Genomic DNA, 72,089 nt, shown 5'->3' with positions numbered 1-72,089 from the left:
TGCCCAGGCATCACAATGGGCTTATTCATTCCACGGACAACATTTGTCTCCCCCGGTGCCTGATTTAAACAAACCACATCACCACCAGAATCCTCATCGTCAACTTCCTCCTCAGTGCCAGCAACACCCATATCCTCATCCTGGTGTACTTCAACAGTGACATCTTCAATTTGAATATCAGAAACTGGACTGTGGGTGCTACTTCCAGCACTTGATGGTGGGTGTGCAAATGGTGGAAGGAGCCACCTCTTCCCGTCCAGTGTTGGGAAGGTCAGGCATCGCAACCGCCGACACACTTGGACTCTCCTTGGGGATTTGTGATACCATCTTAGAATGCACAGTTCTTTGCTGTGCTTTTGCCAGGCTTAACTCTTATCATTTTTCTAGTGGGAGGATGAGGGCTTCCATCATCATGTGAAGCTGAACCACTAGTCATGAACATAGGCCTGGGCCTCAGCCGTTCCCTGCCACTCCGTGTCGTAAATGGCATATTGGCAAGTTTACGTTTCTCCTGAGACCATTGAAATTTCTTTTTTTGGGTCTTTTTACTGAACTTTGGCTTTTTGGATTTTACATGCCCTCTACTATCACATTGGGCATCGGCCTTGGCAGACGACGTTGATGGCATTTCATTGTCTATGTCATGACTAGTGGCAGCAGCTTCAGCACTAGGAGGAAGTAGTTCTTGATCTTTCCCTATTTTATCCTCCAAATTTTTGTTCTCCGTTATTTTTCAGAAGTTATATAGCACTATGCGGTACAGGAGAGCGTACCTCTACACCTCACAGGGCAAACCCTGTGAAAATTATTTGGATTAAATATTAATAACCCCTTTACTTGGAGTAAATAATATACAGCACAGGACAGCACCACTGAACTTATACGGTAGCACCACTGTACTGGACTTATACGGCAGCACCACTGGACTGGATTTTTACGCCAGTACCACTGGATTTATACGGCAGTACCACTGGACATATACGGCAGTTTCACTGGAATTATATAGCAGTACCACTGGACATACTGTATATGTCAGTATCACTGGACTGGATTTATACGGCAGTACCACTGGATTTATACGGCAGTACCACTGGACATATAAGTCAGTACTATTGGACATATACGGCAGGATCACTGGATTTATACGGCAGTGCCGCTGGACATATACGGCAGTATCACCGGACATATACGGCAGTATCACCAGACATATTCAGCAGTATCACCGGACATATACGGCAGTACCCCTGGACATATTCAGCAGCACAGGGACACCACCACTGGACTGATGCAGGACAACACAGCACCACTGTAATGGACTGGACTTATACAGCAGCATTGGACATATGGCAGCAGAGTCACCACCACTGTGACTGGACTGATGCAGCACAAGACACCACCACTGGACTGATGGAGCACAACACAGCACCACTAGACTGGCCTTATACAGCAGTACTGGACATATGGCAGCAGAGGACACCACCACTGTGACTAAACTGATGCTGCACAAGACAACCCCACTGGACTGATGCAGCACAAGATAGCACTGGAATGACACACATAAGACAGAGCAGGTCACCACACCACGTTCCCACACAGACAGACACTGAGGAGAGAGACAAGTCCTCTAGCTACACTCTCCAGGACTGAAGTGAAAATGGCGGCGATACGCAGTTCCTTATATGGAATCCAAAACCCGAGAGAATCTGACAGCGGGATGATGACGTTTTGCCTCGTTCTGGTTTCCGAGTCAGGCGGGAAAACCTGAGCCGGACTCGAATCCAGGCTCGGGTAGTGAAGTCCAGTAGGGTTTGGTTCTCAGGGAACCGAACCCACTTATCTCTAGTCTCTGGGCCACCCCTGCTGCTGTATACAAAGATTTGAGGGTAGTCTCAATCTTACGATCAGCTGTATCTTTTAGGGAGGCTGCACCAGGAACAGGTTTTACGTGAGAGCCTGGAGACTGACGTATCCACTATCAGTCGATTTTCCCACTTTTTCCTATCCTCAGAAGGAAAAGATGACAATAACCACCTAGAAATTTAAAATTTCTTATCAGGATTAACCCACGGTTCTTCAAACAGGGTATTTAGTTCCTTTGACACAGGAAAAGTGGCTGAGGATATTTTCTTCACATTAAAGAAAGATTCCTCTTTCACCTTATCGGGAATATTTAGGACTTCCCTGATAGAATCTATGAGAACCTCTACACCCTGCGACAGAGTACCCTCCCCTGCCTCAATGTCCACCTCACCTTCCTCCATTTCTGTCCCGTCATCAGAGTCAGAATGTAGGATATGGGCCAAAGTACGTTTTTGCGGACCAATGGTAGAGGACTGAGACGCTGGTCTGAGTTCTGAGTCCTTTTGCATAAACTCAGCCGTAGACTTTCTTAAGTATTGCGTCTCCTGCTCATTATGAGTTAATTTAGTAGAGATGGTGGTAATCATCCCCCGCATGGAGTCCAGCCACGCTGGCTCCGCCCCACTTGTCTGAGAAGGGATACTGGGATACTATACTGAGTATACACTAGTGAACCCCCTGTAGAAGAGGAACACTGGGGTAAATTTACTAAGATTCGTATTTTCCAGATTCAGGTCAAAGTTCAATCACGAATGACATCGAAAGTGTAAAACTGCAACTTTTTGAATTGATTACGACTAATTTACTAAGCTGTCGTATTCGGGTTTTTCTTTTGTTCCGATGTCGATGTCATTCGTGGTTTTTTTTCTATTTTTACGGCAGTGATTAGCAAAACACTGCCGACTTTTTTTACAATCAATCTCGGCCGGATCTGTGTGATCCGTGCTGGGGTTTTTTTTTTTTTTTTAATTAAACACTGTAAAATAATAAAAAAAAATGCGTGGGGTCCCCCCTCCTAAGCATAACCAGCCTCGGGCTCTTTGAGCCGATCCTGGTTGCAAAAATATGGGGGGGAAAATGACAGGGGTTCCCCCATATTTAAGCAACCAGCATCGGGCTCTGCGCCTGGTCCTGGTCCCAAAAATACGGGGGACAAAAAGAGTAGGGGTCCCCCGTATTTTTAAAACCAGCACCGGGCTCCACTAGCTGGACAGATAATGCCACAGCCGGGGGTCACTTTTATATAGTGCCCTGCGGCCGTGGCATCAAAAATCCAACTAGTCACCCCTGGCCGGGGTACTCTGGGGGAGTGGGGACCCCTTCAATCAAGGGGTCCCCCCCCCCAGCCACCCAAGGGCCAGGGGTGAAGCCCGAGGCTGTCCCCCCCCATCCAATGGGCTGCGGATGGGGAGGCTGATAGCCTTTGTTGTAAAAGAAAAGATATTGTTTTTAGTAGCGGTACTACAAGTCCCAGCAAGCCTCCCCCGCATGCTGGTACTTGGAGAACCACAAGTACCAGCATGCAGCGGAAAAACTGGCCCGCTGGTACCTGTAGTACTACTACTAAAAAAATACCCAAAAAAAGACAAGACACACACACCGTGAAAGTATAATTTTATTACATACATACACACATACATACATACTTACCTTAAGTTCCCACGCAGGTCGGTCCTCGTCTCCAGTAGAATCCAAGGGGTACCTGTTGAAGAAATTATACTCACGAGATCCAGGGGTCCAGGCTCCTCGGGAAATCCAGGGGTAATCCACGTACTTGAAAAAAAAAAAAAAACGGTGTCCCGACCACGAACTGAAAGGGGACCCATGTTTGCACATGGGTCACCTTTCCACGAATGCCAGAAACCCACTCTGACTTCTGTCTAAGTGGGTTTCTTCAGCCAATCAGGGAGCGCCACGTTGTAGCACTCTCCTGATCAGCTGTGTGGTCCTGTCCTCACTGACAGGCAGCACACGGCAGTGTTACAATGTAGCGCCTATGCGCTACATTGTAACCAATGATGGGAACTTTCTGCCCTGCGGTTGACCTAAAGTGACGTCACCGCTGAGCAGAAAGTTCCCATCATTGGTTACAATGTAGCGCATAGGCGCTACATTGTAACACTGCCGTGTGCTGCCTGTCAGTGAGGACAGGACCACACAGCTGATCAGGAGAGTGCTACAACGTGGCGCTCCCTGATTGGCTGAAGAAACCCACTTAGACAGAAGTCAGAGTGGGTTTCTGGCATTCGTGGAAAGGTGACCCATGTGCAAACATGGGTCCCCTTTCAGTTCGTGGTCGGGACACCGTTTTTTTTTTTTTTTCAAGTACGTGGATTACCCCTGGATTTCCCGAGGAGCCTGGACCCCTGGATCTCGTGAGTATAATTTCTTCAACAGGTACCCCTTGGATTCTACTGGAGAAGAGGACCGACCTGCGTGGGAACTTAAGGTAAGTATGTATGTATGTGTGTATGTATGTAATAAAATTATACTTTCACGGTGTGTGTGTCTTGTCTTTTTTTGGGTATTTTTTTAGTAGTAGTACTACAGGTACCAGCGGGCCAGTTTTTCCGCCGCATGCTGGTACTTGTGGTTCTCCAAGTACCAGCATGCGGGAGAGGCTTGCTGGGACTTGTAGTACTGCTACTAAAAACAATATCTTTTCTTTTACAACAAAGGCTATCAGCCTCCCCATCCGCAGCCCATTGGATGGGGGGGGACAGCCTCGGGCTTCACCCCTGGCCCTTGGGTGGCTGGGGGGGGGGACCCCTTGATTGAAGGGGTCCCCACTCCCCCAGGGTACCCCGGCCAGGGGTGACTAGTTGGATTTTTGATGCCACGGCCGCAGGGCACTATATAAAAGTGACCCCCGGCTGTGGCATTATCTGTCCAGCTAGTGGAGCCCGGTGCTGGTTTTAAAAATACGGGGGACCCCTACTCTTTTTGTCCCCCGTATTTTTGGGACCAGGACCAGGCGCAGAGCCCGATGCTGGTTGCTTAAATATGGGGGAACCCCTGTCATTTTTTCCCCCATATTTTTGCAACCAGGATCGGCTCAAAGAGCCCGAGGCTGGTTATGCTTAGGAGGGGGGACCCCACGCAATTTTTTTTGAAAAAATAAGCACTTTCCCACCCCTTCCCACTGATATACATGCACGGATCTCATGGATCCGTGCATGCCTATCCAATCACGAATAAAAAAAAAAGGTCTGTTTTTTTTTAGCACTTTTTTACGAGTTGTAATTTTTCACGGCAGTGTTTGTTTTTTTTTTGCTTTGCACTTCTTAGTAAATGACCGAGATTCATACTTAAACAGCCGCGTTTTGACCGATGGTGTATTCATTCGTAATTTTTTACTTGGACTTGCAAAAAATTACGAATGCCCTCATCTCTGCCGTGATTAGTGTTTAGTAAATTACCGAGATGACACTTTGATGAAAAAACGGCATCTTGGTCAAAATCGGGAGCTTAGTAAATTTCCCCCACTGTTTCTTACATGTTGCACACTCTTTGCCTGACATACTGCAGCAGTAACAGCACACACACAGATAAAGGTTAAATGCACAAGTAACCTACAAAGAGCCCTTCCCAAGAGACATAGGGGTATATTTACTAAAAATCGTATTTTCCCGTTTGAGGTCAAAGTTCAATCACGAATGACATTGAAAGTGTAAATATGCAACTTTTTGAATTTAGTACGACTAATTTACTAAGCTGCCGTATTCTGCATTTTCGGTTTTACCGATGTCGATGTCATTCGTTTTTTTAGGCAGTGTTTTACGTGAGTGACTTGTAAAACACTGCCGACTTTAATACAATGAATCTCGGCCGGATCTGAGAGATCCGTGCTGGGCTTCATTGTGCACCTTTAAAAAAAAAAAAAAAAGTGTTAAAATTAAAAAAAAAAAATTCGTGGGGTCCCCCCTCCTAAGCCAAACCAGCCTCGGGCTCTTTGAGCCGATCCTGGTTGCAAAAATATGGGGGGAAAAATGTTAGAGGTTCCCCCATATTTAAACAACCAGCACCGGGCACTGCGCCTGGTCCTGGTTCCAAAAATACGGGGGACAAAAAGCGTAGGGGTCCCCGTATTTCTGAAACCAGCACCGGGCTCCACTAGCCAGATACATAATGCCACAGCCGGGGGACACTTTTATATAGGTCCCGGCGGCCCTGGCATTACATAACCAACTAGTCACCCATGGCCGGGGTACCCTGGAGGAGTGGGGACCCCTTCAATCAAGGGGTCCCCCCCCTCCAGTCACCCAAGGACCAGGGGTGAAGCCCGAGGCTGTCCCCCCCATCCAAGGGCTGCAGATGGGAGGCTGATAGCCGTTGTGTAAAAAAATTAATATTGTTTTTAGTAGCAGTACTACAAGTCCCAGCAAGCCTCCCCCGCAAGCTGGTACTTGGCGAACCACAAGTACCAGCATGCGGAGGAAAACCGGGCCCGCTGGTACCTGTAGTACTACTACTAAAAAAATACCCCAATAAAAACATAAGACACACACCTTGAAAGTATAACTTTAATGCATACATACACACCTCCATATACACATACTTACCTTATGTTCACATGACGGTCGGTCCTCTTCTCCATGTAGAATCCGTGGTGTACCTGTGGAATCCAGGGTATCCAGGGTAGAAGGCTTCTTGTAATCCATTTGTAATCCAGGTACTTGTCAAAATAAAAAAACGGACACCCGACCTCGCACTGAAAGGGGCCCCATGTTTTCACATGGGACCCCTTTCCCCGAATGCCAGAAACCCCCTCTGACTTATGTCTAAGAGGGTTCCATCAGCCAATCAGGGAGCGCCACATTGTGGCACCCTCCTGATTGGCTGTGTGCTCCTGTACTGTATGACAGGCGGCACACGGCAGTGTTACAATGTAGCGCCTATGCGCTCCATTGTAACCAATGGTGGGAACTTTGTGGTCAGCGGTTGACCGAAAGTAACCTCACCGCTGACCACAAAGTTCCCACCATTGGTTACAATGGAGCGCATAGGCGCTACATTGTAACACTGCCGTGTGCCGCCTGTCATACAGTACAGGAGCACACAGCCGATCAGGAGGGTGCCACAATGTGAACCCCCTGTAGAAGAGGAACACTGTTTCTTACATGTTGCACACTCTTTGCCTGACATACTGCAGCAGTAACAGCACACACACAGATAAAGGTTAAATGCACAATTAACCTACAAAGAGCCCTTCCCAAGAGAGTGGGGACCCCTTCAAAGTAACCTCACCGCTGACCACAAAGTTCCCACCATTGGTTATAATGGAGCGCATAGGCGCTACATTGTATCACTGCCGTGTGCCGCCTGTCATACAGTACAGGAGCACACAGCCAATCAGGAGGGTGCCACAATGTGGCGCTCCCTGATTGGCTGATGGAACCCTCTTAGACATAAGTCAGAGGGGGTTTCTGGCATTCGGGGAAAGGGGTCCCATGTGAAAACATGGGGCCCCTTTCAGTGCGAGGTCGGGTGTCCGTTTTTTTATTTTGACAAGTACCTGGATTACAAATGGATTACAAGAAGAAGAGCCTTCTACACTGGATTTTGTGAGTATAATTTTTTCCACAGGTACACCATGGATTCTACATGGAGAAGAGGACCGACCCTCGTGTGAACATAAGGTAAGTATGTGTATATGGAGGTGTGGATGTATGTATTAAAGTTATACTTTCAAGGTGTGTGTCTTATGTTTTTATTGGGGTATTTTTTTAGTAGTAGTACTACAGGTACCAGCGGGCCCGGTTTTCCTCTGCATGCTGGTACTTGTGGTTCGCCAAGTACCAGCTTGCGGGGGAGGCTTGCTGGGACTTGTAGTACTGCTACTAAAAACAATATTCATTTTTTTACACAACGGCTATCAGCCTCCCATCAGCAGCCCTTGGATGGGGGTGGACAGCCTCGGGCTTCACCCCTGGTCCTTGGGTGGCTGGAGGGGGGGGACCCCTTGATTGAAGGGGTACCCACTCCTCCAGGGTACCCCGGCCAGGGGTGACTAGTTGGTTATGTAATGCCAGGGCCGCCGGGACCTATATAAAAGTGTCCCCCGGCTGTGGCATTATGTATCTGGCTAGTGGAGCCCGGTGCTGGTTTCAGAAATACGGGGGACCCCTACGCTTTTTGTCCCCCGTATTTTTGGAACCAGGACCAGGCGCAGAGCCCGGTGCTGGTTGTTTAAATATGGGGGAACCTCTATCATTTCCCCCCCCATATTTTTGCAACCAGGACCGGCTCAAAGAGCCCGAGGCTGGTTTGGCTTAGGAGGGGGGACCCCACGCACTTTTTTTTCGAAAAATAAACACTTTCCCATCCCCTTCCCACTGATAAACATGCACGGATCTCATGGATCCCTGCATGCCTATCCAAACACGGGATAAAAAAGCAGGTCTGTTTTTTTTTAGTACTTTTTCACGAATTGTATTTCTGCACGGCAGTGTTTGGCTATTGTCGGCAGTGTTTGTGTTTTGCACTTTTTAGTAAATTACCGATTTCTACCAAATTGCAGGCGTATTTGACCGATGGTGTATTGATTCGTGATTTTTTCCTAGGACTTCCAAAATATTACGAATGCCCTCATCACTGCCGAGATTTTTGCTTAGTAAATTACCGAAATGACACTTTGAAGAAAAAACGGCATCTCGGTCAAAATCGGGACCTTAGTAAATATACCACATAGAGAGAGAAGAGAACTAGCACACACGCCCTTATCGCTAAAGCCAAGCTTAGCCGGGTCGCAGACTAAGTCCCTATATTAGGGACTTAGTATACAAGTATATAGCTCCCCCCTGCTATGACCCCCTGGTACCGCTGAGATAGTCTGGAGGATCTCCGGAGGAGCAGCGCGTCCCCGCAGTCAGCGTATGTGTTGATGCAGTGTGTAAAATGGCGCCTGTGAGTTGCTCATAGTGAAGCCCTACCCCGCAATGGGGCGCGGTCTTTCCGCTTGTCTTTATACTGGCTGTCTTCTCTAAATGCCTAAAATGGAGTAAGCCCCCTTTTAAGCCTGTATTGCCAGTCGGGGTACTGTGTACACTACTGTGTACTAAGTCTGGAGACTCATTCCGCCCCGTTAGAAGCCGTGCGTCTCCGTACCCTAATGCCACCATAATGGCTGGCAACCCGCTAGCTGGGACACCGGCTTTGTACTCACCACTCTTCTGTCTTCTGGCTCTTTTAGGGGTGGCGGTGTACTTTGGGAATGTACGCTCGCCATGGTGGGGCTTGCAAATAGTTCCCTCAGGAGCTTATGTCCTGTCAGCGGGGAACGGGGCCGTTTTCCCCCCTCCTAAGTCCCACAAAGCAGACAGGCTGGTGCCATCCAGTCCTGCCTAAAAATAACAAACTTTCAAAATAAATGCAGAAAACTCTTCAGGAGCTTCCAGAAATGTGACCGGCTCCTTCTATCACATTTTCTAAATGGAGTCTGGTAGGAGGGGCACAGAGGGAGGAGCCAGCACACGTTATCAAACTTCTACAGTGCCCATGGTTCCAAGTGGACCCGTCTATACCCCATGATACTAATGGATTCCCAGTATCACCTAGGACGTAAGAGAAATTAAGGAAGCGTAGTCTCATTGTAAAAGCCCAGTTATAGTGCCCCTTACACATTTTCCCACTGTATAAGTGCCCCTTACACATTTTCCCACTATATAAGTGCCCTTTACACATTTGCCCACTATATAAGTGCCCCTTACACATTTGCCCACTATATAAGTGCCCCTTATACATTTGCCCACTATATAAGTGCCCCTTACACATTTGCCCACTAGTTAAGTGCCCCTTATACATTTGCACACTATATAAATGCCCCTTACACATTTGCCCACTAAATAAGTGCCACTTACACATTTATCCACTATATAAGTGCCCCTGACACATTTGCCCACTGTTGAATTTCCCCTTATATATTTTGCCCACTTTAATACTTCCCCTTACATATTAATCTAATCAAAGTACTGTATTACCTGATATGCCTCCTGTGCCCGGAGACTCACAAAGCAGTCAGTGGTGCTGGCACCTCCGCTATGCCCGGCACCGCACTATAGTACTAGAAGAAGAAGAATCTCAAAATAAACTACCGCTCCTAGTAGCCGGACAGCAAGGGCTTCTGGGAGCAGTAGTTTATTTTGCATGTACAGTAATGTGAAGAATCTCAAAATAAACTACCACTCTCAGCAGCCCTTGCTGTCTGGAAGCAAGGGATTCTGGGAGCAGTTGATTATTTTATATTTCTTCACATTACTGTAGTGGGGTGCGCTGCCGGATATAGCACGGCGGTGCCAACGTCACTGCCTGCTCGGTGAGTCTCTGGGCAGGCGCTACATATCAGGGTGTATCAGGAATGGCCAGTGTTACACATATCGCTGGCCCAGCTGAGTAGGGCGCCCTCCTCTATGCTGCGCCTTCCTCAGCTGCGTAACAAGTGTATGCGTAAAACCGGCCCTGTCTGTAAGGCAAACATAGGCACACTGCTTACAGGTTGTGAACTACGGAGAGGAAAAATAACAGGGGTGTGAAGAAATTCTACTTCTATTTTGAATACCATCTGACATGTTAATCTTAGAAAGCGCCTGAGTGAAAATACATGGTATTGTACCAATAGGACTCATTTGTTTGGAAGCAGGTGAAACTTCCTCTTGTATTACCACTAGGCCAATTTCTGGGACTTATTGTGCACCCTACTGCTACCCATTGCTGTCTATTTGTACAGTCTAAGCCACGCAAGTGCAATATGTGATTCACAGAGCGCTTCCTCAATGATTTCTTGTGTCCCTGCAGCATCTAGTGGCAGAGGAGGTAAACTGTATCTGTTACAATTTTCATTCATTCTCATTTATTAGAATTTGATGCTAAATTTATACATTATGAAAGCTATATTTATATTGTGCAGAATCCATGCATCTGGTTTTAAAATTTGTGTAATAAAATGATCAATTTAACCAGTTTATAGAACCAGAATAATAGAAATTAAGCTGTAAAAATGCATTATTTCAAATGTGCAATGTTAAAAACAAAAACAAAGCATAAATGTGATATATTAGTTGGATAAATATTGGTGTCCATTCTATTTTCATGGGCAAGAAACAGAGCAAATCTAATTAAAATATACTTTGATCTGGGAGGAGAAATGAGGTCCTATCCTTTCAGTTTTTAGGTAGTATATACTGTATTGCCACAATAAGTGGTAAAAAAGAAATGAACCTTTGCTCGAATGTACTAAAAATCAAATGCAGGGGCAGTGGCTCAGAAAAGAGCCTGTTCCTGCTAAGAAGTGAAATGATCGCAAAAACAATAATTTAAGTTCTTCGGGAGTTGGGGTCGTCTGCTGGTCACTAATCTGGTCATTGCCAAGGAGGGTTCCTCCAGCACTACGGGGCTTAATGTATCGATCTTATGTTCATGAAATTTCTGCCTTTATGTGTAAAGTAAAAACCTCCAACCCAAGATGGAAAGCAGTGTGGAATAACCCTCCCATGTAAAAAAACAGCAATTATAACAAGGACATTATGTGGATCGATAAGGGACAATTTACTGTTCAGGTGCCGAATCTGCAGCCAAACACACCACGTTGAGCATACATGTGTTTTATTGTCAGCAGGCCAAATACCAGCTAGAACCATCTTTACACTGCATTTTAGCATTCGGCCAAGCTGTTCCCTCCTCATAGCTATAAATGAGTTGAACATATTACATTCTCCCCCCTGCTCACAAGCTGGTTTATCAGGTGCAGATTTTGCACCTAGCAGCTGAATTTGCCCCTTAGCTCTACTTCCGCCCCATAGTCAGTGCATCAGTAGTGATTCAATTTAATGTGCTCTTAGCTTACATTTACATATGAAATATATTGCCGCTGGTGCCAATATACCAATACATGAAAAATACCAATTGGTTGGAATGCAATACATATACCAAGTTATTGGAAGGCATTACACATTTTAGTGTGTGTTTAATAGAACCTATTGTTTTTCAGTGAAATCACATGAAGCATTCTTCTTTATGAAGTGCAGTGACTTGCTGTCAAAATGTGCAGCCTAAGGGATGACCCACCATGTCAAAGTGTTGAATAGTATTTTGTATTGGATACCAACAAAATGTACACTGTGTTGTAGGACATTGTAGACTCAGTGCCAAGAAAAGTATCGAAGAGGTCAAAGGGAAGATGTTCTCAAAACACAGCTTTTTAGTCTAGGTTAGCAATTATTTTCTTTGTCTGAGCTAGCCATCAGTCAAGTAAGTACAGCATGGTCATGATTGAGAGTTTTTTAATGTGGTCTCCAAGGAGGACTAAGGCAACTTGTGTGGTAGAGGCTGTGTCGCTTTTGTCACGCACAGATCCTGATGTGACACATTCTTTTGGTTATTACACATCCAAGACTCCGTAATACTGCGAGATCGGCCTTGTTTCAGTATAATATATAACAGCCGCTTTCTTGGTCTTTTTCAGCTCAATTCAGCAAGTGAGGCAGATTCCTCAGCAGACTTGCCTGGAACCCTGACATGTATCTATAAACAGAGATGCAGTTTAGTATAGTAAAGGATTTCAAGTTTAAACCTAACATCAACAAAAACTTTACTGTCATTTACTTAACCAGGTTTGTGCAATTTTTTGAACAGGCTGCAGGTACTGTGAGGTTGCTTTAGACCACTCAGACCACAGACAGTTTACTGATTAAGATAAATATAATCAGTTTGCACAAGACAAGGGAAATGTTGGGCGGAAAATAATTCAAAATTAGAAGTGGATTCAGGGGATTGAGAGTAGATGAAAAGTTCAGATCGGGGAAGAATGTGATTTTCAGAGAGATCTAACACAAGGTAACGTCAAAATGAAATGCAGTTTTTGCCATATGAGATAGTTTGGCAGTAAAAATAATGGGGAATTTAAATCTGGGCCACTTAAGGGTTAAAAAAGCGAACTGATTAAATTGGAATCAATTCCCTGCAAAAAATAAAACACTTAATTGAAATCAACATACATGTATGAAAAAAATCATATTTTATGCAGGTTGTATCAATCCCACAATATCAGGTTTTAAAGACAGGGCGCTACACAGGATGTATCTCAAAGTGCTCTGGCAGGCCCGGGCCCCATACACTAGACCGATAATGCCCGATTTCAGCCCAATGCGGCCATTCGGATCGATATATTGGGTGAAATCGGGCATTTTCGGTGTGCTTTTCCCCCGATCCGATGCGCGTTCCCGTGTGCATCGCATCGGATCCCCCTAGATCCGACATATCACGAGTGCTGCACTCGTTATATGTCGGATCCCGTAGTAAATGGATGGGAAAGTAAAAGATACATTGTATGCAAAAAAAACTGCATACGATATATCTAATACTATCCTACCAACGGGGAGGCTGCCGGGAGGTTGAAGGAAATCTTATATGACATGATGGACCATCATGTAGTATAAGTGTATGGGGCCCTTTACACAAACTGGGCCAGATTCCTGAGTCACGCATAATGCATCAGCGTCTATTGCCAGTCACCCATCTGCCAGTTTATGCAAATTCCGCTACAAACTCCTTCCCTTTGTACATCTATGCGGCCAAATGTGTGAGAGCTGAGCCGTGAGAAGTGCTCATAGCCTACTAATCAGACAGTTTTGTAACAAAAATGGTTATTTCCAAATATGAAGACCTGCAGTGCATCTGTCATGGACAAATAAGCAGAGTAGCTCACCACCTGCATACACAGGTGTACGCCCACATTCTGCTTTGGGCGGGGAGGAGTCAGTTCAACGTTTTTGTCCTGTCAACACCCCTCCAGCAGGAATTTAGAGGGAAACCTATGTTGGCAGCAGATTGGGATTCCACCACTCCCTTCTATCTTTTGTTAATTTATAATATTATTATCTGTTAGCAGTGGCGTAGCTACCATAGGTGTAGGGGATGCAACTACTATGGGGCCCGAGAGCCGGCAGGGCCCGTAGCTTCCCTGCACCCTGGCATGCTGCAGCAAAGTTTAGGTTGCGGAACAGAGACTAGTTTGATGCGCTGCTGACTGTTCTGCTGAGAAGTCTATGGAACGAGGCATGGACGTCCAAGCAGGGCAGGCAGCAACGCATCAAGCTAGTCCCGATCTCCTCTCTATTGTTTATATTGTTTATGGGGGCTCGGACGACGTGTGCAGCCACTTGTCCACCTGCAGCCACTCGTTCACAAGCCCGCCCGCAGCCGCTCATCAACTCGCCCAGCTGCAGCCACTCGTGCACCCGCCCAGCCGCACGTCCACCGGCCCACCTGCGGCCGCTTGTCCACCCACCCAAATAACCACAAACACACCGCTGCTCGCCCACCCACCGCTTCTGCTGTTCCGTGGAGGGGAAGAGGAGGGAGAAGGATGATTCTGTCCTTTGCAGTCTAGTGCGGGACATGAGGTATGAATGGGGGTTTGTGCGGGGGTGGGAGGTATGTCTGGTGCAGGATGTAATGGGGTGTTAGCCACCGCTGATGTGAACAGTGTGTGTGCCGGCTTTCTGATGAGGGTGCAGGAGAGAGGGGGTGGGGGGCTGATTTGGGGTATTGGCATGCTCTGAACTGGAAGGTAGGGGATAGTTTGCAATGTGCACCCTATGCTGTGCCCTTCTCATATATACAGTGTATATGGGTTGGGTATACCTGTCGAGCGCAAGGAGCCCTTTGTCACGATGCTGGCTTGATACACCTCCTAGCCTCCATATATGTGTGTGTGTATATGTATGCATATATTTTATAATATATACATATATATGTATGTATAGCTAACACTTCAGTGTACACCCTGCCTGGTGCTGCACTCCATTCCCTTCTCTGCCACCATCCCTGTCGCGCTTGTGGAATACACAAGAGGCCCTTTCTGAATTTTGCTATGGGGCCCACTATGGTCTAGCTACGCCCCTGTCTGTTGGTTATTATCTTATCATGTTTTCATTTAAATTTATTATCTGTATTCATTGGTCTAAAGAGCCGTATCCACAGTCCGATTTGGGGAGAGATGTGTGCTGAGCGAACCGCTCAGCACACATCTCTCCCCCCCTCAGCACAGTGCGATGTATGCTGAACGTGCGGGGGGAGATGGGGGGCGGCGCTTATTTCACCCAGTGGGTGAAGTGAGCGACCTGCTAGATTGAGCCTGCATGCAGGCCAATCTAGCACCAGCGATAGCGATGCACGGGGCTGCGCATCGCTATCGCTGTAGGGGATACACGCAGGGAGATCATGCTTAAAATCTAAGCAATCTAGTCAGATTGCTTAGATTTTAAACAGTGATCGCTCCGTGAGTACCCCCCTTAACATTCTTGCTAGTTACTTGTATCTACTCAGAATGATCATGAATTGACTCAACAATTATATTTAATTTGTTAATTATTGAACTATTGACAGTGCCGTAACTAGGTGTGTGCCGAGGGTGCCTTGTCCATAGCGCAAATGTGGGCAAGGTGCACCATCTGGCAGCACACCTACCCGTACGGCCATTCAGTCAGTAGTGAAGGTCCCGGGCCGGAGCCGCCGCTTACCTCCCGCCTCTGCATGGGAGTGCGGCTGCAGCTGGCATCTAGCAGGACACAGCTGCCCCTGAGTCCCGCTGTGAGTGCAGGAGAATGGGAGCTGTGCCACAGCTGTCATGGGACAGCAGTGAACCCGCCACTCCGTCCCTGAGTCCCGCTGGCTGCCTCCTGCTGGCAGGGTGTGGAGCACTGTTGCAGGTTGCTCCAGGACCCGCTCTCATGCTTCTTGTAAGTAGCGTCGCCGCAGCATGGGTCCCGGACCCCAGGAGAGGCCTTGCGCCTAGATGCTGCCTACCATCTCTAGGTGACTGACAGAGCAGAGACACACACACACACACTCTCTCTCTCGTGCAAAACAGGGGGGAATGCGTGGACTCTGTTGTGTGATGTATAAAAAAGGGTGGACTCTGCTTCCTAATGTGTAAAAAGGGGGACTCTGCTACTGTAATGTGTAAAAAGGGAACTCTGCTACTGTAATGTGTAAAAAAGGGGGACTCTGCTGCCGTAATGTGTAAAAGGGGAATATACCTGCTGTACTGTGTAAAAGGGAGCTTTGCCTAATGTAATGTGTAAAAGGGAGCTCTGACCATGCCCCTTCCCCATGAAGCAACACCCCTATATTTTTGGCACGCGCATTGACCCTGTTTTGTATATGGGGAGGGGGTGGCGCCGATGCTGTTTCTTACACACAGCACTAAAATGTCTAGTTACGGCACTGACTATTGATCACTGATTTTAACTTATATGTGTAATCAAACTTTATTAGTGAATGAAACTGAGTATCTTGTATATCATATTTAACCCCTCAACTACTTATGGTTTCCTCTCTCTCTGCTGAGCCCATATTTCCATTTTTGAATGTGTTTCACATTCCAACATCAATATTAATACGTTTTCTTGCAGTACTAATACAAATGATTTCAAATGGGATCCGGTCTGAAGATCGACAGTGTCTAGGTCGACAATGTTTAGGTCGACCACTATAGATCGACAGTCACTAGGTCGACATGGATGGAAGGTCGACAGGGTTTCTAGGTCGACATGTGCTAGGTCGACAGGTCTAAAGGTCGACATGAGTTTTTCACATTTTTTATTTTTTATTTTTTCATACTCAACGATCCACGTGGACTATGATTGGAACAGTAAAGTGTGCCGAACGAAGCGGTAGCGGATCGAAGGCACCATGCCCGAAGCATGGCGAGCGAAGCGAGCCATGCGAGGACACGCGGTGCACTAATTTGGGATCCCGGTCACTCTACGAAGAAAACGACACAAAAAAAATAAATCCTCATGTCGACCTTTAGACCTGTCGACCTAGCACATGTCGACCTAGAAACCCTGTCGACCTTCCATCCACGTCGACCTAGTGACTGTCGACCTATAGTGGTCGACCTAAACATTGTCGACCTAGACACTGTCGATAAAACGAACCACACCCATTTCAAATGGCTATTTAGTTTTCAGAAGGCTTTGGGCCTGAGTCTGCATCTCGCATGCAGTGTGCATGTGTCTGAGTCCACACTGTGCATGCATCGCAGTTTTGTTTGTACAGAGTTGCAGAACAGATTTAGATGCTTCAGCCTAGCACCGCCTAACCTGCAAACCACCCCCACCTCCCGGAGGGAAGATGCAGGTGGCCACTAGGTGGGTTGGGGTGAATTGCCTCATTATACATATACAGAGAAAAGGGACAACACTCAAGAAGTTTTAAAATGAAAAAGCATATTATAAATAACTTTTAAAATGAAAAAGTACAGTCTGATAGTGGTGGCTGCACCTGATTAGACCTGCAGCAGATGCCAGCACAGTGTAAAAGGAGGAAGTTGCGTAAGCCGCGGCCCGCCCCCAGTCAGTTTTTTGCTAGATGAATTCAGTGGCACCCTCCAGGGGCTGGCGCCCCTAGGCAGCAGCTTCAAGCTGCCTAATGGTAGAGCCGGGCTTGGGTACCACAATCCATATCGCACATAAAGACAGGACAAGTGGAGAAACTGTTATTTCTGGTGAACATGGGGGCTAATTCAGATCTGATCTCTGCTGTCCGTTTTCGCACAGTGGGCGATCAGGTCTAAACTGCGCATGCCAGTGATGCGATCGGCATCTCTGCCCAGCGATCGCCTCTGTCTGATTGACGGGCTGAGGCGGTCGCTGGGTGGGAGGGGCGTGCCAGCGGCGATTGGCCGCCATTTTGGGGGTGCAGGCCGGGCAACGCAGGCATGCCCGGACCGTGCAGGGGGTGGGCCACGGCGGCTGTGTGATGTCACACGCAGCCGCTGATACCGGAGAGCGATGGGTAGCTCCCTGCCAGCGCGCAGGAGTTGCGCTGGTAGGGAGCTACTCTTCAGGTACAAAAGCATCACTGCCATGCAATGCTTTTGTACCTGTGCGGCGGGGGGAGGGCCAGACATGCGGAACGGACTAGCCCTGTGCTGGGCATCCCCCTGCATGTCAGGGTGGCTGATCATAGCCGTGCACAATTTTTCACGGCTACGATCAGGTCTGAATTAGGCCCATAGTGCATGGCACTGCACGCTAGGCTGCTGTACAAAGTCAAGTGAGTGCATACTCTACAGAGACATCAGTAAAGAATGAAATGAACCTAATTCAGACCTGATCGCAGCAGCAAAATTGTTCTCTAATGGGCAAAACCATGTGCACTGCAGGTGGGGCAGATATAACATGTGTAGAGAGAATTAGATTTGGGTGGGGTGTGTTTAAACTGAAATCTAAATTGCAGCGTAAAAATAAAGCAGCCAGTATTTACCCTGCACAGAAACAAAATAACCCACCCAAATCTAACTCTCTGCAAATGTTATATTTGCCCCACCTGCAGTGCACATGGGGAGTAATTCAGACCTGATTGCTGCTGTGCGTTTTCGCACAGCGGGCGATCAGATCCAAACTGCGCATGTGTATGCACTGCAATGCGCAGGCACGAAGGACGGCCTGCCACGGGTGCACGGGTGTTCGAAAGGAGATTGACAGGAAGAGGGCATTTGTGGGTGTTAACTGACCGTTTTCAGGGAGTGTCTGGAAAAACGCAGGCGGGACCAAGCGTTTTCCGGGAGGGTGTCTGACGTCAAATCCGGTCCTGAACAGCCTGATGTGATTGCAGCGGCGGCTGAGTAAGTCCTGGGCTGCGCAAAGACTGCACAAAATCAGTTTGTGCAGCTCTGCTACACATGCGTTCGCACACTTTCACAGCTAAAATACACTCCCCCTGTAGGTGGCGACTTTCTGATCGCAGGGCTGCAAAAATCGCTGCCCAGTGATTAGGTCTGAATTACCCCCCATGGTTTTGCCCATTAGAGAACAATTTTGCCGCTGGGATCAGGTCTGAATTAGGCCCAATATCTGGTGAGCAGGCATGCAGCATTTACTAAGTGCCCAGCCTGCATACAGTGAGCTTTATCTGGGAACATGGATAGCTATGCACCATCTTTGGACACTTCTTCTTATACACTAATAAACATTTTCAGAACACTTCAGCAAACTTGTCCAGGAGAGTTGCCAAATAGATGTACCTGGGGTTTGTGTCATTTAGAACATAGGGGGTCATTCCGAGTTGATCGTAGCTGTGCTAAATTTAGCACAGCTACAATCAGGCACTCAGACATGCGGGGGGACACCCAGGGCCGTCTTTTTGTATGGGCTCAATGGGCTCTTGCCCAAGGGCCCCAGGAGTAAAAGGGCGCTAGGCTGATAGCTGAGGGTCCCCTCTTTCCAGGGGTACCAGATTTTTAAAATCGGCCCTGGGGAACCGGAGATATCTGACTTCAAAGCAGTGGTCCCCATCCTAGCCTGATAATTGTTCTTCCCAGCCAGATATCTCGGGTTCTGTCTGACTTTTTTATGATGGTATATTCCAAAAACTGAGACTCTCACCTTTTTGGTGGACACTGGCAGCTTGTCTCTACTATGCCCAGAACCAGAATATCATCCTTCCAGCAGATGGTCCCTGCTCCAGCTCCACATGCCCAATATGCAGGTTTATATTTTCATCGGTGGATTACTCTCGCTCCTGAACACTGATCCCAAAGTCCCCAGCACCTACTGAAAGGTGGGACTCTCTAGCTTTTTATCCCATTCAAAGCTAAGAAATCTATTTTCAGGAACTTGAGATATCTGCAGTCAAGCAAGCCTCCCTTCCACCAGAAAATTATGACTATTAAGCCCACTCCACTATCCACCCCTCCCCTACGTATTAAACATCCCCTACTACCCTGGAAGCCATGTACCAGGGCCCTTTCATTCAGCCCAATGTCCCCTTCTACAGTTTAATGTTCTCCCTCCACCCCATCTGTGCAGTAAAGGAGTAATTAGCAGAAATTATTTTTCCAGGTCCTACATGCTGAGGGACAGATAGAACACCCCCTACCGCCCGCGGGTCATCAAAGCTGCCGCTGACAGCACCCTCCACCCCTACCGCTGGAGGATGGGTAGGGGCCCCAGTGCATTGCTGTGCCCAGGGGCCCACACTGCTGTTAAGACGGCTCTGGGGACACCCAGCACAGGGCTAGTCCGCCCGCATGTCAGTACCGCCCCCTCCCCCCTGCAGAAATGCAAAAGCATCGCACAGCGGCGATGCTTTTGCATTTGAGGAGTAACTCCCGGCAGAACCTCTTCGCTGCCTGGGTTGCAGCGGTTTCGTGTGACATCACGCAGCCACCGTGCCCCCCCCCCCCCCCCCCCCCCAAAGGTCCGGCCACAACTGCGTTGGCCGGACCGCACCCCCTAAACGGCGGCATAATGCCGCCGTCCAGCCCCCTCCTGCCCAGCGACCGCCTCTGCTTGTCAATCAGGCAGAGACGATCGCTAGGCAACGACGGCCTTTGGCCGTCTGGCATGCGCCGGCACATGCGCAGTTCCGACCCGATCGCTGCGCTGCGATAAACTGCAGCGAGTGATCGGGTCGGAATAACCCCCTAATACGTACTGCACCAGTTGTACTTTTCAACTCAGCGTAAAGAATACATAATAAAGAATATTTGATAATTATATCATTATTAATATATCCTTTTTGCTCTTCAGACCATCATGTTTTTTAGGTACTTCTCCCAGTGGAAATGCTTACTAATGTTCATTGAAGCGGAGCTGACAATAAATGACTGCTACAATTACAGATGCCTTTACACACAAAAAGGTTTACATTCTGCTGATAAATATGAGATGGAAGAAGACAACTAAATAATGAATTAAAAAAACATTACTGTAGTGTGTAATAAGATCCATCTGCAGGATTTTAACAAACTATTGACAAGGCATACAGAGGGCAAGAGAACCGGGAATACCAAATCACAATTACTGTACCTGATTGTAACGCATACCGTAAAAATATTTCCTGTATCTCAATAGTATAAGGATTGCAGCGTAATGTAATCATTTCCCGGAGACATATTTCCTCACACTTACAGCTCAGCTTTTTTTCTGTATGCTTGGCTTCCCATCTCCCACACCACAAATGTTAATAAATTTATAGTGTTAATTGTGCAAATATAGGATTTTTGGTCACTTACCGTTCAATCCTTTTCTCTTAAACAGGCTGGGGGATACTGGACGATGGGATTGGAGGTTGGGGCTGGAGCCGGCACTTAAACATAAGATCCTCCTCCCTGTAACCCCATGATTCCAGTACTTAATAGGAGTTCGGAAAGGAGTAGCAGTAACCCAATGAAACTGTTAGAACAATAAAACAAACCAATAGGGAAAAGACAGTCAAGAACTAACTAACACCTCGCATGACTGAGCGTGAGGGAGGGAACACAGTGTTCCCCAACCTGTTTAAGAGAAAAGGATTCAAAGGTAAGTCACCAAAAATCCTATTTGCTCTAGCACCAAGGCTAGAGAACACTAGACCATGGTACTTTCAACAGCCGCCCCCAGGGGAGGGAACGCTCAGGCTGCCTGACTGGAGAACTTTACACCCAAAGTGTGCGTCACTGAAGACAAAAACCTGTAAATGAATAATCCTGTGGATAGAAGACCAGGTATATGCATGACAAACATGTCCTACTGAAGCCCCATGTCGCAGTGCCCAGGAGGTCGCCACCACCCAAGTGGAATGCACTAACACCCATTTCCGATGTCGTTCACCCTGGAATAGAACAGGCTTGAGTGATGACTGAGCAGATACAATTTGCAATGGTCTGCTTTATAACCAGCCAACCACGTGAACGCACATTGTAAAAAAACAGCAGAGTATCTGTGCGGCGGACAGAAGTCTTGCCCAAATAAATTCACAAAGCTTGAACTACAGATGTGTCCCTGCTGAGCTTACAAGCGAATCGCTGCAAACGTGATTCATTTGCTACAAATAGCGCTGCTGGTGGTGTGTGCAAAGAAGACTAGCTTCCAAGTAAGAAACTGAAGATTTGCTGAAGCGAAAAGCTTAAATGGAGCCTGTTGGAGAGCTGATAGGACCAGACTAAGGGCCTAATTCAGATCTGATCACTGAGCTGTGTTTTTTGATGTCCTGTGATCATATAGTCGCCGCCTACAGGAGGAGTGTAAAGTCGCTGTGCAAGTGTGCAATCGCATGTGTAGCTGAGCTGCAAAAATCCACTTTGTTCAGTCTTTGCGCAACCAAGGACTTACTCCTCCAGTGCGATGAGAACGGGCTGATCGGTGCCGGAGCTGACGTCAGACACCCTCCCTGAAAACGCTTGGGAACGCCTGCGTTTTGTCCGGACACACCCAGTAAACGCTCAGTTGCCACCCACAAATGGCCTCTTCCTGTCAATCACCGTGCGAGTGCCTGTGAGATCGGATTTTTCACACCATCCCATTGCCTACTGGCGATGCCTGTTGTTGTCCGGCGCGCGTGCGTATTGCAGTGCACATGCATGTGCAGTTAGTATCTGATCGCCTGCTGTGCGAAAACGCAGAGCAGCAATCAGATCTGAATTACCCTCTAAGATTCAGCTATGCTACTGTACCTGTGGATAACACGGTGGTTGAATCTGGACAAGGCCCTGTAAAAAGGTACAATCCTAAGCAAGGAGTGCCAAACGTCACTGGAATGAAAGTGACAGTACCAAAATCTGCATTTTCAACGAACTAAACCTGAAAACAGCATTTAAACCTCTGCAGATGTAGTTCCCATTCTCTATGGTAATTGTGTGAAGAAACCGTTTTCCGGATAGCAGCATAGTATGGAGTACCTTAAAAAGAAAAAAAAATTGCTTTTACAAACTTGGTTTCCAAAAACCAGGCAGTTAAAGGCAACCTGTCACAAAATGGAGGTATTCAGCACTCCCCAGTCGCGCTTTGTTTTACCTGTGCTGCATTTCTAGATGCTGTCCACCATCTGCTGGCCCACCTGGCGTCCCGCGTTGTCAGCTTCCATATCCGGTGTTCACAGGTCCGGCGTCCATTGCTAGTCTCCACTGCACACATGGACGGAGCCGTGACAGTTGTGATCAGCTGACTATCCAAAGACCAATCAGGAACTGCTTCCTTGCCATATGATCCTCTCCACCAATCAGCAGCAAGCCAGGGATAAAAATCCAGAATCCCAGCACAGGTACATCGTCAGTGCTTTGCTGTATTCAGTCTGCTGTGAGCTCCTGATTCTCCAGTTGAATATAGACAGTGTACAGCACTACCTGACTCCCTGGGTGATCCTTAAGGACTGCTCCTGCAATACCATTGCAGCATATCAAACCGAATCCCAGTGTTCCTGAAAACCTGCCTTGCTGGTAATCCAATCACAGCATTCCTGATAACCTGCGTTGCTGGTAATCCAATCGCAGCGTTCCTGAAAACCTGTCTTGCTGGTAATCCAATCCCAGCATTCCTGAAACCTGCCTCACTGGTAAAAAAAACAACCTTCCTCGCTGGTAATCCAATCTCAGTGTTCCTGAAAACCTGCCTTGCTGGAGATCCAATCCCAACGTTCCTAAAAACCTGCCTTGCTGGAGATCCAATCCCAGTGATCCTGAAAACCTGCTTCGCTGGTAAAGCCAATACCAGCATTCCTGAAAACCTGTCTCGCTGGTAATCCATTCCAAGCATTCCTGAAAACCTGCCTCGCTGGTAATCCAATCCCAGCGATCCTGAAAACCCGCTTTGCTGGTAAAGCCAATACCAGCGTTCCTGAAAACCTGCCTCGCTGGTAATCCATACCCAGCATTCCTGAAATCCTGCCTCATTGGTAATCCAATACCAGCATTCCTGAAAACCTGCTTCGCTGGTAAAGCCAACCCCAGCGTTCCTGAAAACCTGCTTCACTGGTAAAGCCAACCCCAGCGTTCCTGAAAACCTGCTTCGCTGGTAAAACCAATCCCAGTAATTCAGTTTCCATATAGCTGGGACTCCATCACCAATTGTATTTATCTACAGATTCTTTAGCCAAACCGCCACGTCTTCATGAGAAGATCATATATTAAGCCTACCCAATTCAGTCCTGAGTTCTCAAGTCGGAACCCAGTAGCTCAAACAACCTCATCCGTGACACAAACGACGAAGGTCCTCATATACAATTACAAACGGACCCTGTTGCAGTAGGACTGTGAGCTCGAGCACAGTGATTGGCAGAGTCTGTACCGATGTAGACTAGAGGCATTGGAGTCAAAGATGCAATGTCATAGTACCCTATGCTAGGAGCCTTGAGTCACTGGTCACAATGGGGGAGATTCAAATGTTTGAAAAGTCAGTTGGGTGTCTGTTTTTTCCTATTAGATAGGAAAAAATAGACTCCCAACTGACTATTCAAACATTTGAATCTCCCCCAATGACTCAAGGCTGGAGTGACAAAATACTGTCTGAGGAGATGACCAGAAAACAACCACCAAAAGAGAGATCGACAAGTGCTGTCGGACAGTACGAGAAAGCTGAAAGGAGATGCTGAGCGTCATGTTCAGTTCTGGAGAATTTCCAAGGTGTGAAGAACCAATATCGGTTGGAATAAACACACATACAGTAGGTGGATGACAGTGTTAAACAGCTATGCCTCCTTTACAGGGGCGGATCCAGAAGAAAATGAAAGGGAGGGCACCATGATAGGGGAACGGTAATAGTTATATTTACATGCACCTAAGGCACGCGTGCTCCCAGATAAGGGATGTGGTATCACAGGGGGTGTGGCCTCAAAGAATACGCCTGACATCAGGTAATGATTGGCTGTAGGAGTGCATCCTGGTTTATTGCCAATGTTTCACCCTGATGAAAAGGCTGATTGGGCCTTGAAATGTTGGTCACCTGTTCCATTAGTTATGGGAGCCTGGACCCCAGCACAATATAATTATTAAAGTTTTTAGTTGGTGGTGGCAGGTGCAGCATACCTTGTTTTGAGCACTGCACTGAGACTCAGACTGCAGGACACGAACTGCCCATCTTTGATTAGCAGAAGCAGCCAGCTGGATCTCCAACAAGCAGCATAAGACATCTGCAGGACAGCCCTGTCACAATCACACGGGCCGCCTTCTCAAAGCTAAGGCTGAGTTTGACTGCACCTAGCATGGTGGTAAAGGAAGTGGAGGAGGAAGTGCTAGGATACCGTGCGGTGCAATGAGGGCTAATGAAGCCTTCTGCGCCGTCATAAGTAACAGTCTTACTCAATGCTGGTATTTGAACCCCGCGCCTGGGCTGGACTCTGGCCGGCTGGCAGTGGGGGAGGTAGGTGACGGTGTGAGCAGGGGGGAGGCTGGAGCTGCAGCTCCAGCCTCCCCATTGGTTACCACACGGACTTGCTGTTAGAGCCACAGCGGGTCCTAGTACCTGCTGGCTTTTTTAGCAAATCTGACTGACAGAAATAGCAGTAGTGCTGCTGCTGTTCTCCCTTTGAAAAAAAGAAGTCAGAAATGACAGGGGGGGCACGGGCCCGAGTGCCCCCCCCCCCCCTCTGGATCCGCCTATGCTCCTTTACCCTTTGTTACCGGTAGTATCGGAGAACTTACAGCACCTTCCAAGGTACGACTGGCCCACAGGAGAAATCCCTGGAGGGCCTCACAGCCCGGAAAGACCCACCCCCTTCCCTAGGAATCAGGTTCTAGACTCTGTTAGGGGGTCAGTTACCTAGTGGAGTGGGACCAAGATGAACATGGGTGCGTGGTTCTATAGAAACTACACCAAGATTTGCCTTCCTGACAATCAAAGTGTACAGTCACAACACCCCCCTGTCCACTCCCCTTGTTGACTGTGGTCTTTAGCAAAATAACCACAGTTCATGCCAATGACTGGAATGGCATTGTAACACTGCATTCCTATAATTAACTCACCCCAGTTGTAAGAGCATAGTTGATTTTGTTTTTACATGCCCTTCTTTGTGTTTACAATGACATGTATTTTGGTTTTTACTAGACTTAATGCAGTTCTCATTGAGTTTAGATTAGACATCATTCAGTCAGTAGGGATCCTCTATCACATGTACAGTGCATTAATGTTGTTTATATAGACAGGACCATTATCGTGAGTTTAATTATTATAGATATGTTACAATATACTGCATTCCCCAGAATATGGTGTATTCACTAAATTATCATACATGCACTATCAATATTCACTATATATATTTATAATAGGGCTAGCCAAACCTCTGTGGTGGCTGGCCACACCCCTTAACCACTTGCCTGGCAAGTACTTTATCTGACCTGGTCACACAGGATGCGACCAGTCAGACCATACTTGCCTACTTTTGAAAAAGCATTTCAGGGAGATTGTGAAAGTAACACCTATCATCAGAGAGGCGTGTTATGAAAATGACTTACATCCAAATGTAAATGAGCCCCAAAGTTAGTAAGACCTATTTGTTGAAGAAAAGACACTGATATTTTGCAGGATTTGTTTGTGTATGGTGTTTTACAAGAGGTTCCATATACTGTAAGTGGCCATAGGGATCATTGGGGTAGATGTATTAACCTGTAGAAGGCATAAGGAAGTGCTACACCAGTGATAAAGCAGTGTTAAGTGCAAGGTGATAATGCACCAGCCAATCAGCTCCTAACTGTTAATTTACATATGGGAGGTGGTTGGCTGGTGTGTTTATCACCTTGCATTTATCACTGGTTTATCACTTCCTTATGCCTTCTCCAGGTTAATACATCTGCCCCATTGTGCCTTATAACCAATGCAGGGAAATGGCACTGATGAGCTCATTTGAATGTATTTATCTCTAATTTCTCTCCCCCCCCCCCCCCCCCCCAAGAATGTAACAGCTACATAATGGGGGTAAGGTGTAATCAGGGAGATTGCTGAACTATTCAGGGAGTGAGGGAGATCGCTGCTGTTTCAGGGAGTCTCCTGCAGAATGAGGGAGGGTAGGCAACTATGAGTCACACACAGAGCGTGGGCATCTACAGCATACCTACCTACTCTCCCGGAAGCTGCGGGAGGCACCCATTTTTTGGGGTAGCCCCCCGCACCCCCGGAAGAGTGGGCAGGTCTCCCGCATCCTGCTCGCACCCTAGTGATGCGAGCAGGATGGAGAGATAACCTCTCGCATTCGCGGGTCCGTCGGGTGGAGAAGGGGTTAAAATGACGCAAATCGCGTCATTTTAGCCCCGCCCCCTTCCCGCGGACCCGCGAATAGCGGCATTTCCCAGGGTGGGGGCGGGGCTTAGTGATGTCACAGTACGGCCCCGCCCCCCGAAGACACCTGCAGCGTCTCCTCTCCGGGCTTCTCCCGGAGAGGAGAATTAAAATGTCGGTAAGTATGATCTACAGGGAAGAGAAATTTCCCGCTGCTGCAGCTCTTAGAGGGACCAGAAGGTTCCTCTGCCTCCCTGCAACCTCCACCAGTGTTTGCCATGCTGACAATCACTGCTGATCAGTCAGCACGGCAGGATCCCCCACCCACAGGCTGCAGACAATAGCAGATGCTGGGGATGTGTAAATTAACCCCCCCCCCCCCCCCCCCCCCCCCCCCAAGTCCCCCCTGTGTACCTGGTGGCTGTCCCGGCTGTTAAAAATGAAAGTCGCGATGGTCGCAATGTTTTTTGTTTATTTGTTTTTTTTTTACAAATATTTTTTAAAAATCCTTTTTTTTAAATAACGTTTTTTGCAACGGTGTACACTGTGTTGCACAGGGAAACATCGGGTGTAGAGATGGATCTTGATCCAGAGGCACCAACAGGCTAAAGCTTTAGACTGTCCCAGAATTTATTGCAGGGCCTCCTCTATAACCCCGCCTCCAGGCACTGTGGGCTCAGTTTTAGAGTTGGTGCCTGCATGACGCAGGTCACTTAACAGGGGGGCTGCGCTAAGCAGCTCTGAAAAATAAGAATTTACTTACCGATAATTCTATTTCTCGGAGTCCGTAGTGGATGCTGGGGTTCCTGAAAGGACCATGGGGAATAGCGGCTCCGCAGGAGACAGGGCACAAAAGTAAAGCTTTCCGATCAGGTGGTGTGCACTGGCTCCTCCCCCTATGACCCTCCTCCAAGCCAGTTAGGTACTGTGCCCGGACGAGCGTACACAATAAGGGAGGAATTTTGAATCCCGGGTAAGACTCATACCAGCCACACCAATCACACCGTACAACTTGTGATCAAAACCAGTTAACAGTATGATAACAGAGGAGCCTCTGAAAGATGGCTTCTTAACAATAACCCGAATTAGTTAACAATAACTATGTACAATTATTGCAGATAATCCGCACTTGGGATGGGCGCCCAGCATCCACTACGGACTCCGAGAAATAGAATTATCGGTAAGTAAATTCTTATTTTCTCTATCGTCCTAGTGGATGCTGGGGTTCCTGAAAGGACCATGGGGATTATACCAAAGCTCCCAAACGGGCGGGAGAGTGCGGATGACTCTGCAGCACCGAATGAGAGAACTCCAGGTCCTCCTTAGCCAGAGTATCAAATTTGTAAAATTTTACAAACGTGTTCTCCCCTGACCACGTAGCTGCTCGGCAAAGTTGTAATGCCGAGACCCCTCGGGCAGCCGCCCAAGATGAGCCCACCTTCCTTGTGGAGTGGGCCTTTACAGATTTAGGCTGTGGCAGGCCTGCCACAGAATGTGCAAGTTGGATTGTGCTACAGATCCAACGAGCAATCGTCTGCTTAGACGCAGGAGCACCCATCTTGTTGGGTGCATACAATATAAACAACGAGTCAGATTTTCTGACTCCAGCTGTCCTTGCAATATATATTTTTAATGCTCTGACAACGTCCAGTAACTTGGAGTCCTCCAAGTCACTTGTAGCCGCAGGCACTACAATAGGCTGGTTCAGATGAAATGCTGACACCACCTTAGGGAGAAAATGCGGACGAGTCCGCAGTTCTGCCCTGTCCGAATGGAAAATCAGATATGGGCTTTTGTAAGATAAAGCTGCCAGTTCTGACACTCTCCTGGCCGAAGCCAGGGCTAGTAACATGGTCACTTTCCATGTGAGATATTTTAAATCCACCTTTTTTAGTGGTTCAAACCAATGAGATTTTAGAAATTCCAAAACCACATTGAGATCCCACGGTGCCACTGGAGGCACCACAGGAGGCTGTATATGCAGCACTCCCTTAACAAAAGTCTGGACTTCAGGAACTGAAGCCAATTCTTTTTGAAAGAAAATCGACAGGGCCGAAATTTGAACCTTAATAGATCCCAATTTGAGACCCATAGACAATCCTGATTGCAGGAAATGTAGGAATCGACCCAGTTGAAATTCCTCCGTCTTCGCCAAATGCGGTGATAGTGTTGCACGGTTACTTCCTTCCTTGCTTTAATCAAAGTAGGAATGACTTCTTCCGGCATGCCTTTTTCCTTTAGGATCCGGCGTTCAACCGCCATGCCGTCAAACGCAGCCGCGGTAAGTCTTGAAACAGACAGGGACCCTGCTGAAGCAAGTCCCTCCTTAGAGGTAGAGGCCACGGATCTTCCGTGATCATCTCTTGAAGTTCCGGGTACCAAGTCCTTCTTGGCCAATCCGGAACCACTAGTATCGTTCTTACGCCTCTTTGCCGTATAATTCTCAATACTTTTGGTATGAGAGGCAGAGGAGGAAACACATACACCGACTGGTACACCCAAGGCGTTACCAGCGCGTCCACAGCTATTGCCTGCGGATCTCTTGACCTGGCGCAATACCTGTCCAGTTTTTTGTTGAGGCGAGACGCCATCATGTCCACCATTGGTCTTTCCCAACGGGTTACCAGCATGTGGAAGACTTCCGGATGAAGTCCCCACTCTCCCGGGTGAAGGTCGTGTCTGCTGAGGAAGTCTGCTTCCCAGTTGTCCACTCCCGGGATGAACACTGCTGACAGTGCTATCACATGATTCTCTGCCCAGCGAAGAATCCTTGCAGCTTCTGCCATTGCACTCCTGCTTCTTGTGCCGCCCTGTCTGTTCACATGGGCGACTGCCGTGATGTTGTCCGACTGGATCAACACCGGTTTTCCTTGAAGCAGAGGTTCTGCCTGGCTTAGAGCATTGTAGATTGCTCTTAGTTCCAGAATGTTTATGTGAAGAGACGTTTCCAGGCTCGTCCACACTCCCTGGAAGTTTCTTCCTTGTGTGACTGCTCCCCAGCCTCTCAGGCTGGCGTCCGTGGTCACCAGGATCCAATCCTGTATGCCGAATCTGCGGCCCTCCAATAGATGAGCACTCTGCAACCACCACAGAAGAGATACCCTTGTCCTTGGAGACAGGGTTATCCGCTGGTGCATCTGAAGATGCGACCCTGACCATTTGTCTAACAGATCCCTCTGGAAAATTCGTGCACGGAATCTGCCGAATGGAATTGCTTCGTAAGAAGCCACCATTTTTCCCAGGACTCTTGTGCATTGATGTACAGACACCTTTCCTGGTTTTAGGAGGTTCCTGACAAGCTCGGACAACTCCTTGGCTTTTTCCTCCGGGAGAAAAACCTTTTTCTGAACCGTGTCCAGAATCATCCCTAGGAACAGCAGACGAGTTGTCGGCATTAACTGGGATTTTGGAATATTCAGAATCCAGCCGTGCTGTTTTAGCACTTCTTGAGGCAGTGCTAATCCCCTCTCTAGCTGTTCTCTGGACCTTGCCCTTATTAGGAGATCGTCCAAGTATGGGATAATTAATACGCCTTTTCTTCGAAGAAGAATCATCATCTCGGCCATTACCTTTGTAAAGACCCGAGGTGCCGTGGACAATCCGAACGGCAGCGTCTGAAACTGATAGTGACAGTTTTGTACAACGAACCTGAGGTACCCCTGGTGTGAGGGGTAAATTGGAACGTGGAGGTACGCATCCTTGATGTCCAAGGACACCATAAAGTCCCCTTCTTCCAGGTTCGCTATCACTGCTCTGAGTGACTCCATTTTGAACTTGAACTTCTTTATGTACAGGTTCAAGGACTTCAGATTTAGAATAGGTCTTACCGAGCCGTCCGGCTTCGGTACCACAAATAGAGTGGAATAATACCCCTTTCCCTGTTGTAGAAGAGGTACCTTGACTATCACCTGCTGAGAGTACAGCTTGTGAATGGCTTCCAAAACCGTCTCCCTTTCGGAGGGGGACGTTGGTAAAGCAGACTTCAGGAAACGGCGAGGCGGATCTGTCTCTAGTTCCAACCTGTACCCCTGAGATATTATCTGCAGGATCCAGGGATCTACCTGCGAGTGAGCCCACTGCGCGCTGAAATGCTTGAGACGACCGCCCACCGCCCCCGAGTCCGCTTGAGAAGCCCCAGCGTCATGCTGAGGCTTTTGTAGAAGCGGGGGAGGGCTTCTGTTCCTGGGAAGGAGCTGCCTGTTGGTGTCTCTTCCCCCTTCCTCTGCCTCGTGGCAGATATGAATATCCCTTTGCTCTCTTGTTTTTAAAGGAACGAAAGGACTGCGGTTGAAAAGTCGGTGTCTTTTTCTGTTGGGGAGTAGCTTGAGGTAAAAAGGTGGATTTCCCGGCTGTAGCCGTGGCCACCAAATCTGATAGACCGACTCCAAATAACTCCTCCCCTTTATACGGCAAAACTTCCATATGCCGTTTTGAGTCCGCATCGCCTGACCACTGTCGCGTCCATAAACTTCTTCTGGCCGAAATGGACATAGCACTTACCCGTGATGCCAGTGTGCAGATATCCCTCTGTGCATCACGCATATAAAGAAATGCATCCTTTATTTGCTCTAAAGACAGTAAAACATTGTCCCTATCCAGGGTATCAATATTTTCAATCAGGGACTCTGACCAAACTACTCCAGCACTGCACATCCAGGCTGACGCTATAGCTGGTCGTAGTATAACACCTGTATGTGTGTATATACTTTTTTGGATATTTTCCATCCTCCTATCTGTTGGATCTTTAAGTGCGGCCGTCTCAGGAGAGGGTAACGCCACTTGTTTAGATAAGCGTGTGAGCGCCTTATCCACCCTAGGAGGTGTTTCCCAGCGCGCCCTAACCTCTGACGGGAAAGGGTATAAAGCTAATAACTTCTTTGAAATTAGCATCTTTTTATCGGGGGCAACCCACGCTTCATCACATACATCATTTAGTTCTTCTGATTCAGGAAAAACTATAGGTAGTTTTTTCACACCCCACATAATACCCTGTTTAGTGGTACCAGTAGTATCAGCTAAATGTAACGCCTCCTTCATTGCCAAAATCATATAACGTGTGGCCCTACTGGAAAATACGGTTGATTCGTCACCGTCGCCACTGGAATCAGTGCCTGTGTCTGGGTCTGTGTCGACCGACTGAGGCAAAGGGCGTTTTACAGCCCCTGACGGTGTTTGAGGCGCCTGGACAGGCACTAACTGATTGTCCGGCCGTCTCATGTCGACAAACGACTGCTTTAGCGTGTTGACACTATCCCGTAATTCCATAAATAAAGGCATCCATTCTGGTGTCGACCCCCTAGGAGGTGACATCCCCATATTTGGCAATTGCTCCGCCTCCACACCAATATCGTCCTCATACATGTCGACACACACGTACCGACACACAGCAGACACACAGGGAATGCTCTTAACGAAGACAGGACCCCACTAGCCCTTTGGGGAGACAGAGGGAGAGTTTGCCAGCACACACCAAAAGCGCTATATATGACAGGGATAGCCTTATAATAAGTGCTCCCTGTATAGCTGCTTTTATAATATAATTTTTGCCACTATTTTGCCCCCCCTCTCTTGTTTTACCCTGTTTCTGTAGTGCAGTGCAGGGGAGAGACCTGGGAGCCGTCCTGACCAGCGGAGCTGTGTAAGGAAAATGGCGCTGTGTGCTGAGGAGATAGGCCCCGCCCCTTTTCCGGCGGGCTCGTCTCCCGCTCTTTAGTGTATTCTGGCAGGGGTTAAATATCTCCATATAGCCCCGGAGGCTATATGTGAGGTATTTTTTTAGCCAAATAGGTTTTCATTTGCCTCCCAGGGCGCTCCCCTCCCAGCGCCCTGCACCCTCAGTGACTGCCGTGTGAAGTGTGCTGAGAGGAAAATGGCGCACAGCTGCAGTGCTGTGCGCTACCTTTAGAAGACTGAGGAGTCTTCTGCCGCCGATTCTGGACCTCTTCATGTTTCAGCATCTGCAAGGGGGCCGGCGGCGAGGCTCCGGTGACCATCCAGGCTGTACCTGTGATCGTCCCTCTGGAGCTGATGTCCAGTAGCCAAGAAGCCAATCCATCCTGCACGCAGGTGAGTTCACTTCTTCTCCCCTAAGTCCCTCGTTGCAGTGATCCTGTTGCCAGCAGGACTCACTGTAAAATAAAAAACCTAAGCTAAACTTTCTCTAAGCAGCTCTTTAGGAGAGCCACCTAGATTGCACCCTTCTCGGCCGGGCACAAAAATCTAACAGGCTTGGAGGAGGGTCATAGGGGGAGGAGCCAGTGCACACCACCTGATCGGAAAGCTTTACTTTTGTGCCCTGTCTCCTGCGGAGCCGCTATTCCCCATGGTCCTTTCAGGAACCCCAGCATCCACTAGGACGATAGAGAAAAGCTTTTTAGAAGACTTCAAGGGCTGCAGCACTACATATGTCAGTGTGACATACTGTGCTGCGGCTCCATCACCTCCCCAGCTGCGTTGCATACTCCCGCTGGCTCTGTTCCTGGGTACTTGCGATGGAGACGCTCTGGCTCTAGGCACACGGTCGCAGATGCTCTCCTAGTTCGCGTGGCTGCTACAGAAGGGAGGAGGTAAGAGGGTCCCCCAGGCGGGATTCGCCATTAAATCGCATTCCGTTCTCAGTCTAGGGAGACGGACTGCAACGCTGGCGTGGACACTGTCACCGAGCAGGGACCCCACTATATCCACCAGGGCATAAAAGTACAGGTCGGCTATACTAATATTCATTTTAATAAGACTCCATAGTAGTGATGAGTGGGTTCGGTTTCTCGGAAACCGAACCCCCCCGAACTTCACCCTTTTTACACGGGTCCGAGCCATACTCGGATTCTCCCGTATGGCTCGGGTAACCCGAGCGCGCCCGAACGTCATCATCCCGCTGTCGGATTCTCGCGAGATTCGGATTCTATATAAGCAGCCGCGCGTCGCCGCCATTTTCACTCGTGCATTGCAAATGTTAGGGAGAGGACGTGGCTGGCGTCCTCTCCGTTATTGTTGAATTTGATTGTGCTGTGCAGTGCACTATTGCTTAATTCATTGTGGGGAGGACTGGGGAGCAGCTGTATAATATAGGAGGAGTACAGTGCAGAGTTTTGCTGATCAGTGACCACCAGTTATCCGTTCTCTGCCTGAAAAAAACGCTCCATATCTGTGCTCAGTGTGCTGCATATATATCTGTGCTCACACTGCTTAGTTGTGGGGACTGGGGAGCAGCTGTATTATATAGCAGGAGTACAGTGCAGAGTTTTGCTGACAGTGACCACCAGTATACGTTGTCTGCCTGAAAAACACTCCATATCTGTGCTCAGTGTGCTGCTTTATTTTAATGTGGGTACTGGGGACCACCAGTATAATTATTATTATATAGGAGGAGTACAGTGCAGAGTTTTGCTGACAGTGACCACCATTATACGTTGTCTGCCTGAAAAACACTCCATATCTGTGCTCAGTGTGCTGCTTTATTGTGGGGACTGGGAAGTCGGGACCACCAGTATAATATTATATAGGAGGAGTACAGTGCAGAGTTTTGCTGACACAGTGACCAACAGTATACTATATATAGCAGTACGGTACGGAAGACCACTGCTGCACCTACCTCTGTGTCGTCATTAAGTATACTATCCATCTACATTCTATACCTGTGGTGCATTTTAGTTTTGCAGTTTGCTGACACAGTGACCACCAGTATACTATATATAGCAGTACGGTACGGAAGGCCACTGCTGTACCTACCTCTGTGTCGTCATTAAGTATACTATCCATCTACATTCTATACCTGTGGTGCATTTTAGTTTTGCAGTTTGCTGACACAGTGACCACCAGTATACTATATATAGTAGTACGGTACGGAAGGCCACTGCTGTACCTACCTCTGTGTCGTCATTAAGTATACTATCCATCTACATTCTATACCTGTGGTGCATTTTAGTTTTGCAGTTTGCTGACACAGTGACCACCAGTATACTATATATAGCAGTACGGTACGGAAGGCCACTGCTGTACCTACCTCTGTGTCGTCATTAAGTATACTATCCATCTACATTCTATACCTGTGGTGCATTTTAGTTGTGCGCAGTATATATAGTAGTAGGCCATTGCTATTGATACTGGCATATAATTCCACACATTAAAATATGGAGAACAAAAATGTGGAGGTTAAAATAGGGAAAGATCAAGATCCACTTCCACCTCGTGATGAAGCTGCTGCCACTAGTCATGGCCGAGACGATGAAATGCCATCAACGTCGTCTGCCAAGGCCGATGCCCAATGTAAAATCCAAAAAACAAAAGTTCAGTAAAATGACCCAAAAATCAAAATTAAAAGCATCTGAGGAGAAGCGTAAACTTGCCAATATGCCATTTACGACACGGAGTTGCAAGGAACGGCTGAGGCCCTGGCCTATGTTCATGGCTAGTGGTACAGCTTCACATGAGGATGGAAGCACTCATCCTCTCGCTAGAAAAATGAAAAGACTTAAGCTGGCAAAAGCACAGCAAAGAACTGTGCGTTCTTCTAAATCACAAATACCAAGGAGAGTCCAATTGTGTCGGTTGCGATGCCTGACCTTCCCAACACTGGACGGGAAGAGCTTGCGCCTTCCACCATTTGCACGCCCCCTGCAAGTGCTGGAAGGAGCACCTGCAGTCCAGTTCCTGATAGTCAAATTGAAGATGTCACTGTTGAAGTGCACCAGGATGAGGATATGGGTGTTGCTGGCGCTGGGGAGGAAATTGACAAGGAGGATTCTGATGGTGAGGTGGTTTGTTTAAGTCAGGCACCCGGGGAGACACCTGTTGTCCGTGGGACGAATATGGCCATTGACATGCCTGGTCAAAATACAAAATAAATCTCCTCTTCGGTGTGGAATTATTTCAACACAAATGCGGACAACAGGTGTCAAGCCGTGTGTTGCCTTTGTCAAGCTGTAATAAGTAGGGGTAAGGACGTTAACCACCTCGGAACATCCTCCCTTATACGTCACCTGCAGCGCATTCATCATAAGTCAGTGACAAGTTCAAAAACTTTGGGTGACAGCGGAAGCAGTCCACTGACCACTAAATCCCTTCCTCTTGTAACCAAGCTCCTGCAAACCACACCACCAACTCCCTCAGTGTCAATTTCCTCCTTACCCAGGAAAGCCAATAGTCCTGCAGGCCATGTCACTGGCAAGTCTAACGAGTCCTCTCCTGCCTGGGATTCCTCCGATGCACCCTTGAGTGTAACGCCTACTGCTGCTGGCGCTGCTGTTGTAGCTGCTGGGAGTCGATCGTCATCCCAGAGGGGAAGTCTGAAGACCACTTGTACTACTTCCAGTAAGCAATTGACTGACCAACAGTCCTTTGCGAGGAAGATGAAATATCACAGCAGTCATCCTACTGCAAAGCAGATAACTCAGGCCTTGGCAGCCTGGGCAGTGAGATACGCGGTTCCGGTATCCACCGTTAATTCAGAGGCAACTAGAGACTTGATTGAGGTACTGTGTCCCCGGTACCAAATACCATCTAGGTTCCATTTCTCTAGGCAGGCGATACCGAAAATGTACACAGACCTCAGAAAAAGACTCACCAGTGTCCTAAAAAATGCAGTTGTACCCAATGTCCACTTAACCACGGACATGTGGACAAGTGGAGCAGGGCAGACTCAGGACTATATGACTGTGACAGCCCACTGGGTAGATGTATTGCCTCCCGCAGCAAGAACAGCAGCGGCGGCACCAGTAGCAGCATCTCGCAAACGCCAACTCGTTCCTAAGCAGGCTACGCTTTGTATCACCGCTTTCCAGAAGAGGCACACAGCTGACAACCTCTTACGGAAACTGAGGAAGATCATCGCAGAATGGCTTACCCCAATTGGACTCTCCTGGGGATTTGTGACATCGGACAACGCCAGCAATATTGTGCGTGCATTACATCTGGGCGAATTCCAGCACGTCCAATGTTTTGCACATACATTGAATTTGGTGGTGCAGAATTATTTAAAAAACGACCGGGGCGTGCAAGAGATGCTGTCGGTGGCCCGAAGAATTGCGGGCCACTTTCGGCATTCAGCCACCGCGTACAGAAGACTGGAGCACCACCAAACAATCCTGAACATGCCCTGCCATCATCTGAAGCAAGAGGTGGTAACGAGGTGGAATTCAACCCTCTATATGCTTCAGAGGATGGAGGAGCAGCAAAAGGCCATTCAAGCCTATACATCTGGCCACGATATAGGCAAAGGAGGGGGAATGCACCTGATTCAAGCGCAGTGGAGAATGATTTCAACGTTGTGCAAGGTTCTGCAACCCTTTGAACTTGCCACACGTGAAGTCAGTTCAGACACTGCCAGCCTGAGTCAGGTCATTCCCCTCATCAGGCTTTTGCAGAAGAAGCTGGAGACATTGAAGGAGGAGCTAAAACAGAGCGATTCCGCTAGGCATGTGGGACTTGTGGATGGAGCCCTTAATTCGCTTAACCAGGATTCACGGGTGGTCAATCTGTTGAAATCAGAGCACTACATTTTGGCCACCGTGCTCGATCCTAGATTTAAAACCTACGTTGTATCTCTCTTTCCGGCAGACACAAGTCTGCAGAGGTTCAAAGACCTGCTGGTGAGAAAATTGTCAAGTCAAGCGGAACGTGACCCGTCAACATCTCCTCCTTCACATTCTCCCGCAACTGGGGGTGCGAGGAAAAGGCTAAGAATTCCGAGCCCACCCGCTGGCGGTGATGCAGGGCAGTCTGGAGCGAGTGCTGACATCTGGTCCGGACTGAAGGACCTGCCAACGATTACTGACATGTCGTCTACTGTCACTTCATATGATTCTCTCACCATTGAAAGAATGGTGGAGGATTATATGAGTGACCGCATCCAAGTAGGCACGTCAGACAGTCCGTACGTATACTGGCAGGAAAAAGAGGCAATTTGGAGGCCCTTGCACAAACTGGCTTTATTCTACCTAAGTTGCCCTCCCTCCAGTGTGTACTCCGAAAGAGTGTTTAGTGCAGCCGCTCACCTTGTCAGCAATCGGCGTACGAGGTTACTTCCAGAAAATGTGGAGAAGATGATGTTCATCAAAATGAATTATAATCAATTCCTCCGTGGAGACATTCACCAGCAGCAATTGCCTCCACAAAGTACACAGGGACCTGAGATGGTGGATTCCAGTGGGGACGAATTAATAATAAGAATTTACTTACCGATAATTCTATTTCTCATAGTCCGTAGTGGATGCTGGGACTCCGTCAGGACCATGGGGAATAGCGGGCTCCGCAGGAGACAGGGCACATCTAAATAAAGCTTTTAGGATCACATGGTGCGTACTGGCTCCTCCCCCTATGACCCTCCTCCAAGCCTCAGTTAGGTACTGTGCCCGGACGAGCGTACACAATAAGGAAGGATCTTGAATCCCGGGTAAGACTCATACCAGCCACACCAATCACACCGTACAACTTGTGATCTGAATCCAGTTAACAGTATGATAACAAAAAACGAAGTAGCCTCTGAAAAGATGGCTCACAACAATAGTAATAACCCGATCTTTGTAACAATAACTATGTACAAGTATTGCAGACAATCCGCACTTGGGATGGGCGCCCAGCATCCACTACGGACTATGAGAAATAGAATTATCGGTAAGTAAATTCTTATTTTCTCTAACGTCCTAGTGGATGCTGGGACTCCGTCAGGACCATGGGGATTATACCAAAGCTCCCAAACGGGCGGGAGAGTGCGGATGACTCTGCAGCACCGAATGAGAGAACTCCAGGTCCTCCTTAGCCAGAGTATCAAATTTGTAAAATTTTACAAACGTGTTCTCCCCTGACCACGTAGCTGCTCGGCAAAGTTGTAATGCCGAGACCCCTCGGGCAGCCGCCCAAGATGAGCCCACTTTCCTTGTGGAGTGGGCCTTTACAGATTTAGGCTGTGGCAGGCCTGCCACAGAATGTGCAAGTTGGATTGTGCTACAGATCCAACGTGCAATCGTCTGTTTAGACGCAGGAGCACCCATCTTGTTGGGTGCATACAATATAAACAACGAGTCAGATTTTCTGACTCCAGCTGTCCTTGAAATATATATTTTTAATGCTCTGACAACGTCCAGTAACTTGGAGTCCTCCAAGTCGCTAGTAGCCGCAGGCACCACAATAGGCTGGTTCAAGTGAAAAGCCGAAAACCACCTTAGGGAGAAAATGAGGACGTGTCCGCAGTTCTGCCCTGTCCGAATGGAAAATCAGATATGGGCTTTTGTATGATAAAGCCGCCAACTCTGAAACTCTCCTGGCTGAAGCCAGGGCCAATAGCATGGTTACCTTCCATGTAAGGTATTTTAAATCTACCGATTTTAGAGGCTCAAACCAATGAGATTTGAGAAAATTCAAAACTACGTTCAAATCCCACGGTGCCACTGGAGGCACTATTGGGGGTTGTATATGTAGTACACCTTTGACAAAAGTTTGTACTTCAGGCACTGATGCCAATTCCTTCTGGAAGAAGATTGATAAGGCCGAAATTTGAACTTTAATGGACCCCAATTTTAGGCCCATAAACAATCCTGCTTGCAGGAAATGTAAGAATCGACCCAATTGAAATTCTTCCGTTGGAGCCTTCTTGGCCTCACACCACGCAACATATTTTCGCCAAATGCGGTGATAATGTTGTACAGTCACTTCCTTTCTAGCCTTAATCAAGGTAGGAATAACTTCCTCTGGAATGCCCTTTTCTTTTAGAATCCGGCGTTCAACCGCCATGCCGTCAAACGCAGACGCGGTAAGTCTTGGAACATACAAGGTCCCTGCTGAAGCAGATCCCTTCTTAGAGGTAGAGGCCATGGATCCTCCGTGAGCATCTCTTGAAGTTCCGGATACCAAGTTCTTCTTGGCCAGTCCGGAGCCACCAGTATTGTTCTTACTCCTCTTTTCCGTATAATTCTCAGTACCTTTGGTATGAGAGGCAGAGGAGGGAACACATACACTGACTGGTACACCCACGGTGTTACCAGAGCGTCCACAGCTATTGCCTGAGGGTCTCTTGACCTGGCGCAATATCTGTCCAATTTTTTGTTGAGGCGAGACGCCATCATGTCCACCTTTGGTCTTTCCCAACGGTTCACAATCATGTGGAAGACTTCTGGATGAAGTCCCCACTCTCCCGGGTGAAGGTCGTGTCTGCTGAGGAAGTCTGCTTCCCAGTTGTCCACTCCCGGGATGAACACTGCTGACAGTGCTATGACATGATTCTCCGCCCAGCGCAGAATCCTTGCAGCTTCTGTCATTGCTCTTCTGCTTCTCGTGCCGCCTTGTCGGTTTACGTGGGCGACTGCCGTGATGTTGTCCGACTGGATCAACACCGGCTGACCCTGAAGCAGCGATTTTGCCAGGCTTAGAGCATTGTAGATCGCTCTTAGCTCCAGTATATTTATGTGAAGGGACGTCTCCAGGTTTGACCACACGCCCTGGAAGTTTCTTCCCTGTGTGACTGCTCCCCAGCCTCGTAGGCTGGCATCCGTAGTCACCAGGACCCAGTCCTGTATGCCGAATCTGCGGCCCTCTAACAGATGGGCACTCTGCAACCACCACAGGAGAGACAACCTTGTTCTTGGTGACAGTGTTATCCGCTGATGCATGTGCAGATGCGATCCGGACCATTTGTCCAGCAGATCCCACTGAAATGTCCGTGCATGGAATCTGCCGAATGGAATCGCTTCGTAAGAAGCCACCATCTTTCCCAGGACTCTTGTGCATTGATGTACTGACACAGTTCCTGGTTTTAGGAGGTTCCTGACAAGTTCGGATAACTCCCTTGCTTTCTCCTCCGGGAGAAACACCTTTTTCTGAACCGTGTCCAGAATCATTCCCAGGAACAGCAGACGAGTTGTCGGGGTCAATTGAGATTTTGGAAGATTCAGAATCCACCCGTGTTGCTGAAGCACTACCTGGGTTAGTGCTACACCGACTTCCAGCTGTTCTCTGGACTTTGCCCTTATCAGGAGATCGTCCAAGTAAGGGATAATTAATACGCCTTTTCTTCGTAGAGGAACCATCATTTCGGTCATTACCTTGGTAAAGACCCGAGGGGCCGTGGACAAACCAAACGGCAGCGTTTGAAACCGATAATGACAGTCTTGTATCACGAACCTGAGATACCCTTGGTGTGAGGGGTAAATTGGGACATGCAGATAAGCATCTTTTATGTCCAGGGACACCATGAAGTCCCCTTCTTCCAGATTCGCTATCACTGCTCTGAGTGACTCCATCTTGAACTTGAATCTCTGTATGTACAGGTTCAAGGATTTCAGGTTTAGAATAGGTCTTACCGAACCGTCCGGCTTCGGTACCACAAATAGTGTGGAATAATACCCCTTTCCCTGTTGTAGGAGGGGTACCTTGACTATCACCTGCTGAGAATACAGCTTGTGAATGGCTTCCAAAACCGACGTCCTTTCTGAGGGAGACGTTGGTAAAGCAGACTTTAGGAACCGGCGAGGGGGAGACCTTTCGAACTCCAACATGTAACCCTGAGATATTATCTGCAGGATCCACGGGTCCACTTGTGAGCGAGCCCACTGATTGCTGAAAATCTTGAGTCGACCCCCCACCGCTCCTGAGTCCGCTTGTAAAGCCCCAGCGTCATGCTGATGGCTTTGTAGAACCCGGGGCGGGCTTCTGGTCCTGGGCAGGGGCTGCTTGCTGCCCTCTCTTACCCTTTCCTCTGCCTCGCGGCAGATAAGACTGTCCTTTTGGTCGCTTGTTTTTATAGGAGCGAAAGGACTGCGGCTGAAAAGACGGTGTCTTTTTCTGTTGGGAGGGGGTCTGAGGTAAAAAAGTGGATTTGCCGGCAGTTGCCGTGGCCACCAGGTCCGAAAGACCGACCCCAAATAATTCCTCTCCTTTATATGGCAATACTTCCATATGCCTTTTGGAATCCGCATCACCTGACCACTGTCGCGTCCATAAACTTCTTCTGGCAGATATGGACATCGCGCTTACTCTTGATGCTAGAGTACAAATATCCCTCTGAGCATCTCGCATATAAAGAAAAGCATCCTTTAATTGCTCTAGAGTCAATAAAATACTGTCCCTATCCAGGGTATCAATATTTTCAGTCAGAGAATCCAACCACACTACCCCAGCACTGCACATCCAGGCTGAGGCTACTGCCGGTCGCAGTATAACACCAGTATGTGTGTATATACTCTTCAGTGTAGTTTCCAGCCTCCTATCTGCTGGATCCTTGAGGGCGGCCGTATCAGGAGACGGCAACGCCACTTGCTTTGATAAACGTGTGAGCGCCTTATCCACCCTAGGGGGTGTTTCCCAGCGCGCCCTAACCTCTGGTGGGAAAGGGTATAATGCCAATAACTTCTTGGAAATTAGCAGTTTTCTATCTGGGTTAACCCACGCTTCGTCACACACGTCATTCAATTCCTCTGATTCTGGAAAAGCTACAGGTAGTTTTTTCACCCCCCACATAATACCCCTTTTTGAGGTACCAGCAGTATCAGAGATCTGCAAAGCCTCCTTCATTGCCGTGATCATATAACGTGTGGCCCTATTGGAAAATACGTTTGTTTCTTCACCGTCGACACTAGATTCATCTGTGTCGGTACCCGTGTCGACTGACTGAGGTAAGGGACGTTTTACAGCCCCTGACGGTGTCTGAGACGCCTGAGCCGGTACTAACTGGTTTTCCGGCCGTCTCATTTCGTCAACTGACTTTTGTAATGTGCTAACATTATCACGTAATTCCATAACTAAAGCCATCCATTCCGGTGTCGACTCCCTAGGGGGTGACATCACCATTACCGGCAATTGCTCTGCCTCCACACCAACATCGTCCTCATACATGTCGACACACACGTACCGACACACAGCAGCCACACAGGGAATGCTCTAATCGAAGACAGGACCCTCTTAGCCCTTTGGGGAGACAGAGGGAGAGTTTGCCAGCACACACCAAAAACGCTATAAATGTATATAAACAACCCTAGAAGGTGTTGTTTTTGATATAAGCGCTTTTAATATATCAATATCGCCAAATTATGCCCCCCTTCTCTTTGTTACCCTGTTTCTGTAGTGCAGTGCAGGGGAGAGTCCTGGGAGCCTTCCTCACCAGCGGAGCTGAGCAGGAAAATGGCGCTGAGTGCTGAGGAGAATAAGCTCCGCCCCTTTTTCGGTGGGCTTTTCTCCCGGGTTTTAAGAAAACTGGCCTGGGTTAAATACATACATATAGCCTTAATGGCTATATGTGATGTATTTATTTTGCCACTAAAGGTATTTAATATTGCTGCCCAGGGCGCCCCCAGCAGCGCCCTGCACCCTCCGTGACTGAATCAGTGAGACGTGTAGCAACAATGGCGCACAGCTGCAGTGCTGTGCGCTACCTTCATGAAGACTGAGGAGTCTTCTGCCGCCTGCTTTCCGGACCTCCGTCTTCAGCGTCTGTAAGGGGGATCGGCGGCGCGGCTCCGGGACGAACCCCAGGAGGACCTGTGTTCCGACTCCCTCTGGAGCTAAGTGTCCAGTAGCCTAAGACTCCAATCCATCCTGCACGCAGGTGAGTTGGAAATCTCTCCCCTAAGTCCCTCGATGCAGTGATCCTGTTGCCAGCAGGATTCACTGAGATTTAAACCTAAAAAAACTTTTTCTAAGCAGCTCTTTAGGAGAGCCACCTAGATTGCACCCTTCTCGGACGGGCACAAAAACCTAACTGAGGCTTGGAGGAGGGTCATAGGGGGAGGAGCCAGTACGCACCATGTGATCCTAAAAGCTTTATTTAGATGTGCCCTGTCTCCTGCGGAGCCCGCTATTCCCCATGGTCCTGACGGAGTCCCAGCATCCACTAGGACGTTAGAGAAAATCTGTGAGGAGGGGGATGTACACAGTGAAAGGGGTGAGGAATCGGAGGATGATGATGAGGTGGACATCTTGCCTCTGTAGAGCCAGTTTGTGCAAGGAGAGATTGATTGCTTCTTTTTTTGGTGGGGGCCCAAACCAACCAGTCATTTCAGTCACAGTCGTGTGGCAGACCCTGTCGCTGAAATGATGGGTTCGTTAAAGTGTGCATGTCCTGTTTATACAACATAAGGGTGGGTGGGAGGGCCCAAGGACAATTCCATCTTGCACCTTTTTTTTCTTTCATTTTTCTTTGCATCATGTGCTGTTTGGGGACAATTTTTTTGAAGTGCCACTCCTAGATGGGCCAGGTCTTTGTGTCGGCCACTTGTGTCGCTTAGCTTAGTCACACAGCGACCTTGGTGCGCCTCTTTTTTTCTTTGCATCATGTGCTGTTTGGGGACAATTTTTTTGAAGTGCCATCCTGCCTGACACTGCAGTGCCACTCCTAGATGGGCCAGGTGTTTGTGTCGGCCACTTGTGTCGCTTAGCTTAGTCACACAGCGACCTTGGTGCGCCTCTTTTTTTCTTTGCATCATGTGCTGTTTGGGGACAATTTTTTGAAGTGCCATCATGCCTGACACTGCAGTGCCACTCCTAGATGGGACAGGTGTTTGTGTCGGCCACTTGTGTCGCTTAGCTTAGCCATCCAGCGACCTCGGTGCAAATTTTAGGACTAAAAATAATATTGTGAGGTGTTCAGAATAGACTGGAAATGAGTGTAAATTATGGTTATTGAGGTTAATAATACTATGGGATCAAAATGACCCCCAAATTCTATGATTGAAGCTGTTTTTTAGGGTTTTTTGAAAAAAACACCCGAATCCAAAACACACCCGAATCCGACAAAAAATTTTCGGTGAGGTTTTGCCAAAACGCGTCCGAATCCAAAACACGGCCACGGAACCGAATCCAAAACCAAAACACAAAACCCGAAAAATGTCCGGTGCACATCACTACTCCATAGTACCAGGTGGTGAAGTCCAGCATAGGGGAGCCGGCGCTTGACCTGTAGCCTCTCCTCCGGCCCAGGACGCCATCTACTGCTGGTGTTCCCGTCCTGGAGCTGCCTCACACTCTCGCTCACTCCCTGACTGAGACGCTAGGTGCCATTTTCTAAAATAGATGCGACTGGTCTCCGGGACTGCAGGGCAAGGTCTCCTTTATAAACCCACCTGTACATCAGCGCCGTGGGTTTACAAACACTTAAGTATTCCACATGTCGATAATAAGACAGCGTTCGTTAAGAACAAGTGTACCTGTGCCAGAATATATTGTATTAGTATTCTGATATATACATCCGGTCTCAGACCGCGCATTGTGTTTTATATATATATATATATATATATATAGAAAGGGGGGTGCCAGTATTGCTACGACCTTATATTCAGAGGGACTCCAAGATAACAAATAACTTAATCAGAAATATGATTTTAACAAGTGCACAAATGATATATGTGTATGCGCGGATGTATACAGAAAAACACTCCTAGAAAGTCCAGTGGCAGCCGTCAGATTTCAAACAGTCCAATTTCCAAGCAAAACCAAAATCTAAGTATTGATCAAGGGTAAATCAGCCGCGCCTTCAGTGTTTTTTCAAATAAGTGACTCAGTACAGTATCCTCTAATACAGTGGTTCTCAAATTCGGTCCTCAGGACCCCATACAGTGCATGTTTTGCAGGTAACCCAGCAGGTGCACAGGTGTATTAATTAATAATTACCTACTGGCACATTTTAAAAGGTCCACAGGTCGAGCTAATTATTTCACTTGCGATTCTGTGAGGAGACCTGGAAAATATGTACTGTGTGGGGTCCTGAGGACCGAGTTTGAGAACCTGTGCTCTAATAGATACCCAATATGCGTACCAGATATAGATGACTGTATGCTTATAGAGGGATCTTTACATCTCCGTCTTCCTCCTCACTCCACTTTTCCTCTTAAGTCCTTCCGGACGTTTGATGTGATATTTCGCATAGATGTGGGACGGAAGGCAATGTATCAGAAAAAAGTGCACAGCTCAATAATACAGTGACTCTGTGCTAAAGTGCATAGAAAGTGCAATAAACGTGCAAACAGGTGCAAAAAAGTGCAAAAAAAGTGCTACAGTGCTATGCTGTGCCAAGAATGCGCAAAAATGCTTAAAAAAGAGAGAAAAAGCACCCTGCCATTAGTGTTCTTATTTTACCGATGTCAGAATGTTGCAGCACAAAACATTATATATATTGATAAATTTAGCAACTGAGCAGCACTCACGTTTTTTTCTTAAGGTGCAATGAATGGGTGGTAGTCTCAATGTTGTCTGTTCCACCACGAATACCTTCAATTTAGAATGCTCCCAGGCAGGGGCGGATTGGGAACAAAAAGCGCCCCTGGAAAAATTTGTACTAGTGGCCCCACATGGGCAGCACCAGAGGTGTAAGGTCTAGCCATGGGCCATGGCAGCAGGGGTCTGGGACTCCAGGTCGACCACAAAAAGGTCAACACACCTTAGGTCGACGTCAATTGGTCGACACACCTTAGGTCGACATGGACAAAAGGTCAACATGGACAAAAGGTCGACAGGAACAAGGTCGACATGGAAAAAAGGTAGACATGAGTTTTTTATGTTTTTTTGGTGTCGTTTTCTTCGTAGAGTTACCGGGAACCCCAATTAGTGCACCGCGTCCCCTCGCATGGCTCGCTTCGCTCGCCATGCTTCGGGCATGGTGCCTTCGCTCCACTCCGCTTTGCTCGGCACAGATTACCGTTCCAATCGTAGTCCACGTGGATCGTTAAGTATGAAAAGGTTCCAAAAAAGGGAAAAATTGTGAAAAACTCATGTCGACCTTTTTCCATGTCGACCTTGTTCCTGTCGACCTTTTGTCCATGTCGACCTAAGGTGTGTCGACCAATTGGTGTCGACCTAAGGTGTGTCGACCTTTTTGTTGTCGACCTGGAGTCCGGATACCGGCAGCAGCACCCTCCCCCCAAGACTTTCCAGATAGTGGGCATGTCCAGCATCAAGGGGGAAGTTAAAAAGAAATAAATTAAATATTATGAGCACATTATATGATACGCCTTCAGAATTTAGGAAACTATCATTCTTTAGAAAGATATCTTTTCTCTGACGTCCTAGTGGATGCTGGGGACTCCGTCAGGACCATGGGGAATAGCGGCTCCGCAGGAGACAGGGCACAAAATTTAAAAGTTTGACCACTAGGTGGTGTGTACTGGCTCCTCCCCCTATGACCCTCCTCCAAGCCTCAGTTAGGTTTTTGTGCCCGTCCGAGCAGGGTGCAATCTAGGTGGCTCTCATAAAGAGCTGCTTAGAGTAAAAGTTTTGATAGTTTTATTATTTTCAGTGAGTCCTGCTGGCAACAGGCTCACTGCAACGATAGACCTAGGGGAGAAGAAGTGAACTCACCTGCGTGCAGGATGGATTTGCTTCTTAGGCTACTGGACACTAGCTCCAGAGGGACGATCACAGGTACAGCCTGGATGGGTCACCGGAGCCGCGCCGCCGACCCCCTTGCAGATGCCGAAGTAAGAAGAGGTCCAGAAACCGGCAGCTGAAGGTTTTTCAGTCTTCATGAGGTAGCGCACAGCACTGCAGCTGTGCGCCATTGCGCTCAGGCACACTTCACACCGGCGGTCACTGAGGGTGCAGGGCGCTGGGGGGGGGCGCCCTGGGCAGCAATGTTAATACCTTTCTGGCTAAAAAGAATACATCACATATAGTCCATGAGGCTATATGGATGTATTTCACCCCTGCCAGGTCTCAGAAAAACCGGGAGAAGAGCCCGCCGGAATAGGGGGCGGGGCCTATCTCCTCAGCACACAACGCCATTTTCCTACACAGCTCCGCTGCTAGGAAGGCTCCCAGGCTCTCCCCTGCACTGCACTACAGAAACAGGGTAAAAAACAGAGAGGGGGGGCATTTTTTGGCGATATTATATATATTTAAGCAGCTATAAGGAAACAACACTTATATAAGGTTGTTCCTATATAATTATAGCGCTTTGGTGTGTGCTGGCAAACTCTCCCTCTGTCTCCCCAAAGGGCTAGTGGGGTCCTGTCTTCTATCAGAGCATTCCCTGTGTGTCTGCTGTGTGTCGGTACGTGTGTGTCGACATGTATGAGGACGATGTTGGTGTGGAGGCGGAGCAATTGCCGGTAATGGTGATGTCACCCCCTAGGGAGTCGACACCGGAATGGATGGCTTTGTTTATGGAATTACGTGATAATGTCAGCACGCTGCAAAAGTCGGTTGACGACATGAGACGACCGGCAAACCAGTTAGTACCTGTACAGGCGTCTCAAACACCGTCAGGGGCTGTAAATGCCCTTTGCCTCAGTCGGTCGACACAGACCCAGACACGGACACCGAATCTAGTGTCGACGGTGAAGAAACGAACGTATTTTCCAGTAGGGCCACACGTTATATGATCACGGCAATGAAGGAGGCTTTGCATATCTCTGATACTGCAAGTACCACAAAAAGGGGTATTATGTGGGGTCTGAAAAAACTACCTGTAGTTTTTCCTGAATCAGAGGAATTGAATGACGTGTGTGATGAAGCGTGGGTTACCCCTGATAAAAAAACTGCTAATTTCAAAGAAGTTATTGGCGTTATACCCTTTCCCGCCAGAGGTTAGGGCGCGCTGGGAAACACCCCCTAGCGTGGACAAGGCGCTCACACGTTTATCCAAACAAGTGGCGTTACCGTCTCCTGATACGGCCGCCCTCAAGGATCCAGCTGATAGGAGGCTGGAAAATACTCTAAAAAGTATATACACACATACTGGTGTTAAACTGCGACCAGCAATCGCCTCAGCCTGGATGTGCAGTGCTGGGGTGGCTTGGTCGGATTCCCTGACTGAAAATATTGATACCCTGGATAGGGACAGTATTTTATTGACTATAGAGCAATTAAAGGATGCATTCCTTTATATGCGAGATGCACAGAGGGATATCTGCACTCTGGCATCAAGAGTAAGTGCGATGTCCATATCTGCCAGAAGAAGTCTATGGACACGACAGTGGTCAGGCGATGCGGATTCCAAACGGCATATGGAAGTATTGCCGTATAAAGGGGAGGAATTATTTGGGGTCGGCCTATCGGATTTGGTAGCCACGGCAACAGCCGGGAAGTCCATCTTTTTACCTCAAGTCCCCTCCCAGCAGAAAAAGACGCAGTCTTTTCAGCCGCAGTCCTTTCGTTCCTATAAGAACAAGCGAGCAAAAGGACATTCATATTTGCCCCGAGGCAAAGGAAAAGGTAAGAGACTGCAGCAAGTAGCCCCTTCCCAGGAGCAGAAGTCCTCCCCGGCTTCTGCAAAGGCCTCAGCATGACGCTGGGACCTTACAAGCGGACTCAGGGGCGGTGGGGGGTCGCCTCAAGAATTTCAGCGCACAGTGGGCTCACTCGCAGGTGGACCCCTGGATCCTGCAGGTAGTATCTCAGGGTTACAGGTTGGAATTCGAGAAGTCTCCCCCTCGCCGGTTCCTAAAATCTGCTTTGCCAACGTCTCCCACAGACAGGGCGACGGTATTGGAAGCCATTCACAAGCTGTATTCTCAGCAGGTGATAATCAAGGTACCCCTTCTACAACAGGGAAAGGGGTATTACTCCACGCTATTTGTGGTACCGAAGCCGGACGGCTCGGTAAGACCTATTCTAAATCTGAAATCTCTGAACCTGTACATACAAAAATTCAAGTTCAAGATGGAGTCACTCAGAGCAGTGATAGCGAATCTGGAAGAAGGGGATTTTATGGTGTCCTTGGACATCAAGGATGCTTACCTTCATGTCCCAATTTGCCCTTCACACCAAGGGTACCTAAGGTTCGTGGTACAAAACTGTCATTATCAGTTTCAGACGCTGCCGTTTGGATTGTCCACGGCACCCAGGGTCTTTACCAAGGTAATGGCCGAAATGATGATCCTTCTTCGAAGAGAAGGCGTATTAATTATCCCTTACTTGGACGATCTCCTGATAAGGGCAAGATCCAGAGAACAGCTGGAGGTCGGAGTAGCACTAACTCAAGTAGTGCTCCAACAGCACGGGTGGATTCTGAATTTTCCAAAATCCCGACGACACGTCTGCTGTTCCTAGGGATGATTCTGGACACTGTTCAGAAAATAAGATTTTACTTACCGATAAATCTATTTCTCGTAGTCCGTAGTGGATGCTGGGGACTCCGTCAGGACCATGGGGAATAGCGGCTCCGCAGGAGACAGGGCACAAAAGCAAGCTTTTAGGATCACATGGTGTGTACTGGCTCCTCCCCCTATGACCCTCCTCCAAGCCTCAGTTAGGTACTGTGCCCGGACGAGCGTACACAATAAGGAAGGATCTTGAATCCCGGGTAAGACTCATACCAGCCACACCAATCACACCGTACAACTTGTGATCTGAACCCAGTTAACAGTATGATAACAATGAAGTAGCCTCTAAAAAAGATGGCTCACAACAATAATAACCCGATTTTTTGTAACAATAACTATGTACAAGTAATGCAGACAATCCGCACTTGGGATGGGCGCCCAGCATCCACTACGGACTACGAGAAATAGATTTATCGGTAAGTAAAATCTTATTTTCTCTAACGTCCTAGTGGATGCTGGGGACTCCGTCAGGACCATGGGGATTATACCAAAGCTCCCAAACGGGCGGGAGAGTGCGGATGACTCTGCAGCACCGAATGAGAGAACTCCAGGTCCTCCTCAGCCAGGGTATCAAATTTGTAGAATTTTACAAACGTGTTCCCCCCTGACCACGTAACTGCTCGGCAAAATTTTAAAGCCGAGACCCCCTCGGGCATCCGCCCAAGATGAGCCCACCTTCCTTGTGGAATGGGCACTTACAGATTTTGGCTGTGGCAGGCCTGCCACAGAATGTGCAAGCTGAATTGTACTACAAATCCAACAAGCAATAGTCTGCTTAGAAGCAGGAGCACCCAGCTTTTTGGGTGCATACAATATAAACAGCAAGTCAGACTTTCTGACTCCAGCCGTCCTGGAAATATATATATATATATATATATATATATATATATATATATATATATATATTTTTAGGGCCCCGACAACGTCTAGCAACTTGGAGTCCTCCAAGTCCCTAGTAGCCGCAGGCACCACAATATGTTGTTTCAGGTTAAACGCTGACACCACCTTAGGAAGAAACTGGGGACGAGTCCGCAGTTCTGCCTTGTCCGACTGGAAAAACAAATATGGGCTTTTTTAAGACAAAGCCCCCAATTCTGACAATCGTCTGGCCGAGGCCAGGGCCACAACATGGTCACTTTCCATGTGAGATATTTCAAATCCACAGATTTGAGCGGTTCAAACCAATATGATTTTAGGAATCCCAACACTACGTTGAGATCCCACGGTGCCACTGGAGGCACACAAGGGGCTGTATATGCAATACTCCCTTGACAAACGGCTGGACTTCAGGAATTGAAGCCAATTTTTTCTGGAAGAAAATCTACAGGGCCGAAACTTGAACCTTAATGGACCCCAATTTGAGGCTCATAGACACTCCTGTTTTCAGGAAGTGCAGAAATCGACCTAGTCGAAATTTTTTCGTGGGGCCTTCCTGGCCTCACCCACGCAACATATTTTCACCACATGTGGTGATAACGTTGTACGGTCACCTCCTTCCTGGCTTTGACCAGGGTAGGTATGACTTCTTCCGGAATGCCTTTTCCCTTAGGATCCGGCGTTCAACCGCCATGCCGTCAAACGCAGTCGCGGTAAGTCTTGGAACAGACAAGGTCCCTGCTGGAGCAGGTCCTTTCTTAGAGGCAGATGCCACGGTTCCTCTTGGAACAGACATGGTTCTTGCTGAAAGCAAATCCCATCTTAGCTCCCGAGGCCATTAGTCCTCTGTGAGCATCTCTTGAAGTTCCGGGTACCAAGTCCCTCTTGGCCAATCCGGAGCCACGAGTATAGTTCTTACTCCTCTACGTCTTATAATTCTCAATACCTTGGTTATGAGAAACAGAGGAGGGAACACATACACCGACTGTTACACCCACGGTGTTACCAGGACGTCCACAGCTATCGCCTGAAGGTCTCGTGACCTGGCGCAATACCTGTCCCGTTTTTTGTTCGGGCGGGACGCCATCATGTCCACCTTTGGTCTTTCCCAACGGTTCACAATCATGCGGAAAACTTCCCGATGAAGTTCCCACTCTCCCGGGTGCTCCCGGAATGAACACTGCTGACAGTGCTAACACATGATTTTCCGCCTAGCGAAAAATCCTTGCAGTTTTGACCACTGCCCTCCTGCTTCTTGTGCCGCCCTTTCTGTTTACGTGGGCGACTGCCGTGATGTTATCCCACTGGATCAATACCGGCTGACCTTGAAGCAGAGGCCTTGCTAAACTTAGAGCATTATAAATTTGCTCTTAGCTCCAGTATATTTATGTGGAGAGAATTCTCCAGACTTGATCACACTCCCTGGAAATTTTTTCCCTGTGTGACTGCTCCCCAGCCTCTCAGGCTGGCCTCCGTGGTTACCAGCATCCAATCCTGAATGCCGAATCTGCGGCCCTCTAGAAGATGAGCACTCTGTAATCACCACAGGAGAGACACCCTTGTCCTTGGATATAGGGTTATCCGCTGATGCATCTGAAGATGCGATCCGGACCATTTGTCCAGCAGATCCCACTGAAGAGTTCTTGTGTGAAATCTGCCGAATGGAAGCGCTTCGTAATAAGCCACCATTTTTTACCAGGACTCTTGTGCAATGATGCACTGACACTTTTCCTGGTTTTAGGAGGATCCCGATTAGCTCGGATAACTCCCTGGCTTTCTCCTCTGGGAGAAACACCTTTTCCTGGACTGTGTCCAGAATCATCCCTAGGACCAGCAGACGTGTCGTCGGAACAACTGCGGTTATGGAATATTTAGAATCCACCCGTGCTGTCGTAGAACTACTTGAGATAGTGCTACTCCGACCTCCAACTGTTCTCTGGACCTTGTTCTTATCAGGAGGTCGTCCATTCTCTTTGACGACGAATCCTCATTTCGGTCATTACCTTGGTAAGGACCCGGGGTGCCTTGGACAATCCAACGGCATCGTCTGAAACTGATAGTGACAGTTCTGTACCACGAACCTGAGGTACCCTTGGTGAGAAAAGCAAATTTTTGGGACATGGAGGTAAGCATCCCTGATGTCCCGGGACACTATATAGTCCCCTTGTTTGCTATCACTGCTCTGAGTGACTCCATCTGAATTTGAACCTTTGTAAGTGTTCAAAAAAATTTTTGATTTAGAATCGGTCTCACCTAGCCTTCTGGCTTCAGTACCACCATATAGTGTGGAACAATACCCCTTTCCTTGTTGTAGGAGGGGTATTTTTATTATCACCTGCTGGGAATACAGCTTATGAATTATTTTCAATACTGCCTCCCTGTCGGAGGGAGACATTGGTACAGCAGACTACAGGAACCTGCGAGGGGGGAAACGCCTCGACATTCCAATCTGTACCCCTTGGATACTACTTGTAGGATCCAGGGGTCCTGTACGGTCCCAGCGTCATGCTGAGAACTTAGTAGAAGCGGCGAAGGGCTTCTGTTCCTGGGAATGGGCTGCCTGCTGCAGTCTTCTTCCCTTTTCTCTATCCCTGGGCAGATATGACTCTTATAGGGACGAAAAGACTGAGGCTGAAAAGACGGTGTCTTTTTCTGCAGAGATGTGACTTAGGGTAAATAACGGTGGATTTTCCAGCAGTTGCCGTGGCCACCAGGTCCCATGGACCGACCCCAAATAACTCCTCCCCTTTATACGGCAATACATCTTTGTGCCGTTTGGAATCTGCATCACCTGACCACTGTCGTGTCCATAAACATCTTCTTGCAGATATGGACATCGCATTTACTCTTGATGCCAGAGTGCAAATATCCCTCTGCGCATCTCGCATATATAGAAATGCATCCTTTAAATGCTCTATAGTCAATAAAATACTGTCCCTGTCAAGGGTATCAATATTTTTAGTCAGGGAATCCGACCAAGCCACCTCAGGTCTGCACATCCAGGCTGAGGCGATCGCTGGTCACAGTATAACACCAGCATGTGTGTGTATACTTTTTAGGATATTTTTCAGCCTCCTATTAGCTGGCTCCTTAAGTACGGTCCTATCTGTAGATGGTACCGCCACTTGTTCTGATAAGCGTGTGAGCGCCTTATCCACCCTGAGGGGTGTTTCCCAACGCGCCTTAACTTCTGGCGGGAAAAGGTATACCGCCAATAATTTTCTATCGGGGGAAACCCACGCATCATCACACACTTCATATAATTTATCTGATTCAGGAAAAACTACAGGTAGTTTTTTCACCTCACACATAATACCCTTTTTTGTGGTACTTGGAGTATCAGAAATATGTAACACCTCCTTCATTGCCCTTAACGTGTGGCCCTAAAGGAAAATACGTTTGTTTCTTCACCGTCGACACTGAAATCAGTGTCCTTGTCTGGGTCTGTGTCGACCGACTGAGGTAAATGGGCATTTTACAGCCCCTGACGGTGTTTGAGACGCCTGGACAGATACTAATTTGTTCGCCGGCCCTCTCATGTCGTCAACCGGCTTACAGCGTGTTGACATTATCACGTAATTCCATAAATAAGCCATCCATTCCGGTGTCGACTCCCTAGAGAGTGACATCACCATTACAGGCAATTTGCTCCGCCTCCTCACCAACATTTACCTCATACATGTCGACACACACGTACCGACATACAGCACACACATAGGGAATGCTCTGATAGAGGACAGGACCCACTAGCCCTTTGGGGAGACAGAGGGAGAGTTTGCCAGCACACACCAAAACGCTATAATTATCCAGGGACAACCTTTATATAAGTGTTCCTCCCTTATAGCATTTTAATATATGTACATATCGCCAAATCAGTGCCCCCCCTCTCTGTTTTAACCCTGTTTCTGTAGTGCAGTGCAGGGGAGAGCCTGGGAGCCTTCCCACCAGCATTTCTGTGAGGGAAAATGGCGCTGTGTGCTGAGGAGAATAGGCCCCGCCCCCTTTTCGGCGGGCTTCTTCTCCGGAGTTTTTGATATCTGGCAGGGGTTAAATACATCCATATAGCCTCAAGGGCTATATGTGATGTATTTTTCGCCATACAGGTATTATACATTGCTGCCCAGGGCGCCCCCCCCCCAGCGCCCTGCACCCTCCGTGACTGCTGTGAGAAGTGTGCTGACAACAATGGCGCACAGCTGCAGTGCTGTGCGCTACCTGATGAAGACTGAAAGTCTTCTGCCGCCTGGTTCCGGACCTCTTCATCTTCAGCATCTGCAAGGGGGGTCGGCGGCGCGGCTCCGGGACGAACCCCAGGGCGAGCCCTGTGTTCCGACTCCCTCTGGAGCTAATGGTGTCCAGTAGCCTAAGAATCCAATCCATCCTGCACGCAGGTGAGTTGAAAATCTCTCCCCTAAGTCCCTCGATGCAGTGAGCCTGTTGCCAGCAGGACTCACTGAAAATAAAGAACCTAAAAACTTTTTCTAAGTAACTCTTTAAGAGAGCCACCTAGATTGCACCCTACTCGGACGGGCACAAAAACCTAACTGAGGCTTGGAGGAGGGTCATAGGGGGAGGAGCCAGTAAACACCATGTGATCCTAAAAGCTTGCTTTTGTGCCCTGTCTCCTGCGGAGCCGCTATTCCCCATGGTCCTGACGGAGTCCCCAGCATCCACTAGGACGTTAGAGAAAAAGGTATTTCTTCCGGAGGAGAAAGCCAGGGAGTTATCCAAACTCGTCAGGAACCTCCTAAAACCAGGGACAGTGTCTGTGCATCAATGCACAAGAGTCCTGGAAAAAAGGGTCTCTCTGCTATGGTGGTTGCAGAGTGCTCATCTGTTAGAGGGCCGCAGATTCGGCATACAGAACTGGGTCCTAGTGACCACGGATGCCAGCCTGAGAGGCTGGGGAGCGGTCACACAAGGAAGAAACTTCCAGGGCGTGTGGTCAAGCCTGGAAACGTCTCTTCACATAAATATACTGGAACTAAGAGCAATCTACAATGCTCTAAGCCTGGCAAACCCTCTGCTTCAGGGTCAGCCGGTGTTGATCCAGTCGGACAACATCACGGCAGTCGCCCACGTAAACAGACAGGGCGGCACAAGAAGCAGGAGGGCAATGGCAGAGGCTGCAAGGATTCTTCGCTGGGCGGAAAATCATGTGATAGCACTGTCAGCAGTGTTCATCCCGGGAGTGGACAACTGGGAAGCAGACTTCCTCAGCAGACACGATCTTCACCCGGGAGAGTGGGGACTTCATCCAGAAGTCTTCCACATGATTGTAGTCCATTGGGAAAGACCAATGGTGGACATGATGGCGTCCCGCCTCAACAAAAAACTGGACAGGTATTGCGCCAGGTCAAGAGACCCTCAGGCAATAGCTGTGGACGCTCTGGTAACACCATGGGTGTACCAGTCAGTGTATGTGTTTCCTCCTCTGCCTCTCATACCCAAGGTACTGAGAATTATACGGCAAAGGGGAGTAAGAACGATACTAGTGGCTCCGGACTGGCCAAGAAGGACTTGGTACCCGGAACTTCAGGAGATGCTCACGGAAGATCCGTGGCCTCTACCTCTAAGAAGGGATCTGCTTCAGCAGGGACCGTGTCTATTCCAAGACTTACCGCGGCTGCGTTTGACGGCATGGCGGTTGAACGCCGGATCCTAAGGGAAAAAGGCATTCCGGAAGAGGTCATCCCTACCCTGGTCAAAGCCAGGAAGGAGGTGACTGCACAACATTATCACCGCATTTGGAGAAAATATGTTGCATGGTGTGAGGCCAGGAAGGCCCCGACAGAGGAATTTCAACTGGGTCGATTCCTACATTTCCTGCAAACAGGATTATCTATGGGCCTCAAATTAGGGTCCATTAAGGTTCAAATTTCGGCCCTGTCGATTTTCTTCCAGAAAGAATTGGCTTCAGTTCCTGAAGTCCAGACTTTTGTAAAAGGAGTACTACATATACAGCCCCCGGTTGTGCCCCCAGTGGCACCGTGGGATCTCAATGTAGTTTTGGATTTTCTCAAATCCCATTGGTTTGAGCCACTCAGATCGGTAGATTTGAAATATCTTACATGGAAAGTAACCATGCTACTGGCCCTGGCTTCAGCCAGGAGAGTGTCGGAATTGGCGGCTTTATCGTATAAAAGCCCATATCTGATTTTCCATTCGGACAGGGCAGAATTGAGGACGCGTCCTCATTTTCTGCCTAAGGTGGTATCAGCGTTTCACCTGAACCAGCCTATTGTGGTGCCTGCGGCTACTAGCGATTTGGAGGATTCCAAGTTGCTGGACGTTGTCAGAGCTTTGAAAATATATATTTCAAGGACGGCTGGAGTCAGAAAATCTGACTCGCTGTTTATACTGTATGCACCCAACAAGCTGGGTGCTCCTGCTTCTAAGCAGACGATTGCTCGTTGGATTTGTAGCACAATTCAACTGGCACATTCTGTGGCAGGCCTGCCACAGCCTAAATCTGTCAATGCCCACTCCACAAGGAAGGTGGGCTCATCTTGGGCGGCTGCCCGAGGGGTCTCGGCATTACAACTCTGCCGAGCAGCTACGTGGTCAGGGGAGAACACGTTTGTAAAATTCTACAAATTTGATACCCTGTCTAAGGAGGACCTGGAGTTCTCTCATTCGGTGCTGCAGAGTCATCCGCACTCTCCCGCCCGTTTGGGAGCTTTGGTATAATCCCCATGGTCCTGACGGAGTCCCCAGCATCCACTAGGACGTCAGAGAAAATAAGAATTTACTCACCGGTAATTCTATTTCTCGTAGTCCGTAGTGGATGCTGGGCGCCCATCCCAAGTGCGGATTGTCTGCAATACTTGTACATAGTTATTGTTACAAAAAAATCGGGTTGTTTATTGTTGTGAGCCATCTTTTCAGAGGCTCCTACGTTATCATACTGTTAACTGGGTTCAGATCACAAGTTGTACGGTGTGATTGGTGTGGCTGGTATGAGTCTTACCCGGGATTCAAAATCCTTCCTTATTGTGTACGCTCGTCCGGGCACAGTATCCTAACTGAGGCTTGGAGGAGGGTCATAGGGGGAGGAGCCAGTACACACCACCTAGTGGTCAAACTTTTAAATTTTGTGCCCTGTCTCCTGCGGAGCCGCTATTCCCCATGGTCCTGACGGAGTCCCCAGCATCCACTACGGACTACGAGAAATAGAATTACCGGTGAGTAAATTCTTATTTTTTTGCTTATTACACCAACCGTATCCCAATCACTATTCACTCAATCTTATATGTCAGCCAAGCAGGCAGACAGAGCGTACACTAGGTCATCTGCAATCACAGGCTAAGTGGCAAAGTCATTTTCGTATATGCAAATTATTTTGCATCTTATTCATTATGTCTATAAATAGGACCACATGTCCTCAAACAAAACAGGCCCCGCGGGTGTGTCGGCCCACCGGGAATCTTCCCTGTAGACCCTATGGCCAATCCGCCTCTGCTCCCAGGGGAGAAAAAGACTCTAATAGTGTGATACTATTTTAACACACATTTATTATAACAAATAAAAAACATATAGGTGGACTCGTACAATTTAGTAGAATCTGTCAATCACTGTAAATAGCAGACAGTCATCAGGCGTGCCTTTGTAAACCCACCTGTACATCAGCGCCATGGTTTTACAAACACTTAAGTATTTTACATGTCGATAATAAGACAGCGTTAGTTAAAAACAAGTGTACCTGTGCCAGAATATATTGAATGAGTATTCTGATATATACATCCGGTCTCAGACCGCACATTGTGTTTTTATATATATATATATATATATATATATATATATATATACAGTGATCGCGCTGAGCCCCCTAAAAAGTGGGTCCCAGGGACCCCTCACTTTTAAAAATTGGGGTCCAACCGGTCCTTTTCTGGGTCCCATTGGGTTAAAGGCTCTTATTGATCTTAATCTTATTTGGACACCACAAAAAAGAGTTGCAAGGGGGGGGGGGGGGGGGGGGGGGGTGACAATGCAGCTGGGTTGTGTAGCATGCAGGACACCCTGCACCAGAGCTGTAACTAGACATTTTGGTGCCCTTTGGCAGAAAGTCAATTGCTGCCCCACCTCCAAGACCCCAGCATATAGGCAGTTGCAAAAATTTAGGGGCGTGACTTCATGGGGAAGGGGCGTGGCCACATAATAGTGCCAATTCACATTACGCCACACAGTAGTGCCGCTTATACACATTGCACCAAGTAGAACCTCCTATACACACTGCGCCAGTTAGTGCACGTTATACATATTGCTCCAGATAGAGCACGTTACACACATTGCGCCAGATAGAGCACGTTACACACATTGCGCCAGATAGAGCACGTTACACACATTGCGCCAGATAGAGCACGTTACACACAATGCGCCAGGTAGAGCACGTTACACACAATGCGCCAGGTAGAGCACGTTACACACAATGCGCCAGGTAGAGCACGTTGCACACAATGTGCCAGGTAGAGCACGTTACACACAATGGAGTCGATTCTATTCGGCAACTAATGAATAGCGCCGGGAATTAGCTCCCGACGCTATTCAATTCAGCAACTAATTACCTGCAATTGTCGGGAATTCTTCTCTCATCCCCGGGGGATGAGAAGAGAAACCCGACAAAAGTGCTGCCTCGCGGCCGGCGCGAGGCTGATTCTGTCGGGAATCAGCCTCGCGCCGGGGAGTTAAGTCGGAGAATGCCCGTTCTCCCGACAATTCAACCTGTTTTGTCGGCGAGAACGGGCCATCGCCGACGTAACTAGTTGCTGAATTGAATAGCGTCGGGAGCTAATTCCCGGCGCTATTCATTAGTTGCCGAATAGAATCGACCCCAATGTGCCAGGTACAGCACGTTATACACATTGCGCCAGGTAGAGGATCACTTACACATTGCAGCCACCACCTCAGACTCCCACTACTTGATGTGCAGGCTAGAGATGGTGTAATATGGCCAGGGAGAGAGAGGGGACAGGATCCAACCTGCTGTTGCTACTGGCTACTATTACATGTCTCCCTGCAGCTCAGCCTCTTGGGCTCCATGAGCTGAATGTTCAGAGCAGCCCTCACCCCTGGCTTGTGCCTAGCCCTGTCCTATGCTGGGAGCTGGCTGCACACAGTAATAACTGTATGGACACTGCAGCCCTCCCCCAGCACCTCCGAGCTCCGTTCACAGCACAGCCTAATAAATCAAGCAGAGGCTGCCGCTGATCTCCATAAATCCCGGGTGGTAAGGGAGTGTGTACAATGAGAGCTTCGTGATGGATTACATAGAGAGGATCAAGGACGGACTTTGCTAGGGGATGCGAACACTAGCACTGACGTGCGGTAGTGCACTGTAGCCACCCTTTCCCTCCTTCACTGCCAGATCCTCCTGTGCGGTGTGCGCCTGGAACATACTCCCCAACCCCATCCCCGCTGCGCTTACTGAAGCATGCAGGATTTCAGAGGTGCGTGGCCCCCCCTCCCCCATGTGATTCATATCTAAAACAGCGCGTCAGCCGATCAGAACTGCAGCAGCGCCAGCACTAAACAGGCTGGTAGCTGCTGGGTTATGAATACACTCTCACAGACGGTCACTCACTGTCGCGGCCAGAGCGCCCGGGAAGCAGGGAAGAGTCAAATACATTTTTTCTGAATGGGTGTGTCCCTGGGGACGCGCTCCACTCAGATTGGCTAGAGGTGTAATGATTGATGTCTCCCTTGACCAAGAGGCTCCTTCTCCACATATTTAGTTCTCTCTGCAGCCGGACAAGGTAGAAATCAATCATTACACCTCCAGCCAATCCCAGTGGAGCGCGTCCCCGGGGACCCACCCATTCAGAAAAAGTGAGTCCCTGGACCTTCATATTGGGTAAAATACGCGCTATGCCGCGTTTTTGCGATCACTGTATATATATATATATATATATATATAAAAAGAATATACCCTTAATTCGCGCTGTACAACACAGCTGCACCTCAATAGTAGTCACCTTGCTAGACGGTGACAAAAATAGTGATACAAATACAATACTCAGAGGGCGCTCAGTAACAATTTGTTCAAATAAAATCCAAAACCAGCTTGACCTAAATTACACAATTTAATTTATTAAAAATATCTAAAATATTGTGTAATATTACATCAATATAGTAATTCATACAGTGAATTCATAAAACAATATTTCATAAAACCCAACGCGTTTCGTCCGTTAAGGACTTCATCAGGGGTATGGGTCTTCGTGTGCAAATATAACTGCTCTGAGTGGATTATTTCTTCTTTATAATACGGTAGTTTATTCTCTGTAATTTTGGCTGTCTCTGGAGATAATCTTCATTAGAGATCAACTACTCCTATATTATGGTCAGTCAATGTTCAATATGTTTTCCAATACAAATTCACTTGCTCACTGATGGTCTAATCTTGACCGGATGAATTAGTTTAAAGTTCAGCACGATGATAACAAGTTGGGCTAAAAAGCTCCTTAAAATCCAATAAGGTGCATCTTCTAAAATAAAAATTCTTTAGAGTTCGACAACAAGTAGGTTCTGAGCTCCACAGTGGCCGGTAAGATATAACTTCCAACTAGAAATTAAGAGATTCAGGACCTGTGTTGCTGCCTCCTTTCCTGTATGTTTTGCCATACAGGAAAGGAGGCAGCAACACAGGTCCTGAATCTCTTAATTTCTAGTTGGAAGTTATATCTTACCGGCCACTGTGGAGCTCAGAACCTACTTGTTGTCGAACTCTAAAGAATTTTTATTTTAGAAGATGCACCTTATTGGATTTTAAGGAGCTTTTTAGCCCAACTTGTTATCATCGTGCTGAACTTTAAACTAATTCATCCGGTCAAGATTCAGGGCCGGCTCTAGGCATGTTCGAATAGAGCGGCCGCACAGGGCGCCACCCTTAATGGGCGCCGCGCGCTGGCGCCGCCATATTCGATGCTGGAGCCGGCCCTGTGTGTGCAGCATTGGCCCGTGTGCACTGTGCGCTATGCGCGCTGCGCGGCGCCGGTGTCTGACGTCAGACGCCGGCGCCATAGTGCACACAAGTGGCCACCCGGACCCAGGCTCACTCTGACTCGCCGGCCGCCCGCCCGCCCGCCAGCACTCCCGCCCGCTCGCCAGCACACTCGGACAGGCGGACAGCAGCAGTACTCCTCCCCAGCAGCGCCGCAGGTATTGGGGGGATCCGCACTGTGGGGGCATTTCTGGCTATGGGGGGGGCATTTCTGGCACTGTGGGGGGCATTGCATATCTGGCTCTGTGGGGGCATATCTGGTTCTGTGGGGGCATATCTGGCACTGTGGGTGGCATATCTGGCACTGTGGGGGGCATTTCTGGCACTGTGCGGGCATATCTGGCACTGTGGGGGCATATCTGGCTCTGTGGGTGGCATATCTGGCACTGTGGGGGGCATATCTGGCACTGTGGGGGGCATTTCTGGCACTGGGGGCATATCTGGCACTGTGGGGGCATATCTGGCACTGTGGGGGCATATCTGGCTCTGTGGGGGCATATCTGGCACTGTGGGTGGCATATCTGGCACTGTGGGTGGCATATCTGGCACTGTGGGTGGCATATCTGGCACTGTGGGGGGCATTTCTGGCACTGTGGGGGCATATCTGGCACTGTGGGGGGCATTTCTGGCACTGTGGGGGCATATCTGGCACTGTGGGGGCATATCTGGTTCTGTGGGGGCATATCTGGCACTGTGGGTGGCATATCTGGCACTGTGGGTGGCATATCTGGCACTGTGGGTGGCATATCTGGCACTGTGGGTGGCATTTCTGGCACTGTGGGTGGCATTTCTGGCACTGTGGGGGCATATCTGGCACTGTGGGGGCATATCTGGCACTGTGGGGGTATTTATCTGGCACTGTGGGGGTATTTATCTGGCACTGTGGGGGCAGTTATCTGGCACTGTGGGGGCATTTATCTGGCACTGTGGGGGCATTTATCTGGCACTGTGGGGGCATTTATCTGGCACTGTGGGGGCATTTATCTGGCACTGTGGGGGCATTTATCTGGCACTGTGGGGGCATTTATCTGGCTCTGTGGGGGCATATCTGGCTCTGTGGGGGCATTTATGTATCAGGCACTGTGGGGGCATTTATGTATCTGGCACCGTGGGGGCATTTATGTATCTGGCACCGTGGGGGCATTTATGTATCTGGCACCGTGGGGGCATTTATGTATCTGGCACCGTGGGGGCAATTATGTATCTGGCACCGTGGGGGCAATTATGTATCTGGCACCGTGGGGGCAATTATGTATCTGGCACCGTGGGGGCATTTATGTATCTGGCACCGTGGGGGCATTTCTTGCACTGTGGGGGCATTTCTTGCACTGTGGGGGCATATCTTGCACTGTGAGGGCATTAATGTATCTGGCACTGTGGGGGCATATCTGCGCTGTGGGGGCATTTATCCATCTGGAACTGTGTGGCCATTTATGTAGCTGGCACTGATGGGGGGCATGTCACGTGTAGCTGCCACTGCTGGGGGGCATGTCATGTGTAGCTGGCACTGCTGGGGGGCATATCATGTAGTGTTCCCGCTAGGCGTCTGTGGCTGGGCAGTGTGTCTCAGTGCTCTACCTGGCGCAATGTGTCTAACGTGCTCTTATAGGAGGTTCTACCTGGTGCAATGTGTATTAGCTGCACTACTGTGTGGTGTAATGTGAATTGCCACTATAATGTGGCTACGCACCTTCCCCACGAAGTAACTCCCCTAAATTTTTGCTGCGCGCCTTCGGCGCGCACTGTCCATGCTTTAGCGTGTGGAAATGGGTACAACAAGCATTACAATATGTACATCATTTTGCCCACCTAACTTAAAAATGTGCCCTCCCTGTGATCAGCAACCTGCCCTAAAAAGTGAACACTATCATGTGTAGCTGGCACTGCTGGGAGTCATGTCACGTGTAGCTGGCACTGCCGGAGGGCATGTCATGTGTAGCTGGCACTGCTGGGGGGCGAGACCACGCCCACTTTTTCAGGAGGCCACACCCACTTTTTCAGGAGCGCGCGCCTTCGGCGCGCGCATGGGGGAGGGGGGGGGGCACTTTTAAATTTTCTCGCTCAGGGTGCTAGTAGGCCTGGAGCCGGCCCTGTCAAGATTAGACCATCAGTGAGCAAGTGAATTTGTATTGGAAAACATATTGAACATTGACTGACCATAATATAGGAGTAGTTGATCTCTAATGAAGATTATCTCCAGAGACAGCCAAAATTACAGAGAATAAACTACCGTATTATAAAGAAGAAATAATCCACTCAGAGCAGTTATATTTGCACACGAAGACCCATACCCCTGATGAAGTCCTTAACGGACGAAACGCGTTGGGTTTTATGAAATATTGTTTTATGAATTCACTGTATGAATTACTATATTGATGTAATATTACACAATATTTTAGATATTTTTAATAAATTAAATTGTGTAATTTAGGTCAAGCTGGTTTTGGATTTTATTTGAACAAATTGTTACTGAGCGCCCTCTGAGTATTGTATTTGTATATATATATATATATATATATGTGTGTGTGTGTGTGTATATATATATATATATATATATATGTTCATATAATAATCCAATGCAATTTTATTGTCATGAAAATAATTATCTGCATTGCAAACGTGACTATGTGTGCCAGTATCTGCTATGTGATTTCACTGTGGTGTATTCCAGATATATCTATCACTGTATACTGTATTTTAGGGGACTAGGTGCGTCTGGGTCACTATATAGTGCATCACAGTATTTACCTATTACGTGTATTCTACTGTGTACTCAGTCACATAATACCGGATTTATTCGCAGGTGTTGTGTTCTGGGTACTCAGTCACATGCTAACGGATTTATTTGCAGGTATGGCTTCATCGTACTAAACCACTCTCTGTTGCATTTGTGTATAATGTTTATCATGTAGGGCAGTAAATCTGGGGACGCTCCTGCATCCTGCAGTGCATGCGCAATGGATTTACCTGAGGGGGAAGTTTGTGTGATCTGTGTACTATGTCTCATACATCTCTCAGTCAGTCCGCAGCTCCTGTGATCAATCAGGAGCCAACCTGGGCTGTTTTCTCAAACCTACTGGGTACTCTAGTTGAACACTTTATGCCCCCTATGGGACCACCTGTAACATTACAGTCACTGATGTCCCCATGGTTGCTCCGCTTTGGGCGGGAAAATTTTACCTCATGGGTTGTAGTGTATGACTCATTCCTTGATCAAGCAAAACCCTATTCCAGGTCACTCTCATGTCTCTGGATTATCTAAGCAGCCTGCTTCGTCCTCCCTATTCAATAATCTCTCTGATATTTTATCTGAAGAGAGGGGGATCATGCTGTCCTGTCAGTCCCTATATTAGGTGTTTCTGACAAGGATTTTCCATTGCTAAATGACACCACTGCCCTTGTGGTTACTGGAAAGCAAATCCTACAAATCACTGATGATAAGAGGATTCCCCTACTGTGGTTAAGCAAACTGATATGTTCACACATCAGAGGGTAAAAAAAACTGTGTTACCACAATCTGACCAATAAGTGTACATCAGACAAGACCCCTGGTCTAATCCAGGGAAGACATTCCCCCTGTCTACAACGGGCATTAGCTCGATATCCTCCCACTGCAGAGTTATATAACAAGTAGGTAATTCACTGCTAGTGAACTCATGTGTCACCCATTGGGTGTCGTCCACTCTGCCTCTCACCACTGTCCCCTCACTGTAGGAACCAACAGATAAGCATGTGGAGGGATGCCTGAAGTCTATTACTCCCTTACGGGTGTTGTACATAGACCACGGTTGCGTCCTCTTGGGGCTGCAAAATAGATTGATGACTGGATCAGGCATTAGAGGAAGAGCTGCCCGAGGATATATCTGACAATGCCAGACATTCCCTGTCTCACAATACCACTGCCACCTTTTTCTATACGAGGAGGAGTCCCCTGAGGCGGGTCTGTTGGCAGCCAGGGTGTCGAATACGTCTGTCCTGACTTGCCGTATTCTGTGGTTGAGGTCATGGAAGGTGGACCTGGACTCCAAAAGTCCTTGGAGGTATTCCTCTTTACTGGGGACATCTTATTTGGGGAAGACCTAATTAAAAATTGGGTCTGAAACGGTGGCTACTATGACTGCCTTTCTCCCAAATGCTACTCCTTCTGCACAGAAGGCAAAAGGTACCACTTTTCCCTGCTTTTGGCCTTAACGGAAAGAAAAGGTCAGGCATACCCGAGATTGTCTCGTGCTCCCAACAACCACTAAGCCCAAGGCCTAACAATCCTGAGCTGCTCGACAGCCTGCTTCTCATGACAAGCCTGCTGCATGATGGGACAGGCCTCCCCCTGGGGGATCCCAGGGTGGGGGACCGACTTCTGCGATTCATCCAGGTCTGGTTAATGACCACTTCAGGCGCATGGATGTGAGGGGTTGTCCCTCACGGGTAGTCGGTCTCTTTCAAGAGACGTCCCCCTCGCCAGTTCTGCACAACGGTTATCCCTTCAGATCCGTTACAGGTGCAAGCTCTACAGATGGTTGTGCGTTCCCTCCTGGATACAAGAGTGGTAGTGCCGGTACCTCTGTCCCAGGGAGACAGAGGATACTACTTGACCCTGTTTCTAATCCAGAAACCTGATGGGTCTCTCCGGCCTATTCTCAACCTCAAATCACTGAACAAGTTTGTGAGAGTGTCCAAGTTCCGTATGGAAACACTGCGCTCAATTGTACTTGCCATGGAACCCAGAGACTATATGGTATCCCTGGATATACAAGATGTTTACCTGCATAAGCCTATTGCCGTATCGCATCAGCAATATCTGTGGTTTGCTTTTGGAAACTTTCACTATCATTTCCAGGCTCTGCCATTTGGACTGGCCATGGCCCCTCGGATCTTCACCAAGGTTATGGCCGTAATGACGGCTCATATCTGTCGCCAGGGAGTCAGGATCCTGCCATATCTGGACGATTTGCTGATTCTGGCAAACTCCCACGATGTCCTCCTCAGTCATCTACAACTGACGGTAAACTTCCTACAAGCCCACGGGTGGCTCTTCAACTGGAAGAAGTCCTCGCTGGTCCCTGCTCGGAGCATGGTGCACCTGGGGGCACTACCGGACACACACAGCCAAAGACTGATTCTGTCTCCAGAGAAAGTCCTGAAACTTCAGGACAGGATTAGATACTATCGAGTGTCAATACACTCGGTGATGCAAGTACTAGGCCTCATGGTGTCGGCTTTCGACATGGTAGAGTATGCTTAATTTCATTCCCGCCCTCTACAGAGGTTAATCCTTTCCAAGTGGGATGGCCTGCCTCATCGGATCTGGTCTCAAATTATCTCCTTGACTCTGGAGGTTCGTCTGTCGTTGCTACAGGACCAACAGTTGAGCAGGGCCGTCCCTTCTGGATCCCCAACTGGATCCTACTGACTACAGACGCGGTGCTGGAGCAACACTCTCTCCAGGGTCGGTGGACCAAGGAGGAATCTCTCCTCCCGATAAGCATTCTGGAATTGCTGGCAGCGTTCAATGCTTTGACTCTTGCCCTGCCTCTGATACAGAACAGGCCTGTTCAAGTACAATCAGACAACACCACCACGTGGCATACATAAACCATCAAGGCAGCACTCGAAGCCGCATGGCAATGATGGAAGTGTCAAAAATCGTTTGTTGGGCGAAACGCCATTTGCCAGCAATATCGGCAGTGTTCATTCCGGGAGTCTTCAACTGGGAAGCGGATTTCCCTAGTGGTCAGGGCGTTCACGCCGGAGAGTGGAGTCATCATCAGGAAGTCTTTCAACTTCTAGTGGACAAGTGGGGTCTACCAGATGTAGACCTGATGGCGTTACGACACAATCACAAAGTTCCGGTCTTTGGATCATGAACAAGGGATCCTCAAGCAGCGTTCGTGGATGCACTGGCAATTCCATGGAAATTTCGGCTGCCCTACGTGTTCTCTCCAGTGTCAGTTCTGCCCAGGGTACTACGGAAGTTCAAGCAAGAAGGAGGAATACTATGTTTAGTCACTCCAGCGTGGTACAGACGGTATTGGTTCTCAGACCTACAGGTTCTATCAATAGAGCGTCCTCTTCTACTTCCTCAATGCACAGACCTCCTCGTTCAGTGCCCTTGTCTCTACCCGGACCTGGCCAGACTGGCTTTGACGGCGTGGCTCTTGAAGTTTCACTCCTGAGGGCCAAAGGATTCTCCGAGGCGGTTATACAAACTATGCTAAAGGCCCGCAAACCAGCTTCTGCGCGGCTTTATTATAGGGTCTGGAATTTTTACTTCACCTGGTGTGCTGCTAAGAATTACAATGCTTCCAAGTTTAGTACTTCCAGACTTCTGGCTTTTTGCAACAAGGCCTGGATTTTGGACTTCGTCTGGCCTCCCTCAAGGTTCACATATCTGCCTTGTCGGTGTGGCTTCAGAGAAAAATTGCATCTATACCTGACGTTCGTACACTCACTCAGAGCGTACTGCGGATTCAGCCTCCCTATGTACCTATGTCCCTATGTCCCTCCTGTGGCTCCATGGGGTTTGTCTGTTGTACTGAATGCCCTGCAAGAGTCTCCATTTGTACCTCTTGAGTCAGTGGACCTTACATGGCTGACAGCCAAGGTCCTGTTTCTGCTGGCTATTGCCTCTGCTAGAAGGGTGTCAGACTTAGGCGCTTTGTCCTGTCATCCACCCCTTTTTGATATTTCATCGTGACCGAGCAGTTCTTAGTACTCGCCTTTGTTATTTATCTAAGGTGGTGTCACCTTTTCACTTTAATCAAGAGATTGTGGTTCCAGCCTTCATCTCTTCTGAATTGTCCTCAAAAGAATGGTCTTTGGATGTGGTACGGGCTCTCCATATATATCTGGTGAGGACTTCCTCTATCAGGAGGTTAGATACCCTCTTTGTACTGTTTGGTTTCCATAAACGTGGCTGGCCTGCGAATAAGCAAACCTTGGCCAGATGGATTAGAATGGTGATTGCACAAGCTTATGCGCAGGCTGGACTCCCAGCTCCTGCTGCTATTAAAGCCCATTCTACTCGGTTTGTTGGACCCTCTTGGGCGGCCCGTCGTGGTGTGTCCGCAGAACAATTGTGCAAGGTGGCTAAGTGGTCCTCAGTGAGCACGTCTATTAGGTTCTATGCCTTTGATACTTCCGCCTCCCAGGATGCTTCCTTTGGATGCCAGGTTCTCATACCCGCAACGGTGCATCACCTTCCCTTGAGGAACTGCTTTAGGACATCCCTGATGTATTCCCTGTGGAACACAGTGTACCCCGCTGCAGAAAAGGAGATTTATAGTAGACTTACCATGGTTAAATCTCTTTCTGCGAGGTACACTGGGTTCCACAGGGTGCCGATCCTGACACACTTAGATTCTTTTGGGTTTGTATGGCCGCTAGTCCCTTCTCCTGTCATGAGAACGTGGTTCTATGTGACTAACATCTGCCTTCTCTTTTACCTGCTTCTGCATTGGACTGGTTAACAAAACTGAGCTCACAGTGCCTGGAGGAGGCCCTGCAATGCATTCTGGGACAGTCTAAAGCTTTAGCCTGTTGGTGCCTCTGGATCAAGATCCATCTCTACACCCCAATGTATTCCCTGTGGAACTCAGTGTACCTCGCAGAAAGAGATTTAACCATGGTAAGTCTACCGTAAATCTCCTTATTTTGGATAAGAGTAAATACACATTCTTCACCTATATCACTCATAAAAACCCATGTCCATTTCTGAGCTTTTTTTGAGAGAGAAAAAATTAGTCAGTTAAGTTGTTAAGCAGGGGCCGCTACCACTGCATCCTTCCAGTGGCCCCTCTATGTCCCAGTACAACAGTGGTCTCTTTGATAGGGTTCTGGTGAATTCAGTGGCTCCTGAAGGGGTCTAATGACCCTGAAAGGCACATTTCTACATAGGAGTCCTAGGAGACAAAGTTTTGTAGTGGTCAGTGAGCACCAGTTGGTATTAAGTCCAACTTGCCCCACATGATCTGGATCTAAGCCCCCTGGAGCTGGTTTCAGTGGTATTCCTCTGCTGACAAAGTCCTGGAAGTAAGTCTGGGTGAAAGGTCTAGAATAGGCCTGGCCATCCTGTGGCTCTCCAGCTGTTGTGAAACTACAAGTTCCAGCATGCCCTGCCATAGTTGTGCTATTAGGGAATGCTAAAACTGTGGCAGTGCATGCTGGGATTTGTAGTTTCACAACATCTAGAGAGTAACAGGTTGGCCAGGCCTGGTCTAGAGAATACTGTAGATCCTCTGGATCAGCTTCACAGGTGCCAGTTCTGAGACTCTGGCTGCATGTTGATAGGGGGGCAGACAATTCCCCGCAATGATACTAAATGTACAGTGACCAAGTTGTCCCTCACTTACATACTATGAGTACTGTCTGGATTAGTTAAAGCATACCTCCCAAACTTTGTCATCTTTGGAAGATGGACACACGCACAGCGAATACTCACGCACTCCCGAAAAGGGTCTTGGCCTATGAAAAGGGGGCGTGGCTTCGTGAACGGACCCGCGATCGCGAGTCACGCCCCTGTTTTCATCACTGAGGAGACAGGCATGCCCCCTCTCCCTCTGACTCCAGTGAATAGACATGCGCACAGCGTCTATTCACCAGTGCCCTGCTAAGCAGGGCAGCGAGAGACAGAGTCTCCCAACTGCCCCCCCCCCCCCCCCCCCCCCACCACGGGACAGTTCGGAGGTATGGTTAAAGGGGCTGGTTTACCTACTCGGAAGACTTTTGTATAAAAAGAGAAGGGATAGTATTTCATGTAAACTGTCTAACATCACTACCTTGCAGTGACGTGCGGTGGGGTGAGGCAGGTGATGCAGAGCCTTTCCTGTCATACTAACGTTTGTGCCAATGTTTTGACTGTATAAAGTACATAGAAAAAACAAAGAATATGTTTGAAATATCTTTTTTGCATTATCCTAATAATTTTTATAGCCAAAACTCAGGAGTAAAAAGTCTATGGCAGGTGAGGCAGGGCCTCACTTGCTTATCTTTTCCGCACATCTCTGATTAACGCTAACCAAATTTCCAGGATTTTATACTGCTGCACCTGTGTATAATGCCCATATGTACCTTTTGGCTCATATATTGCATGTAAATCTGGCTCTGGTGCTAGCCAGTGGCTCCTAAGCCATTTAGCTCACCGCACGTCCCTGCTACCTTGTACTATCATGCACTTTAAGGAACAGCTTTTGTAGAAGCTATATGAGCTATTGCTAAAATAATTGTATGCGGACAGGATGGATTCAGCAGGAAAAACCATGCTGCAGTAGATACACATTACCCAAGAAGATGTTTAAAACGCAAGTAAAAGAGTCTGGTGGTGGCAGTGACACTCTCCTACAAATGATAACACCACACTGGTGTGCAATAGAAACTTAAAGAGGTCTATATAATGGGACATGACGTCTGTGAAGTTGCATGATTTCAGCAATCTCAGCTGTCGGTTCCAGCCACATAACACCCATTACCTACTCCGTCCACTGGCTGCCTGTAAAATGGCGGATCGTCTTCAAGATTGACTTGCTGACTTTCAAAGCACTATATGACCAGGGCCCAAAGGTACCTGAAGCAGCTTCTGATTCCATCCTGCCCCACTCGATTACTGCAATCTGCAGATGAAGGACTATTAGCAGTGGCCCTCATTCCGAGTTGATCGGTCGCAAGGCGAATTTAGCAGAGTTACACACGCTAAGCCGCCGCCTACTGGGAGTGAATCTTAGCTTCTTAAAATTGCGACCGATGTATTCGCAATATTGCGATTACTAACTACTTAGCAGTTTCTGAGTAGCTCCAGACTTACTCTGCCTGTGCGATCAGTTCAGTGCTTGTCGTTCCTGGTTGACGTCACAAACACACCCAGCGTTCGCCCAGGCACTCCCACCGTTTCCCCGGCCACTCCTGCGTTTTTTCCGGAAACGGTAGCGTTTTCAGCCACACGCCCCTGAAACGCCGTGTTTCCGCCCAGTAACACCCATTTCCTGTCAATCACATTACGATCGCCGGAGCGAAGAAAAAGCCGTGAGTAAAAATACTTTCTTCATAGTAAAGTTACTTGGCGCAGTCGCAGTGCGAACATTGCGCATGCGTACTAAGCGGATTTTCACTGCGATGCGATGAAAAATACCGAGCGAACAACTCGGAATGAGGGCCAGTATCTAGAATCTCCCGTAATTCATCTGGGGGTCGAGCTTTTAGCCATATGGCTCCATGCGGCTTACAGTATTCAAATATTAATCATATTTTGTGTATGGTTAAAAAGTATGAGTGTTAAAGTGGGTACATATCGTGCCTGGCCGGGTGGGGGGGCGGCATCGGCAAGTGCATACTCACTTTCCGATGCTAACGGCGACGAATGGCAGCCGGGCGGGT

The 72,089-nt window shown here is 48.2% G+C and overlaps 1 long non-coding RNA gene across 2 annotated transcripts; it reads right to left on the bottom strand.

The window, feature by feature from the left end:
* Positions 1-12,122: 12,122 nt before the first annotated feature.
* On the bottom strand, positions 12,123-60,369 carry LOC134926712 (uncharacterized). 2 transcript variants are annotated; one of them, XR_010177546.1, is made up of 2 exons: positions 60,306-60,369; positions 12,123-12,378 (listed from the first exon to the last, which is right to left on the bottom strand). It is a non-coding gene; the product is annotated as an uncharacterized LOC134926712 (long non-coding RNA). The 2 variants fall into 2 exon arrangements; XR_010177545.1 differs by lacking the exon at positions 60,306-60,369 and adding an exon at positions 59,612-60,122.
* Between the last annotated feature and the right edge of the window lie 11,720 nt (positions 60,370-72,089).

This window comes from Pseudophryne corroboree, chromosome 1 (assembly GCF_028390025.1).
Source record: "Pseudophryne corroboree isolate aPseCor3 chromosome 1, aPseCor3.hap2, whole genome shotgun sequence".
Taxonomy (NCBI): Eukaryota; Metazoa; Chordata; class Amphibia; order Anura; family Myobatrachidae; genus Pseudophryne; species Pseudophryne corroboree.
This window is presented reverse-complemented; position numbering and strand designations above follow the sequence as displayed.